Source organism: Tinamus guttatus, unplaced genomic scaffold (genome assembly GCF_059628265.1).
Source record: "Tinamus guttatus ecotype Peru unplaced genomic scaffold, ASM5962826v1 Tinamus_guttatus_pri_ptg000591l, whole genome shotgun sequence".
Lineage (NCBI taxonomy): Eukaryota > Metazoa > Chordata > Aves > Tinamiformes > Tinamidae > Tinamus > Tinamus guttatus.
In genome coordinates, this window is record NW_028289125.1 from 1217879 (window position 1) to 1289967 (window position 72089).

A 72089-nucleotide genomic window follows, 5' to 3' on the forward strand; every position below is an offset into this window, starting at 1 on the left:
AATAGTTGATGTAAAATCCTTGCATGGAATCATCAGTATAGTTGCAAAACTAGGATATCTACAGTTACCAGTTTGACTCTAAATCACAAGAAATAATTGGTGTATGTAAACCATACGTCAGTAGTATATGTTCCTAAAGAGATTTATTTTCAGTTGAGTGCATGTTATTTCATTCAGCACCAGATACTAAGCCTCAAGGCAGCCAGCTTCCTGAACAACATATTGCAATCTTGTATTGTCCCTCTTCAATAGTCTTGTATGTAATAACCATTAAAAAGGCATTGCTGATGGAGATGCTGTAGGTCAATGTTAGAAATGTGTTTTTCCTGAAGATGAATGTATTCCATAAACAATAAAGCTATTTTTGTTATTAAACAGTGACCATTTTTTTTTAAAATCACAAGTTCATGCATTTGAGAGGACTCTCTTAACAGCTAAGTCTTTCTTATTTCAAAATTTGACATTATTTTCCAGTCACTTTGCAGGATTGATGTTAGAAATTATGGATCTGCATTTATTAAATCTGAACAGCAAAAATAGATCCTTGTGCTTTGCTTTGGTTCACTGATTCATGAGTTTCAGAAGAGATGTCGTTTCTAGGGCAGATGCACTACTTTATAGGAAGGTGATCTGGTGTGTCAAGCATGTCACTATTAGAAGTATTTGTCCTTTTAGTACCATGTGTATTTGCTTTATATTGACAAAGAAAAGTCTGAAAGGCCGAGCAGCCAAAGTAGGGCCAGAGTAGGAGTATTCTGTTTGACTGAATAGTAGTTCAGAAAAAGTGAAAGTGAAAAGAAAGTAGAAGGGAAGGACAAGTGAATAGTAAATTTTCTTTGAAAGATTTTGCACCTATTTTATACTAGATATAGAGAACAAGAGGTCTGTATTGAAGTTACTATTGATTTTAGGGCCATCTGTACATAACCCACTTCTTTTACATCTGTAGTCCCTATTAACGCCTCTCAGTATACCCATCTGTGGTTTTTGGAATCACTTCTTCATAGACTGTTCTATATAGATAAGAGAGATACATACACATGGCACATACAGTCCTCAGATATCCTCACATCTGCTTTTGGGCTTATATTGGCTTATGTTTGAAGGGTGAAGGAAAAAAGTATACATTTTCTGCTTTTTAATTGTCCAAATAAACTGGGAGAGAGAGAGGGAGATATTGTTGAAGCGTTCGTCTGGTTACTTATTTATTATGTGAATCTAAGGTATATTTTCATTTAGAGATAAATGATAAATGTTTTTTAGATATATGTCAGTGAATTCTATGCTTTACTAAAGAGAAAAATGTTGCCCAGTAACTCTTTGGAACAGCAACAGAATTGTTTCTACAGTTCAGGAAATAACAGCATAAGTATTAAAAAGCAAGAGTCATATTTCTTCACTGGCAATAAGGATATTTTTCACCATAAAAACCACACCGAGCATGCTTGAATGGCAAATTTGAGTTTTAGCTTTTCAACTCTAGGATGCCGTGACCTTTTTTGGTGTACTTATGTTTTAATGAGTGGATTACTGAGGAATCCAGAACAATTTGGAAGCATTTAGGATATTGTTCTTTGCAAGCCTGTGTGTAATTACATTTGCAAAGATATAGAGTCCTGGTTTCTTACTGTGGTTGTTGCTGCACTTTCTGTACTTTCTAGGTGTAAAAAGTCATCATCATAAACAGCTTGCATCTGTGAACCTAGTCTTTTTTCATTCTTCCACACTACAGCAAATCATCACCTAAAAATTACTTTCAAAAGATGTAATTCTTGCATGGGCTTTCTGGCACTCTATCATCTCAAATGTGATATAAGCACTGAATGATTTAGAAAGGCTTCTGGATTCAATGGTCACAGCCTGATACAGTGGAGAGTCTGTTCCTGGTGTGCTATATAGATAAAAGGTAATAAATAGGTAGAATTCATTTCTCCAACTCTCCAAAGGTTGCATGAAAGACCAAACAACAGGACCCTATGGATTGGAAGAATAATGAAAACCCAGATATAACTTTATAGAGGAAAACTGAGCTATTTCCCTCTGAATATTTCAAGCTCTATCAAAAATCAAACTGATGGTGAATGGAGATGAGTATTTCCCATAGAGGACATGAAAATATTTCATTCCCTCTTGGTTGCTCTACATCTAACTGTAATTTAATAGAATCACTATTTGCCTTTTTATAGTGGCATCACAGCAAAAGAGCAGCTAAAATCCTTTCTTCTGGATAATATGCTTCATTATTATGCATGTCAGATGAAAGTTTAGTGCTTTTAAATGCCAACACATTAAAATGGAGGCATAGAATAATAAAATAATTATGGTTGGAAAAATTCTTCAATACCGTTGCATCCAACCCTAAACCCATCATCCACAACCATTCCTGCTAAACCGTGTCCCTAGGTGCCTAATCTATGTATTTCTTGAACACTACCAGGGATGGTGGCTCCACCACTTTCCTGGGCAGCCTGTTCCAATGCCTTACCACTCATTCTGTGTAGATTTTTTTCTTAATATCTAACCTGAACCTCCCCTGGCCATTTACTCTTGTCCTGTTTTTGGTAGTTATTTTGAAGAAGAGATCAACCCCTACCTCCAACCTCCTTCATGTAACTGTAGAGAGCAATAAGATCTCCCCTGAGCCTCCTCTTCTCTACACTAAATAACCCCATCTCCCACAACTGCTCCTCTTAAGATCTGTGCTCCAGCTCCTTCATGAGCTCTATTGCCCTTCTTTGGACATTCTCCACCACCTCCATGTCTTTCTTCTAGTGAGGGGTCCAAAACTGAACACAGTGTTCAAGGCGCAGTCTTACTAGCACCAAGCACAGGGGAATGATCCCTTCCCTGGTCCTGCTGGCTGCAGACTCCTGATACCAGCAAGGAGTCCATTGGCCTTCTTGGCCACCTGGGCACACTGTTGGCTCAAGTTCAGCTGACTGTCAACCAACACTCCTAGACCAGCATCCCCAGATCCTTTTCTGCCATGCAGCTCTCCAGCTACTCTGCCCCAAGCCTGTAGCACTGTATGGGGTTGTTGTGACTGAAGTGAGAGGTCCAAAACATCTCACAAAATGTTGCATATGTTTATGAGAGGATCTTCTGCCACAGTTGTTCTGCTTGCTGTGTCTCATGGCTTGAGTTTATCTTCATTATGAAGCAGTCAACATTATAAGTGACTGCATTGTTTTCAGCTTAAGAGAACAGATGACAAAATACTTGGAGAAAAGCAAGTTAAATTTCAGATGAAATACAGAAATAAAACTTCTAAATTTGTGTCTCAAATGATCTACACTCTTGCCAAAACTAAAGATGTTCCCCTATTTAAGGAGTGTGATAGTTAGCATCTTTTTCGAGATCCAAAGCAGCCTTTTTTGTCAGCTACAACCTACCAAATGTGTATCAGGGAAGCAAGGAATACTCTGGTTTACCAACTGCCACACAAGTAGGTAAAATAAAAGTCCAAATGTTGCAATGTTCTTTAGAATGGTTTGGCATTTACAGTCTATCAAGATGTAGTCTTAACTTGCTTTTTATTAAAAAGTTTATTTAATTCATTTGCTATACTGATAATGCTGTAATGCATTTGAAACACAATACTATCCAAGAATAACTAGCAATTGGTAGACTTCAATGGGTGCTTTGTTTCCTTTTTCCTGAGGTCATCTGTGTCAAAGTGTAATTCCAGTATTTTCCTATGTTTTTTACAAACATTTGCTTTTTGTTACTATTCTGTGGATAAAGGGAAGAAGGGAGGGGAACTAATTCTTATTTGCATTAGGATAAACATATTCAGAAATGAATGTAATCTGGAAATACAAAGAGGAATGTAATCATATGCTCTTGCGAAAACAGAACTTCTCTTCAGCCTGGCTCTGGTCTCAGCTAAATACAGATACATTTACAATACCTCAGACTTATGCAACTTGATCCCTGCTCACTAAATTAATGTGGCAAGAAATACATTAGCAGGTACACAAGACTTCTAATATGAAATTTCCTTTTGAAAGGATATTTAATTGGATGAGATCTTACTGTTCACTATTTATTACAAAAATAATTTGCCAGGCATCTTATTATTTGGATCCCCCCTCCTCCTCATCATTAACTGTTGGACTGTGCAATTCCATATGATAAAAGCGATAATGGAGTACCAAGTGTTGTCTTTGGGTTACTGGGAAGAGTTGTGCAAATGGCTGTGTTGTAAGTCATAGCTCTTATTAACTCTAGTGCCATCGCTAATGTTTTAATATATGCATATATGTGCCTTGAGGGAGTAGTTTGTGTGTTTTACTAGCATGATACACAAAATATTCTCTTCCTTTTCCCTGTATTATAAATTAATACATGCCACCAGGGGACCTCTTATGATGCAAAATTGTCATCTTGTGAACGGTATAGATGAGATTCCATTAAAGTGGAGCTGAGCAGCTCCCCATCGTGCGAAAGAAACAAAACTCTCGCTCCACTAACCCCTGGTGGTTTGCATTAATTTGATATAAATAATTCACATTCTTTTATCACAGTTGTTCTTCCTTGCCTCCTCTTTTGTTCATCAGTTTTGGGGCATGCCTTTGCAAAGACACAGCAGACAGAAGCTCACACAGGGACCGTCCTGTCAGAGTTCACTGATGTAGACACAGGTAGGTCGTCATCATGTGGATGCAATATCTTGCTTTGCAGAACAATACATAGACTTGTTAGCTGCCAACTTTGAAACAAATATTTTAAATCAGACACTAATGAGTTAATTGGTGTTTAACCTGGTGTGGACTGACATGGTGGTTGTGTTGTGGAAAGGAAAGGTTGCCTGTCAGATCCAGCTGTGAAGCCATTGCGTCTCCAGCTCCTGGCTGTTTTGGCTCTCATTTACAGATCCTCCACAGTTTATCACCACTTCCGTTAAATAGTGACTGTCACAGAGCTGCAAATTTTGTCTCAGTAATTGTTGACTTCCAGTTCAGGTGTATATCTGAACTTTTTGAAGTCTCACTTCTGCTTTGTAACCCAAATGGATCATTCTCTACTGTTCCTCTACTATCCTGGCCCACTTTCACATCTCTCTCTAAATCCACTACAGCACTTTTTTTTTTTTTTTTTCATTTTCTCAACAGGCTTTCTCATATCTAATTTCTCATAAACAGCTGCCCAAAGCCTCTCAGATTTTGGTGATGCTATTTTGCAAGAGATGTGTCCCTCAACAACTCAGTCTGAAAGCTGTTAAACTGGCAGCTCCGTACAGGGTTTTGTCAAGTAACAGGATGCCATCCCAGAGAAACCATCTTACCATCCCAGAAAAACATCACAGTACAAAGCTGAGGCTATCCCACTCAACACAGATTACTTATTTTTCATTTGAAAACTGGAAAGAAAAAGTCTGCTGAGTTTGTTTGGAAAGTATAGATATTTCTCCACATGTCTTTCAAGCTCTGGAGTTCAGGAAGACTTTGAACTCTGGGCAGAGGCGAAGGCTGGTTCTCTTTGCCTAAATGCAGGCAGAAGCCTTATGATATCAACACACTCTACCTTGTTACTTTGATGCAACACAGAGTTTCATATGATAATTGGCATGTTAATAGGTTTTCACACAAGTGCAGTGAGTATTGTTTTCTGTTTAAGCAAGAAACATTTCCTTTCTATTGTGCAATATCTTACAGGGTCCGTTTGTTTAGTAAAACTCAGTGCTGCTTCGATCCCATTTCTGCGCTTTTATCTGCATGCAAAACATCTTTCTAAATGAGCAAGATTTGCAAAACCCAAATATTTATAAATGTATGTATAAAGAGACGTGTATTCTTCAGGAAAACTGTTTATATCCCTTTCTGTAGCTCTTCGCTAGCAAGTTAGCTACATATCCTATGACCCAAACATTCAGCTTTTTAGAATGTTGGCAGCTTTTTTCTGAGAAGAGTCATAGCATTTTTTTTTTTTCCCCCTCCATTTGCTAGGCAGGAGAACCACAGGGGACTGTGACATTTATATACTCATCTCTTTATGTACCATGTCATCTGGCACAATTGTATTGTGATTTACTTGTTTTTAACAGTAAATTAATGTGATGAGTGATGCTCTTCAAAAAGCCATATGAAAAGAACCTTTTTCCAGGCAACATAATACACATATAAGTAGGTAAGGCAAATATCAGAACACAATTTTGCAAATGTTAGAATAGCCTATCATTCATTGCATTTTTATGAAACACAGAAACAAATATCTGGTGGGACAGACAAATTACACCACTATATCTCATTTTGCTTCTCAGGCCACTATAGGCTGCATTGTAACATCTTTCTACCGACTCAGGTAAGATTTAGTCCCTCAAATCTGTTTCCTACTTTAATTGTGTCTTCAGACAATCTGCAGTGATCCTGTAGAGTTATTAAACTGTCCTTTTTTATGGAAACAGAGACTTCTCTGATAAGTTCTGTTTCTGTCATCCTGAGCCCACATTACTAGCCTGGTTTTGATCTTTTGGGAAGGCTGTTCTGAGATGGACAAGACACTAGTCTGATCAGTTAATGTGATTTGCTAACAGGAAAATCATAACAGAGATTATGTCCCCACAAGGGAGTTTATGGCAGAGTACATCAGAAGGTAAATCAAACAAAGAAATAATTATGGCTATTTTATTTAGAACAGAATAATATTAGAAGGCAAACATCCCCTGCATAGTGTTGAAAATGTTGTCTTTCTTTTAATGGAGAGGCTACTTGGGTTTTAAGTGATCCAGATATGATATTTTATGTTTATTGTCAGGCTAAAACTCTTATTTTGTATCAGAAAAAAATTGAATGCATTTTTTAATTTAGTAATTACATTGCTGACATTACACAGTCAGCTATATGCACTTTAAAAATAAGACTACAGGGAGTAATAGGAAGTCAGTCAATAAGGCTGAGAAAATTGAATGAACATGATCCATACTACAGCAGTATTTTCTTGCAAATATTCAGAACTGCTGTTGTACTAATTCTGACTTTAACCACTCCTGTGATGTTGGGAGAGTCTCCATGGGACCAATTTTGTCAGGACTGTGTTAGAAAGTATTTAGAAAGTCAGAATTCTGGAGCAGTGAGACTGTAGCAGTTAAATCTCTGGCAGCATAACGATGGCAAGGCATCTTTCTTTGCTCTGCTGGTGGCTGTCCTCTGCTGTGGTGATGGAAGCCTTGAGCTTTGCTATGCTCTGCTCTTACTAGAGCAACAATCATGAAAAACATTGCACGGACACTCTACTTTAAACGAGTCTTAGGCTATTTATTGTGTGTCTATATATGTGTGTGTATATATAATAAATATAAGCATAAATATGTGTGTGTACCCATGCATACACACACACACACTCACACACCACACACACACACACATATAGATAGATAGATGTAATCTCCATCATGCCTTCAAATTAGATAGCATAACAACATGTCAGGCAAGGTGAAGAGTTCTCTTAATGTCAGTTCAAAGCTCAGAGTCTAGGAAAAAAAATCCTGTTTGAAGAGTGGACCAAACAAACAATGTCATCTCCTCTTGAATATAAATAATAAATATGCTCTTTAAAGGCTGTTCACAAAACTGGCAGGTGATTTTCCTGTGGCTGGCTGGGATCTGAAACTTGCACCATTTCCACTTCTGAATGGTTAGTAAGGAAAAAAAATATTTTTAGCAAAGCTGCTATGGACCTATATTAAATGTCTTTTCATTTCTTTCTTGCCTTAGCCCCTGATACATTATCTAACAAAGGTATCTCTGCAATTCTATTTTTTTCTTTTATTTCTTTTTTTTATCTTCCTTCCTTCCTTCCTTCCTTCCTTCCTTCCTTCCTTCCTTCCTTCCTTCCTTCCTTCCTTCCTTCCTTCCTTCCTTCCTTCCTTCCTTCCTTCCTTCCTTCCTTCCTTCCTTCCTTCCTTCCTTCCTTCCTTCCTTCCTTCCTTCCTTCCTTCCTTCCTTCTTTCCTTCCTTCCTTCCTTCCTTCCTTCCTTCCTTCCTTCCTTCCTTCCTTCCTTCCTTCCTTCCTTCCTTCCTTCCTTCCTTCCTTCCTTCCTTCCTTCCTTCCTTCCTTCCTTCCTTCCTTTTTTTTAAAAAAAGAATCTTTTATCAGCTCAGATATTTTTCTTGAATATCACTTAAGCATGCAGATATTGTGGCATGTGATTTGAAAATTGGCTCCTTTTTATGCTTCTGGATCCTAAGATGAAAGTATGTGGTGTTGTATATGTTAGTGCTCTGTTGTTCAGTGCTAATGGAGGAAGCGTTTTAACAGAAAGTTTCACATATTTTTATGGTGAGACTCCTCCATCTCAATGAACTTGTAACAGTGCTCCAGCTTTTTGGATGCAATGACTTCCTGCCAAATTGAATCCTCATTCTTTCTTTCATGAACAAGACGTAAGTAAACAAAGAATTCAGTATTTAGGGTGGTAGAGCCACAGAACAGGTTCTTGCATGAGGGTTTTATCTGATAGCACCACACTGACGGAACAACTGCACACCATATGGGAATTCTGATTTGCTTACAGAGCTGCAGAACAGAGCATAATTAGAGTAGAATTCAGAGTTTAAGCATCAGTAATAGTTTGGACTGTTCACTTAAAATGGTTTGGGCTTTGTTTCTTTAGTACTCTATTTATATAATGCATATTAAGTCTCTTTAATTTCCTTTGTATAATCTGAAGCTGAGGAAAGAATCCACAAGAAAACTAGGGGGTATTTAGCAGTCAGATGGAAACCTGAGCTGAATATTATTTGCATTTTAATATTGTAGTGCATATACAATTAGAGTACAAGAAGATTTTTGAGCTGGAGATCTTGAATACTACAGGCTTTTAGGCTCCTGCCATGAAATAGGGTGTCAGGAGGCTGATCAATGCGCCCAGCGGAGCGCCTCGATTGCCTTAACTTTTAACACTTGTGAACAGATGTTGGAACAATGTGTCCTTCGGAGTTGGGTGAAATAGGCTGTGCTTGCTCTCTCGGGAGCCAAAAGGGAAACGAATCTGCTTTTTGCCCCATTTTGGATGGGGGTTTCAACAGGGACCTTTCTCTTGTGATGAACCGAAATGAACTCCCCAGGAGCCTCGGCAGTGTGAGAGGAGTCTCTTCAACCCCATCATTGCAGCCTGTTCCACTTGGCATAGAAAACTATGGAGTCATTAAACGCCCCCCTAAAGTGACTCCCCAGTGTGTCTCTAAAGTAGTGATCGGGACTCTGCACTGGCCAGCAAGGAGGAACAGGGACATTGTGGGAGGAAGGGCACACAGGTGTGACCTCCCGACACCCCCCATTGCTGTGCCATGCCTGGGGCAGTGGTGTCCTCCTGCCTATGCTGTCACCCCCAAGGCCACCAACAGGCCAAGTGGGAGGGAAGAATGGACCTTTCTTCATCTTTTTTTTTTCTTTTCTTCTTCTTTTTTTTTTTTTTTTCTTTTTTTCTCTCTTTTTTTCCTCCCCTTCAGTTCAACTGTTGAGCTGAAAAATCAATTATTTGCACAGCCTTCGTATCAGAAGAGAGATCTTCCATTACCATTTCCTATACTGAAGAGCTTATTATGACTACATAAGGGTTATTGTATTCGAAAGTAAAGGGATTACAAATATCTCAATGTCTTCTATGACTGTAGTAATTACTTCAGCTTCCAGCTATTTTACAACCATCAAAGTTCATGTTTAGGTTACAACATTCCTTGTGCGAATATTGGCTTTTAATTAATAAAGGATGTGTTTGGGGGTTTGTTCTTCCAGAATGTAGATCCTAAATCTAGCAGAAATACCTTACAGTAATGGAAGAATTCTGATAATGTCCTTCCTGTGACAGACACTGTCTGAATTCCTGGAGTTCTGTATTATTAGCCAGGCTTAATAACCTTTGGGTTTTATTTTTCCTACTGGGTGTGTTAGGAAACTCCATTTCCCTCTGCATAAAATGCAGCCTCTGCCTTTATCAGTTGTGTGTATTTATCTAAGCCTGCAAAGAACGAGCTGCTAACAAGCAAGTATCGTAGTTAAAATTCCACGTAAATGATAGCTAGTGAACACGCTGAGGGTAAAAAGGCTACAAGCTTTTGGGTTCACTGTTCCATAACAAACTTCAGAGCCCCTAATAGAACTAAATGTTCTGGTTCTTCCTTCCCTTTGTGCTAATATTTTCCCTCTCCCTCCCCTTTCGTTTTATAAGAAAAACTCAGCATAATCTAAACATTTACTGATATCATCTGTCACAAATAATCCCTAATAAAATATTAAGGGAGAGGGGAGAGCAGAAAACCTCCAACCAGGATTTAGGCCATAAAGGCCAAAAGCATTTTTGTTTCAAGATAGTTGAGAGCAGAGTGGAGGTCTGGTATTTTGCTGGTCACCACTGAAGAAGGGGGATTTGGCTGCTGGCAGAACATAAAGCAAAGCTGACAACAAAGCTTCCCTTTCATGCTATCCAAATGAACACATTTCTAATCTGAAATTCAAATACTTGACAACAGAGAGCCTGTGAGCTGGGCTTTGAACAGGAAATTGCTTCATGGTTTTAGCATAATGAATTAGGCAGTTAGAGTAAATCCATTTAGAAGGCACAGAATGCTTTCACATGCCTTGTAAAAGCTAAAAAACCCCACTAATTTCCTAAATTTCTCATGACTTGCAAAAATGTCAAAACGCTCCATGAAAATGTGTTTGTGCGTGTTATGTTTGGCTTATTGCAGGGATGTACGGTTTGACTCTTGCAATTCAAAACACACTGATTATTTAGATAAGATTGTGCCTTAATTAAATGCCATAAATAAATGCCAGGCTGAGACATTCTTTGGAACGCAGCTTTCTGCCCAATAACAAGAGTACATTAATTAATGCTGACACTCCGTTCTGGCCAATTACAATTACACCTTCTGGAACGGCAGCGCTGGGCTGAGAAAACAGCCTGGGTTGGGCCCTGCAATCAAATCAATGCAGGGAGGCTCTGCTGGCTTAGTGAGGCAAAGCACAGCGTTTTGGGCTACGGTGGGTCTGTTCTGCATGGCAGCCCTTGGGAGGCGAGTCAATGTCACAGGTAGCAGAAGGAGAAACTCCGTAACAGAGATGAGAAAGGACGGTTTGTTGTTTTCTTTGTGCAAATACCTGACCTTGGAAATGATTTATCAGGCCTCTTGGGAATGCTGTGCTCCTTTCTTCTGTGCTTTGCTTAAGCAAACAATTGCAAACAGTATCACATGGAAAGCTAGGGTGAAACTACATTGCAAGCACGCTTGCAAAAAGTTTTTTTTTTTTTTCCTTTTGATGATAACCCTCAGCACTCTATTTAGAGGCCAGCGAAAAATGCTTAAATTCTTGCTTGTGCAATTCTGTTCTGCTACAGTGGCTAAGCCCAAGAAATGCACGTTGAGGCTATCACATAATGGCTCTTCAACAGATGCATAAAAACAGATAATAAAGCACGGCATTCCTGTATTCATAGACTTACTAGGTATTGCTGCAAAACCTTTTTCCCATGGAAACAAACTGAATAAATAAACGGATTTTATCTTAACACATTGTTTTAGATCAGAGCTAACATAGTATGGTAAAGCAGTTCTTTGGGTTGGCATAGTGATAAAAGAATTATGATGGATTATTTTACAAAGTTTTTTAAATCATTAATGAGTGTCAAGCATCTAATTAATGTTTACAGTTAGGAATGTAAAGGAAATCTGTCCTCACTTTCTCACAGCTGCTGAAATATGAATAGGTCTTTTTAGGTCCTTGGAGAGGCATGCTGATTATATGTATACAAGCACCTGAACGTATGCATGATGAATTAGCCTGAGACACTGACATTTAAATGCATTAAAACTGTACTTGGCTGGAATAATAATTATCACCAACAGCACGATATAAATATTTAAAGCTGCTCTATCTATGTAGTAATCACAGAGGCACTGGACTGAATTTATCAAAAATCAATTCTGAATGGCACCTCTGGCAAAATAATGGGCACTGGAAAGAAGGCATCTTCAGATATTTAGTATGGAGAAAATCTTAATCCTACATTTTAGGCTTGTTCCTAGGTGCCAACACAAACAATAGACTTCCATTATCAATGAATTCAAGCTTTTCCATATCAAAGAAAGTCATAAACATCAAGAAGTACAACCAAGATCCTCCCTGCTTGGCAAGCTCTACTATTGATTAAAATCTTCCCCTATGCCAGGGACAAATTCAATACCTCCCAAAAATCTCTCCACATTTTACATTTAAGAATTACTGGAGAGGAAATCTACTTTGCTTTTTCTTTTTAACGTGATCAGATGTCATAAGTTTCTGATATACTAAAGCTTATTTTTTCATATAGTGTTGCATTGTATGGAGAAAACAACAGCAGTATGTCTGTGAAAGGAAATTAAGGAAAAAAAACAGATTTTAATTTAGAGCAAGTTTCCCTACTAATTATTGTGAACAACTGCAACAAAATTGATGTTTTGGAAAGACAATCTTTTTTTGTTGTTGATTTTTCACCAAGCACCCTTCTTGTGATTTGGGGCTCATATCATACTCTCATTGAAATTTATGAAATTCTCTGGTGGCCAAGGAGAATTTTCTCTGCACATAGACTAAGGGATTGAGTCCAGAATTTTATGCACTGGTGCAGTACAAAACTCCTTAGGGAATCAGGGGTTTGCTTAAAGGCAAGATAAAAAGTCATAAAAGACTAAAAGCTAAAGGTAAAAGAAGAGCATTGTGTTATGGGAAGAGACAAATATATTCATCTTAGTAATAGCTCTTTCTAAATGAGAGTGTCACAAGAGTGCTATCTAAGCACTATTTCAACAAGACTACACAAACCAGCCACACTCATTGATTGCAATTAAAAAAGATCAGGTTTAATGACTAATTCCTGACATTTTAAATTTAGATTCTTGGTCAGCTCTTAATTAGTTAAACATATCAGAACAATTTATTTTCCTTTGTTTCTTGTTGAAAACAATTCTGCAGACATTAGTGAAGATGGAAAACAGATTACAATCTTTCTCTTTTCTCTGATAGAAAGAATTATCTCCATCCTGCACTGGCTATAAATTAAAACATTTGTAATAAAATTGTGTGTAAAATACACCATTAACAATGGATAAAATGCATAATAATTCCATTGTTAACATTTTGGGTTGAATTTTAGACCTACTTAAGAAGCACAAGGTTTCTGCAAGGTGTTACCCTGTACCTGTGTCATGCATGCATTGCTGTTGAAAGATCCAAGTTGCACCATCGAGAGGCAAGGTGTAATATTTTAAGTTAAGAGAAACTTTTTGGCAAATTTGTGTCTTCCTAATACTGCCCCTCTCTGAAGAAAAATTACACCTCTTTAGAACACCATTGGATGTTCTTCCTCTTAGAGAGGGGAGATGATGTTTAAATTATAACAGATTTCTAGATTTTCTGCTTTGTGCTGCAATATAGAGTAAAATGTGCTTTGTATTTCAGCATATTTAAATACTTACATTAAGACTTGTGAGGGACTACAGTTCTTTTGCACAGCATCTGTGATAAGAGCAGCTGGAAATGCCAGCTTCATAATGATGTGGTCCTTTATGCAGGAGAAAAGACAAGATGTTACCATTCATGAGCAAGAGCTTCAAGATCTGGTCTCAAGTCACCCATGTCATTTAGCAAGTAAGATAGAATTGCACCATATCATTTCATAAATGTGGAGAGTTAAAAGTTATCCTTACTCCTTTACTACTACTAAATTTTCTCTCTCAAGAAATGTCTCCAATTGAGTGAAGAAGGCATGTTTTCTGTAAGCTGATTGCTACTTCTTATGCTGCAATATGAAGATTTTTGACAGGATTAAATGCCAAAATAACACTGAAAACATACTACAGAGTGATTTAACATGCTCTGTGTAGTAAATACTAATCCTGGATCTTCAGCAGAAAATGTAAAATACAAGATATCAGTATTATCAAAGACTCAAAATAGATGATAAACTTATGTTGCAGTGATCAGCTTTCTTTTATTCCTTGACCATATCTACAGTAGAAAATACTTAATCTCATTTCTCTGCTGGGTCCCACCAATGCAGACCCTTGCTAACCTAAAGTTTAAATTCTATTATTTTATATTTAGTTTTTGGAATTATTATATGTGCAAGGAAGCTCCTTAGAGAGAGTTGGTCCTGTGGGTGAAATATAGCCAGAGTTGAAAGGCACTTCAGCTGAACCGAAATAGGTTGAAATAAGATTTAATAAAACTGACTTTTTTTCAGCAAGCTCCCGCAGTGATGAACTGGTACTTTTCCAATCCATTTAATTTGTTGGAGGGAAGATGCTTGCTGTCTGCTAATTGTCAGATATGTCCAATTGCTTGGAAATCAAATACCTTCAGAAGCAGGGGAAGAATCAAGAGATGCTGTAAGATAATTAAAGCATAAAGGTTATGCACAAATGTCAAATCAATAAGGACAGTAAACGTGGGTTATCAAGCACCCAAGTACATTTTTTTCAATTGCAAAATGTAAATAGGTTTAGGATAGAGCAGTCTGGTGGCATGATGGATAGGATACCCATAACAGTTTAATTAACTCCAGTTTCCTACATGTTAAAGGTTTCTTCAGTCCACTGGTTTATGTAACAAACCCTCTTAGGATTATATTAGCTGTTGCTCGATGTGAAGCGCAGTGTGCTGCTTAAGGGGGTTACATTACACCCTGTCCTTCTGCTGGGCAAAAAGTCTTGTCAAAATACTATCTCTGTTTCTCTGCAAATATCAGCTGCTAGTGTTGGTGCAGTATTTTGCTTTTTATTATCAGGAAATAAAACAGCAGCAACCTCCAGTAATGAAACATAAATGCTCCTCCAACTGCACATGATTTGAATTGATGCTAAAATGATACTATGTTGGCTCAGCAGCGGCTGGATGCAAATTTCCTCTCTCAAATTTGAAGTCAAAGTTATCTTCATTTCTTATTATTTGCACTGTCTTTTTGGGTATTTCAACTATTTTATGCTGGATAGTAGGAATAAGAGTTGGTGGGTTTTTTTTTTTTTTTTGGACCTGAAAACAAAATTAAGATTTTTTTTTTCTGTAGGTGGTAAGGAGTTTTTCTTTACATCATCTCATCTTTTAGAGAATATTCATGTGTTCTAAGGAAATAAATTATTTTTCCCTGAAATTTACCCCAGGATTCTGAAGAGAAGATGAATATTTCAAGCTGTTTCTTTCTAGTGAAGGATAGTCTTTTCTACCTATAAGAATAAAAAATATAAATCATACTCAGTTTGGCTTCGAGCAATTAAATTCATCATTAGCAAAGAAAAGGGCTTTTTTTTTTTTTTGAAAACCAAATGCTACCTGCAGTTTTTCATGCTGTCCCTTTAGAGCTATGACACAGAAAAAACATCACATACAACCTCTGTTAATAAAGATCTATTTGCTTACAGAAGCAGGCTTTAATAATGCTCATTAACACCACTTTCTAATGTTCCCATGAGAAATGCTATCAAGCTCTCTGTTAAGGACTGATTTAAATTAGCATTTGCTGACCTACCTTGTACAGAGGATATTATGAGCAAGTGTGTTTTCATTCTGTAACATCATTTTGTTTTAAGATGAGGACATGACAACTATATTTCACATGCTTTGGAAATGTCTTTCAGAAACATTCACTGCCAGTGCATTTTAAAACTGCTCTTTTAAGATGCTTCTTAGCGTCTCCAGTCTGAGAGAGACATGCATGACTATCCTTATAAGCAATGATTTAGAGGAAGAAATTCTGCACCCTAGATTTGCTGCTTCCATTTCTGAATAATTTTGTGCTTTCCTTGCCCTCTGCTGTGTTATCAGTCATCTGTGTCCCAGGGGAAATACAGCAGGCTTGAGGTTAAATTAAGGTTGTATCACCAGTGATTGTCTTCAGCAAACTCTGTACATTCCCAAACAAACCTTATCTGCATTGAATGCAGCCTTAAATGCCAAGGGACAACAGGAACACCTTTCTTCATTGTTGACACAAGCACTAGGATTAATATAGGATATCATTTAAAAGGCAGAAAAGTAGCTGAGCTTAAAAATAAATTGTACATATATTATTAACCTATTAATCAGGATTGTGCTCAAAGGTAGAGACGGGCTATCTGAGAGAAAAATAACAGTGGACTCTGGAAAAAAATAGCTATTGCATCTCTCCTATTTAATTTTTCTAAGGAAAGAAGGAAAAGAAGGAAAGAAGGAAAGAAGGAAAGAAGGAAAGAAGGAAAGAAGGAAAGAAGGAAGAAGAAGAAAGAAAGAAAGAAAGAAAGAAAGAAAGAAAGAAAGAAAGAAAGAAAGAAAGAAAGAAAGAAAGAAAGAAAGAAAGAAAGAAAGAAAGAAAGAAGAAAGAAAGAAAGAAAGAAAGAAGAAAGAAAGAAAGAAAGAAAGAAAGAAAGAAAGAAAGAAAGAAAGAAAGAAAGAAAGAAAGAAAGAAAGAAAGAAAGAAAGAAAGAAAGAAAGAAAGAAGAAAGAAAGAAAAAAAAAAGATTAAGCCTCTTCACATGACACATGTAGGCCACTCTGATACTTATTTCTGCATATAGCTTGAGGGGGTTCCTGGCCCCAAAAGATAATGTTATATGGGCTTCAAATAAACAGCACAAAATAATACACTAATTAATGAAATTTTTTTTTCCCAGCTATTCTGATGTAGGCTGATAGAAAATTAGGCTTTCAGCAGTTATAAATATGGTATAGACTAAATTACACAAACTAAGCATCAGGTCTTTACTGTAGCAAAGAATGACCTTTGGAGGTCATTGCCTCACTTTTTAATAGGATATATGGGGCAGCCCTGTCCTGTGCCCCACCCCAGGTGCTGGTGCTGCTAGTGCATTTGGGTATTTATGCTTTTGTCTTATCTAATCAAAACAGGTTTTGGTTTGTTAACATGATTGTGCTAAAGGATTGCTTTTTCTGGCTAGGGCAAGATACTGGAAGTAATGTTGAGTGCTGGGGATGGGCCTTGGGGATTTATTAGAGTAAATTTTAACAAAAGACTTGTGAATAGTTATTAACATTAGGAACCAAATTATAAGGTTTCAAATCAAGGACCAAAGCCAAATCTCCAACTGTTAACCCTGCAAGACGAGTTTGAAATGAGGGTTGATACGGTGCTACATTTGAGGGTTGATATGGTGCTACTATATATCTAGATATTAATAATAATAATAAAAGTATTGTGCAATAAACAGTTTTTTTTTTAAACAAGAAGGAATTGTTATTCCTGCAAACGTAACAATACACACTCATTGCATGGTTACTGCATTGCCGCATTTAACTTTGAAATCTGCTTGGATCTTGTAAAAATAATAGTTATGCCCATTGCTTACCTCTGGAGATAATTTTTATTATGAAAATGGCAAGTATTTCTGAAGAATGTATTGGGTTCCTTTCTTATATGTGTTTTTCAGGGATAGGGGAAATAGGGGTGAGGGGAATCTGATTAATGAACAGTACTTATTATTAGTAGTACTTCTTTACTACTTCACATGCTCATCTAGTTTGTTTTTGTATAAATTACTGCTGTCTTTATACTGCCACTTTGTCAGTGCGAATGATATTGCCTTCCCACTTACCCCCTTTTTCTCACTCGTTAATTTTGAGCATGTAACTCATATCAGCAATATTGTCAGTAATGAAATTAGTGTGACAATATCTGTGGCAGTTGTACCAGATCTGAATTTATCTGAGATTTTTTCCCCTGTGGGTGGCAAGCAATAGCTATTTTTTCTCCCAGCAAAATAATCAAAATGATCTGTGCTGCTATGTTTGAGTACGGTCTCAGACCAATGCCCACATTTAACAAGAAGAAAAAAATGCTTATTTGAATAGAAATTGCATATGATTGCTTGAACATATGTTATACACATTTTCTTTTTTATGATTGCACTGTCACCCTCCAATAAGTGATAGCAGAAGCTGGGGCATGACAAGCTATACTCATGCTGGAGAAATTAGTGATACTGAGCATGGATGCTATCTTAATGCAATGAGCTTGCTTCTGAAGAGTGGCTGAGCTCATTCTTCAGCAGAGATTATTGCATTGCCTGATTGCATAGTTCCTCCAGACCACTTCTGTTTTGGGAATTGGCTCAGCCAAAAGGCTAAAATGCACAGAAACCTGCCCTACTCTTCCAAACAAATGTGAATCACAAAAACAAAACAAAACAAAACAAAAAACAGTAATGAGCTGAGATTTCTGTGTAAAACAAGCACAGCTCATCTGTCTAGACAAAGAACTTGTAAGGCAACGTGCAGCCGTGCCACCAGGTGCCCCCTGTGAAAACAATGTATTTGGACAGATGTAGCTAAATTGAAACAATCCATCTCAATCAACCAAGCTGTGCAACTCAAAGATGCATCATGAAAGGATGTGGGGAAAATTTCTCAGTCTTTTTCTCCACATATGCTTGCATTTTTCATAGTTTACATTACTGTCTGTGAAGGAAGAGCAGCAGTAAGATAAGCTTGAGCCGCAATAACAATTTGCTCAACGAGAATACCCACATCTTCACTCTTTGTTTTTTGCCAAAGGATCCATGTGTAGCCATCTAGATCTCTATAATCCTCTGAGTCTACAGGTTTTCAGGCTGATTACATTGTGCTGGATGGACACCGCTCTCCATGGATTTAAGACCTCTTGGTCTCTAAGAACAGAAAGCTTGTTGTCTTTTTTGTGTGTGTGTGTAAACACTCTACACAAAGCATTTGCTGCTTCCACAGCTGTAGAGGTTATTGACTTGCTCACAACAGCAAAACAAGCTGCAAAGCTACACCAAGAAGAGATATTTTTTGTTAAGCTGCAAGTGCCACGGAGTGAACAGATCCACCCTGTAGCTTTGCCCTTTACTGATGTTTCTTGCCAAAACTTGTCTCTCAGTGGCCATGATCTGGAGTTTATTCAGATAAGAAGGATGCCGTTTATGGTCTCAAAACACACCATAGCATCATTCAGAACCCTGGAATTCGGATTTTGTTGAGGACACACTCAGATGTGCCCTTTTTCTGTGCCCGTGCAGGGTGCTGGTTGCCAGGGCAGCCAATGTGTAATCCATTCTTTCACAGTTTAAGCTTCCAAGGGGGTCTGGAAACAAATTTCCATCTCCTACCAGGGACATGAAAGTCTCAATTAACTATTAGTTCTGGTGAGCAGATCCAAGATCTGACAGTAAATTTTTTCATGGAGAAACAACACTTTGGGTTGTTAAAGAAGCATGTGCAACTATAACAGACACCATCTCCTGTTGAAATCTCATCAAAGATTGCTTCTTTTGATTAGTTTAAAAACGTAAATGTGTTGTGTAAATCCTTCTATGCTTTTTGATACAGTTTTTTTTTTGTTACTTATATTTACTGGAATCCATGCTACCATGCTAAATGAATATTTTCAGCATGAAACTAGTAACTTCTTTATTGCTTGTAAATATTTGATAAATTGAAAAATAATTGAATACAGATCTTCTGTTTTGTTTGTGATTTTAGACTGCTAAATTGTTGTAAAAAATGTTGCATCCAAGACAGCCATGACGGGTGCTGAAAAAATGAATATTCCGTACTTTCAAAGAAAGATTCTAAGGAAGAAGGATCCATTTCAAATAATATCTTATGGTAATTATTGACCTACTGAAACTTATTTGTTCTTACTTTGTGATCCTAACACAGTAGCAAGAAGTCAAAATTTGTCTATTCTTTAAAAATATGGGAGAGCAGTATTGACACCAAGCAACCATGAAGAGTCTGACTTCCTCGTGAGAATATGTGAAAATATTATATGTCAAAACCTAAACAAAGCTGTAATTGTGAACTAATTTGAAAAGACACAAGGTTATTTCCATGTCACTTCACACACTGGGAGAAGGAAAGGTTAACAAATCATTACAATTAGTATCTTCTTTGTATCATATTTGCATTTTTCATCGTTAAATGGTTTGTTAATTCCATGTATGTTACAACTTCAAAGCAATCGTTGACTGAATAATTTCTGTCCCTGAAGAAATTGAAACTAGGCTTTCTCTTAGAGTTTTTAGTGATGTGAAATCTTTTCCATATTATGTGAGGGCTGCTATCAAAGTCAATTTCAATTTGAAGGTCACTAGTTTAAGAATAATTTTATCAGACATGTTTCTATAAGTGGTATTAGCAAAGTACTATGCATGTTGATGTTTTAAGCTGTGCTTGTCAAATGGTAAGGTAGAAACATATCCTAGAAGAAATTGCCTGACTAATGTAGAAGGTGAAAAAGTTGAAAGTTTGATTATGCATGTCTCTCTGAGAAATTAGTTTGAAATAGAATAAATTATTGTATGGTCTTAAGATAGAAAGATAAAACTATACTTCTGTTTCTCTGGAGATTCAAGATTTTTTTTTTCTGTTGAAGCTTTATATGAAACTGATTGGTTAACATTCACTGTAACTCCACAAAACACAGTGTAAATGACACATGCCCACTTTTGCACATTCAGTTCATAAATCTGTGACTCTTGTCCAATGACCATTAATGAGTGTTCATCTGTGCTCTGAAAGAAGAAATTTTTGTGTTCAAAGTGCCTGAATGTTTTGATATATGCAGGAGAACTGGATTCTCTCTTGCTCCAAAACTAGAACAATATCTAAACTGATACATAATTTTCTGGATTCCTAAGGTTAGCTATTTTAAAATATCAAAAGGGCAAGTACGTTCTTTTAGATGTTCTGAGTTTTCCGTGGCTTTCCTTTGTTTATTCTTTATTGCTTAATATGAAAGTCCCACAATTCCCTCCACATACTTGTTGCTTTTCCAAATATTTTGTCATAGGCAAACTGTCATTTAAAGGACTTGTACCTCAAATTGTTGTGTTTTTGTGTCTTTCTAGAAGTCCAACATTTAAGAGAGATGACCTAGGTTGAGATCCAGAGCCAAGAGAAGACGAAATTTAGCCATGACTTTTCAAGATATTAAGAATGCAGTGGCTACTCTCTGTGAAAGACAGGTTTTCACATTCTCTATTTGTATTTCAAAATAGCACTTAATTTTCTGTTGACCAGAGATATCTGCTGTCTGTTTAGAAGATTTAATAGTGCCGTATTGCTTATCTATGATGAAGATAACATAGAGAACTCTGAATACGTCTGAAGAATGCCTCATGTGGCCTCCTCATACCCTGCCAAGGAAAGGCTGAAGAGTAAATCATTAAGTGATGCTGAGAATCTTTTCTTCACATAGCAAACTCCCATTGCAATTTTGAGAAATCTGTTTCTGCCTGCATATTCTTTTTCCTACCTTCCTCACTTCCAGGAATGTCACTTTTATTTTAGTGAAGTCTTCCATATAAGCTTAGTTATATATCAGATTAGCTCATGTCTGAGGATATAATACAACCTGATACATTCACAAGTTTGAGAAAATTCTGATTTTTGTACTTGTATTTGGGTAGTTGTCATATGGTTGTTATTACTTGCATGATATCTCTAGTTTTTGGTATACTGTATAATGCACTTTATTGTGTGTATCATTGACCTAATTATGCTCCTACTTGTCAGGGAGACAAAAAGGAAGTTCAAATGACTCCTGACATGCAAGTTTTTAAAATGGAAAAAATGCTTGTTTGTTGTTTGTTTATTTACTAATTGGTTGCAGCTCTTTTTAAGATTTGAGGAGTAAATGGCTTTTGGGACCAATAGGAGCAGTAAAGTATTAAAGAGACAAGAAACTGCATCAGAAATACAGCTGATATCATTAACAATAAATCATAGGGCATTTTTTGTTATAAAAACATTAATCTCTGAGTTCTTTCATTTATTTTAAGTCTAAATTTTTAAAGGGACTGGAAAGCAGATTAAATATATCTCTGAATAGAGAAGAAAGACACTTTTAATTGAACATTCTAACTCTTATCTCTGGGTTGTTTTGTTCATTGGTCATCAATTATACAATTTAATAAACGTTTTCTTCAATCACATTTTTCTTTCAAATTTTAAATGCATTTTTTTTTTACCAGATTGAGGAAACATATACTTAAGTCTGTAAAAAGTTTTGTCAAAATACTCATTTTTGGGAGACTTGATGACTGAAATAATAGGAGGAGCCAGCAGTCTTTTATCCTGAGTTGCCTCGTTGACCAACTTTAATGAGTAAGGAAAGGAAAATATTTTTATTGAAAATAATCATAATAAATACTTATTGAACTTATGGAAATAATTTTGCATCAGTGTAGCTACCAAGCAACAGCTGTCCACCTTCTCCCATGTGCGATCAATGTGAGCTGACAAGAGAGATACAAATAACTGAACAACCATGTCATTTGAGATATCTTTCTACGCATGGAGACTGTAATTCTGGTAAGAGAAATTGAACTTATTTGCCATAAATGATTTACATATAATTGATGCTGTCTTTGGATCATATCATACATCATTTGCACTTATTCCTGGCACTATGAGTGATTAGGGTCATCCAAATACATCCATGAAGTTTCACATCCCAATCACAGTGCTTGTGTTCATCTGTAAAATATTGGGAGTTATGCTCCTAATCAACGAGCAGAAGGTGCAGAAGGTGTTCTTTTCTTGTTCCAAGCATGCTGTATACAAAGGTAGTTGAGATTAAGTGTTTTCAAAGTCTGCAGGATTATTTAATATTCCTAAAGAAATATATTGATCTTATTAAATCTCATCATGGCTCCTTATTAGTATATATTTCAGTAACAGAATAAAAAATCATCTCTGCTTGACTTAATCTCATGATATGAGTTTTTTGTAGAGGATTTTTAATGACATTTCACTATGCTGTCCTTAGAATAATTTTATTTCAGGAATAGATTTGTATTACTCTAGATATGATTAGAATATTTCTCATGCAACTGACCTTGCTTGGAAATTTTGTTCTGTCAAAATGAAAATGTTGGTAGAAACTTGTACTCATTTCTTGCTTTCCCATGTTCATGCAGATTCCTGTTTCTGAATATTTTAGCATTACATACCTCTCTAAACCATCCAGTTCTGTTACTTATGATTTTCCATTGAAGGATGGACACAAAACCTACTGAAACAGTCTCCAGCTTGCTCTAGCATGCAAGGAAAATCCGTATGTGCTGCAATACTCACAACTAGGCTTTTGACACCGTCCCTCACAACATCCTCCTGGGCAAGCTCCAGAAGTGTGGGATAGATGAGTACACAGTGAGGTGGATTAGGAACTGGCTGGATGGCAGGGCCCAGAGAGTGGTGATCAGCGGTGCAGAGTCTAGTTGGAGGCCTGTGGCTAGTGGGGTCCCCCAGGGGTCAGTCCTTGGTCCAGTCCTGTTCAATTTATTCATCAATGACCTGGATGAAGGCACAGAGTGCTCCCTCAGCAAGTTTGCTGATGACACGAAACTGGGAGGAATAGCCGATACCCCAGAGGGCTGCGCTGCCATCCAGAGGGACCTGGACAGACTGGACAACTGGGCGGTGAAAAAACTCATGCAGTTCAACAAGGCCAAGTGCAAGGTCCTGCACCTGGGGAGGAATAACCCCAGACACCAGTACAGGCTGGGGACCGACCTTCTGGAGAGCAGCTCTGCGGAGAAAGACCTGGGTGTCATGGTGGATGACAAGTTGACCATGAGGCAGCAGTGTGCTCTCGTGCCCAAGAAGGCCAATGGGATCCTGGGGTGCATTAAGAAGAGCATCTCCAGCAAGTCGAGGGAGGTGATCCTGCCCCTCTACTCAGCCCTGGTGAGGTCGCATCTGGAGTATTGTGTCCAGTTCTGGGCTCCACAGTACAAGAGGCATGTGGAGCTGCTGGAGAGAGTCCAGCGCAGGGCCACAAGGATGATCAGGGGCCTGGAACATCTGCCCTATGAGGAGAGGCTGAGGGAGCTGGGCCTGTTCAGCCTGGAGAAGAGAAGGCTGAGAGGGGATCTAATCAGTGTCTATAAGTACCTCAAGGGAGGGAGTGCAGAGGACGGTGATGGTCTCTTTTCAGTGGTGACCACTGATAGGACTAGAGGAAATGGCCGGAAACTGAAACACCAAAAATTCCATAGGAACTTAAGGAAAAATTTCTTGACAGTGAGGGTGACAGAGCACTGGAACAGGCTGCCCAGAGAGGTTGTGGAGTCTCCTTCTCTGGAGATCTTCAAAACCCGCTTGGATGCAGTCCTGTGCCACGTGCTCTAGGTGTCCCTGCGTATACAGGGGGGTTGGACTAGATGATCTCTAGAGGTCCCTTCCAACCCTAAGCATTCTATGATTCTATGATCCTGTGACAGACTTTCATGTTCTGCATATGACTGTGAAGTCATGTACCTCTTTAGTCACTTTAGTCGTGATCCTAATGTATTGTGTTAGGTGCTGTATTCACAGACTGTCTTCAACTAAAGTAGCTTAGAAGACCTGAATATGTCTACAGTTAGTTAGTCTAATATCCTGAGCTTAGAGGGATGCAGTGGAATTTGTTTTCATTCAGGATGAATTTTTTGTATTCTCTGTTGAATGTAGCATGGAAGAAATAGTATAATCTTGCCGTTCTGAGGTTCTGTGGCTTGCTGGAAGGAGTAACATGTGGCTTTTATTGGAAGACAGTATTGCTGGAGCACTGACTTCCACAAAATGTTGAGATAACTCAGTTTTTATAACTTTCATGCAAAGAGCCTTTCATTTCCCCTGCAATCTATTGGCCAAACTTTCTCCTACTTTTTATGCAATTGTGAAGAAACTAGCTTCATTCTGTGTTGTGAAAAATTGACTTACTGTAATTTTTCAAGGTTTTATGAAATGGCAAAGAATGCTTTGGCAATCACTGAAGATAACCTGACTTCATATTAAGAATCTTCATCTGCTCCAGTAATGCAAATGGAAATAAGACAGCATATATGACTTTTAAATTAGACCTTTTATTGCCCATAGCTGAAAGAGGGTCAAAAGATTCAAGTCTGCTATAAATGACTTGTTGATACAAGCAAAATGATATCACATTCACGTATCTTGTCTGTAGTTTCTCTGCAAGAATTATAAGGGTTTTGGCTGAGATCTGGAGAATGGGTATATTTATTAAATCATTAGCAAATTATTTTATTCAGCTAAATATTTTATTTTCAAAGGTTTATTGATCAAACTTTTCATAGCAAATCAGTAAGATCTGAAGTCAATCTGTTCATACTGTTGTTCTTTCTGTGGCAATGGTAATTTCTTAAAACCACCCAAAGAATTTGAATTGGAGGAATTCCCTGTTTGTACAGATTCTAATCATTTATGATGTGTGAACAATTGAAATTTTGTTCACACATTATGCCAGCATAAAGAAAGACCTTGAGCAGTTTTGTTTTCTTATATTTTCTTGTTTGGAATGGCACCTTAAAAATAACTAAGCTGCTTCAAGGACATAGTGCAGTATGACTGGGTACAGACTTTTTCCGTGAGACTTAAAACTTAGTTTTCGTCCTCTTTATGGAGACCTAGAAACCTGTGGCTACAAAAACTGCTGGAAGTAACTGCAGCTGTTGACAGCTGTTTCTGAGTTTGCATGAGGACTAATAGCTTTTTAGCCAGGGATTTTAACATTTGTACTAATTTAGTGCTTTGTGCTGCATTGGCGTTCATATTTCTGGTAATGGGTAAATGGGTAGCAGAGGGAAAAAGGCAAAGCTCTTCATTATTCACAAGAAGATGAATGGAAAGGAGACAGCCAACAAAATTAGCTCCTTCCCTGGAGAGGAGGGAAAATACTCTCCGTTGTAGTTCAGAGATGGACTTGTATGGGAAAGACAGACAATTATATGAATTTGGGTTGAATTATGGGTGAGTAGTTTAGTAAGATGGAGTATTGCCCACTAGGGAGAGTTTTGGAGCTGTGAAAAAAATGTTCTCTAATAATGATAATGGATGTAAAGATAACAGTTTGTCTTTGATTGCAATGACTTTAAAAGGCTTTGGCCTTGTCTTTTTGTTTGTTTGTTTTTGTGAGCATGAGAGCAATCCAGGTAGATAGAATAAGGAAAAATCTATATTAAAAAGGGTAAAAAATCCCCAAATGACATACACTTTCACTTTTGAATATCACAAACAAGTCAATTTTCTGTAACTTACCTATTTTTAATCCAAATGATGGTATTTCAGATATTTAGAAATTGCAATGTTTTTGTAGGAATCAATCTAGGTCTAACAACATAACAAATAAGTCTAAATAATAGCCTAAAATATAATTCAATTACAGTATACTTTAATATAATCAGTTTGTACAAAAATGCATTAAAAGAGACAATCTGTCTCATTAAAATTCAATAGGCATTTAGCTCAGCTGGAACAGGACTTCTTTCAGACTCATTCACACTGAATTTTCAGATAGATTACAAATATACAGGCTTAAAGGAAATTAAATACAAAATACTTTAAGTGCACTGAAATTATTTTAGTGTATATTTTTATGGCATATTGTATCATTGCTTTTTCAAATTTGAGTAAATTACAGTTTTGCACACCATAATTATATTGGAACGTACTTGATGTTTATACTTTGTAATGCTGAGCCAATATTAATCAAGTTTCTCTAAATTTATATGTACTTTCTCCTAACGCATGTTGGTACTTATGTGCTTTGGGTAATTACAGTCATCTATTACTTTTATATGTGGTTGAGTGCCACTCCTGTGAATCTATATATATTTGGGATCCAAACTTTCACACTAGAGTTCTTATTACAACTCTTTCACTCAAGTAGTACTCTTCATTCATTTACCACATCAAAAGCAGATCACAATCTGTTTAATGCAACCGTCTTCAATTTAAATGGTTACAGAAGAGAGGGACATTTTTCGCAGAGACTTCTAACTTCAGAATTGCTGAAGAATCAAGTTGTAGGATTTGTATTATTTGTGTTGAGGGAGAGAAAAAAAAAGCTTTTTTTTTTTTTCAATAATAAGTCTAAATGGAGACAGATGCTATTTGTGATGTGAGAAGATGCCTTTTATTATCCCAGTTAACGGTATAAATTCCAATTTTAAGAAATTGCCTTCTGTATGTGTGCAGTGTATCTGTGTGAGCTGCACTCCAAGTCCTACCCCATGTAAGCTATTCTTTTTACCTTGGGCTCGAGGCATCAGCAGCTCTACCAGCCATTTGAACCCCTGCTCTGTGCCTGAACTGGATTTCTTAACTACTCTTCTTTCCCACTGTCTTGCAAATCCTTGAACCTTGAGGTAGTTTCTTGCTAGTCTCATGTGATCAAAAGGCCATGCTCCTAATCAGCTTCTCTCATGTAGACCTGTGACTGAGGAAAATCTCTCTGTTTCTAGACCACAAAGTTGTCCTTTGTTTAATCTGGGGACTTCTTTTCAGCATGTTCTGCATCTTCTTCCTGTTATCTAGCAAGTACCATTTCTTTTGATACCCTGAGCTGTCTTTGTTTTGCAGATGAAAGGAAATGAGAAACTGAGATGTTCATGTGCTCTATTACACTTGAGGTTATAGAGAGAAACAGAGCTGGGTCCTGCATCCCAGTTTTCCATTTCCCCTATATTCTATTCCCCCTACATTCCCCTGAGAATGATATCTTGCGTATCTTCCCATGAACTCTTTTCTCTTGTGAACTTTCAGACTCCAATGAATGCTGAGGATATTTTCTGTCTCTCAGATCCTTCTAGTTTTGCAGAAAGACTTACTTTCTGCAATGGCCTTGGTAGCAATCTAGTGTTTGAAATGTGTCTATTCTAATTTACATCTCTTTCCCTGTTCTTTCTGTATGCAGATTTGGTAAACATACTTGGAAAAGGACTAGTTTAGTCAAGTCCTCTTAAATCTAATAACATCTATACATATAATAATAATATCAACATAATATAATCAACATCAACATCATATAATAACATCAACAGCATCTTTGTCATTTAGTGCCCCCTCTCAGTCTACTGGAATGTTTCCAGCTCCTCATGCATATAAATGCGTTTGTGAATTTATTTTTTTCTTCATTTTCCATTTTTCAATTCCTCCATTTTCTGGATTTCTGTTTGTGTTTTTCTGGGTCATCATTTCTGGATCATCCATTTTCTGGATCATCAGATAGTGGAACTACAGGACTGGCATCAAAACTGGTAAGAAGAATTAAAAAGTAAGTTTTCCAAAAGAGCATTATTTTTTTTTTCTTTCTTTCTTTCTCAGTAAAGAGGACTCAATGTGGAGAGAAACCTGTGTTTGGGCTTAGGTTTTAAGATTAGTATCATTTCTTTATTTCTTAGTCCTACCCTCAAAGACTACTGCAGTAGTTCAGCTGCCTACTCTAAGATGGGAACTACATGCTGAGATTTTTAAATATTTTGTTAAGAAGGCCGATGTTTGTGGTTAATTTTGCTGTTCTTAACTAAAGAGATTATTGGTTTTACCTCTTCGGCTGGGCTGTTCCTAGTGCTGGCTCTTTCCTCTCTGGTTCTACAGTTGCTTTTTCTTTTCTGTTCAACTCCACCCATTATTTAAAGTGTTGGCAACCTATACTTCAGGGATTGTAGGAGCATTCTGTAAAATTTGCCTTTCAAAGGCAAATTGAGCACAAAAAGAAAAACAACATATCACTGTATGATTAAGGAGCTGTAATCTGTCATCTGTGGTGTACTGCCTTGACTGTAGTTAAATTTAGCAACACTGCACAACCACATGACAATTATATAGCATTAAAAATGTGTGAAATGCTAGGTTTTATTTCAAAGGCAAATAATTCATTTAAAGTAGACATTTTGCCTAATCTCACAAACATTTTTTTTTAAAGCACACAATATCCCACATCCTATATGTATATATAGGTTTTTTTTTCAATGTTTCTGGGACTCATTTGTCTTGACCCAAAAGATTGGCAAAGCACTCTTGACTCTGATGACCTTTACCTTACCCACAGGAGCCGCTCTGTCATGTCACTAGCATTGTATAGATCATTTGTACCAGAGAGGACGGAACCAAGAAACCAATGAATTGTAGCTGCTTTTAAAAAGGAGCTGAAAATCAATAATAAATTATCGTTTGCTTTAGTAGTTTCAGTTCCTCATGCATTCCCTCTGACATGTAGATGTAGCTATAAATTAATTTAGTCCGAGGCCATAAAGAACCTAACTTTCTCTGGACTGACTAGCAAACATGCATTAACAATATAAAAATAATGCACCTTGGCAGGATAACTTTCTAGGAGCTGCCGAAGACTGCAAGTTATTTTTATAGTTTAATGAGATATAGACCTATGCTTCCAGAGGGAGACACAGTGAGCTGAGACCTCTATAATTTACTGCTGTAAAATGATCAAGATTCATGTTGTCTATAAAACATGAAAAACATTCTTCATTCCTTACCAATTAGATCATAGTTACAACTCTTGGTTCCTTCGAGCTTAAAAGAAAATTCTAAATGCTAGACATAAATGAATGCTGTGGTTAAATTAAACCCTTCAACAGCCTGAACAGTCTTGAAAGAAATGCCTTCTGGATGTTATTAACATGCATATTTAAGTGCTATTTTTAAAATTTAACTGCAAGCCATAGCAGGCAGAAATGTTTATAATAGCTATTTCAAATTTGAAGCATTACTTTGAAAAGCATTTTCATTGCTGTTAATTTCTTTCCAATAATTTTATTTCAGCTTTTACTCTTTCTGATTTTTTTTTATTTTATTTTTGAACATGGTGACAGGAAGCTTGCACCAAAGACACCATATTTTTCCAACTTGAAATGATGCTTCCTTAAAATGTGCCACATAATAACTCAAGGCTCAATTCTGCCAATGTGTCTGTGATTTACTAAGTGAGAAATCCCACTGATTTCAGTAGGGCTGTCACAGTACGGAAGGGAGATGCACATGTTTGCAGGGTCAGTGCTTCAGTTTCATGTAAATGGCAGAGCACAAAGTCTCATAATTTTTCCCAAGAGTGTGTTAATGGAGAAAATTTGAGAGTTTGGGGAAATTTCATACTAATGAAAAGTTTTGAAGCCAATATGAAAAAAAAAAAAAAGCACATGAAATCAGAGCTGAGACATCAGATGTGATCAAAAACCACAGGTACAATCTGTGCACTCAGCGGGTTCCCCAGGTATTCTCATAAGTGTAAGCATGGCTAGAGAACTGTTTAGGTTTCCTATTACAGGTTGCTGGTGTGGACAATTTGCTTTGCTTCAGTACTGCACTGTTTCAATTCTTTTGCAGTTTGACACTGACAAACCACAAACACTTCTTATTCTTCACACAAAATGTTGATTGCTAGACACAAATGAATTCAGTGGTGGCTGAGAAGTGACCTTGCAAGACTTCTAAATATCAAAGTGTGTCATTCTGATAAGCCTGATAAAACTGCCATTTAAATATCCATGGAAACTGGCTTTCACATTCAACTCAGGGGCTTTGGTCATAAACAAAATACTGGACGGTGAAGGGATTTCAAAGATATATCTAGTTCTTTTGATCTCTGCAGCTAATTCATTTCCTCAACTCAGTCCTTAGGAAAGCCATTAAAGATACGACTAATTTAAATGTTCATTGGAAGCACTGTGATGTTTACTACTTTGATGTTGTCTATAGTTTACTGTTTCCTATGAACTAGGAGGCCATGGTGAAATGTATGTGTATCTCTCCTTTTTATTTTATTTTTATTATTTTATTTTGTTATTTATATTTTATTTTTATTATTATTATTATTTAATCCATGTTTATGTTTGTAGCTGCATGTGCTGGGTGGGAGGCAAACTGGAGTGTCCTGAATGGGCAGTGAGGTAATCAAAACCAAACTCACAGTAAGAATGTGTCCAGTTTTCATAACAAGTTTGGAAACACATTTCTGCTCTATACTGTGGTCAGGATCGTCACCACCATTTTATTTTTGGAAGCAATATTTCAGAATATTGTGTTTATTTACTGCCTCGTCTACAACAGAATACATGGGAAACTACAAATGGCTACTAATGTCACTGAAAATCCCTGAGGAGTGGACTGTTGTATGTAGGTATGCAATGCTATGAATCCATGATATTTTGATGTTGAATTACTGAGCAGATTAATAATTCTTTTAAAGTACTTGGCACTCATTGAAATCTTAATCTGGATTTTCAGACTTTTTTAGAGGATGAATTCAACAATATTCAAAAAATTCTGATAATTTTTACTCATTTTCCAGTGCCTTATTGAATTCAATTTTTTTCGTGCTTTGTACTATATGCGATGTATAGGCTCTTACTTACCAATTTTCTTGACAATGTAAAAATGAAGAGACCCCTTTCATTAGCATTTACAGGCTGCTGTTTTTTTTATTAGCAAATAACAGAAGACTGAGAATGTCATTAAACTGGAATAACTGATTTGGAATAATGAATGAACGATTCTGTTACTTTTATGTGAGGGTTTCAAAGTACTTATAAGTATAAGTGAATTGAGCCTACTGACACCCTTTTTGGGTGAAGAGTTAATTAATCTTATTCCCTTCATCAGTGGTCCCAGCTGTGAACAGTCCTGGGCCTCTCCTGGGTAATAAAACCAACCAATAAACAGTGTTTTTTGTGAATAGGTGGGGACTGATGTTTTCTTTGAGGATATGGCCTGCTTACCATATTACAAATATAGTGGACCTCCCTAGGAGCAGGTGAGAGAGTCATCTGAAGACAATTTAAGATAGTCAGCTATTTTAAATTTATGTTCTTCGCAGGTCTCCTGTCTCTCAAGCTCTGTTGAATTTTGCCATGGGGACTGAGAAGTCTCTTTCTGTCGTGTTTGCCTGAGCCTAGTGGAGCTCATGACCCTGAGAGTAGCTGCGAAGAGAGCAGGACCCCATGCTTGTGCTGTAGCCCCTCTGCCCCAGGCCGTATTCCATCCTCCTAAGGAGGGCAGGTTTTGCTGCTGTCCTCATCTAAGAGCAGGAATGGTTGTGGCAGGGACACAATTTTCCTTCTGCAGTAAAAGACATCTGCTGTAAGGGCAATATCTTCCAGTGTTACAAAGAGCTTCCATCTCCTGTCTTTCTTCCTCTTATGTGCAAAAACTGGATGTATGGAGAGGAAGGAGGAGAAGGGGTGGAAATCCTTATATAGACATTAGCACAATGAATGCAAATTAATTTTTGTCTCTGCCAAGGCCAGTCGAAGGAGGATAGAATGGTTAAGAAAAGAATCATGGACTCAAATAAGAGACCATAAAAAATGTAATGTCTTCCACTTAGATTCTTTATTTTCAGCAGTGCTATGATGTAGAAGACAGAATGTGATAATTTGCAAAGAACAGGCAATTCATGGCTTGAACTGCATGATAGCTGAGTGAAACATTAGCTCTAACTTAGCTCTGTATAAAGGAAAAAATATAATGCCCAAGCTCTTGTAATAGATAGGGGATAAAGACCCATAACTGGTAAAAAGCAGAGGAAATTCAGGATGCTAGGCCAGATAGTAAATGAACTGATTGGGGCATGGAAATGGCAGGTGGAACATGAAGGAGTTTTGCCCCCTCTCCTGCTTTTCAGAAAGGAGTCACGCTTCTTGAAAAATTATACATTAAAAGAAAATTTTCATTCACTTCGGCCCCTGGGATTGTATCTTCTTTGATCTTCCACTCACTCAAGCAGCTTTCCACTGTTCTATTTCAAAGCCAAGTTTTAGAAATGAAGGATATTTTAACAAAGCATCCTCAAACCTGCTGCAAGTATTGGCTGTGATTGGGGCTGGGGTGTAAACAAATCAAAAGGTGATTCAGTGCCACAGACATCAAGGAGGTTGTGTAAGAACAAGTGAAAATGGAGCAATCTGAGGAGTAATCCTTGTAAATATCTGTAGTTAGTCCTACATGCTTTAGAACAGCTCGTTTCACTCTTACTCTCCTTGGGGAAGGGAAAGTTAACCAAAGTTACCATTCCAAAGTAATTTGCAAATGTCGTAGTTGTTTTTTTGTTGTTGTTGTCGTTTTTTCTGATGTCCTACTTGAGAATAAAAATACGGTCAGACAAGGAAAGAAAATAATGACAATCGGATATTTCAAACACTACATGAGGCAACTTATTGACTAGTCTCCTTTTAAATGCCTCTGCAGGTATAGAGGGACAAAGTACAGCGTAGGGAGGCTTTTGAAAGCAATGGAAGGAAAGAGTTTGCATGTTTCAGAACTCAGCAAGCTCCAATTAAACACACTACTCTTTTCCAATGACTGAGACTGTAACTAAGCTGCAGAGTTAGATTAGAGAGCTCAAGTTAGGAGGATTTTTGCATGACATATAAATAGAGTTTTTTCTATTTTGAGAAGGCTCTGTGGATTTGGAGCAAGATTCAGTTACTAAGTTAGCTAAGAGCCAAATCCCAATTGTAAGTGAGAGTGCTGAACCTGCTGCGTGTGTATTCATAAGAAGAAAGCTGTGCGTGGGGATTCACCATTTGCTATGCATCCTGAAATGGTACTTGAGGGTCCTTGAGGTGCTCTCAAAAGGAAGGGCAGGTCTATGTCCAGAATGCAAGTCCTCTGTCCTCCCTTGTTAAAATTTGGAGTACTTCGAGCACAGCATCCTTTATTGGCAATATAGTCCGGCTTACATTCTGCATGGTTGTTGATGCTGAAAAAACGTCATAGTGAGGCTCCTCACACACTGAGGTGAATCTGGTTCCTCATTTTTCTCTCTTCAAAGATCATTGACTTTCTCTGAGGGAGAAGGAGGAGCTAGAGTTTGACCACAAAATTACTGGAAGAAATGATATGCCGTAAATTTTCCAAGTGGTTGTGCCTTCTCTTTCCGTTCTATTTTAATTTTCCCATTCTGTTTTGCTCCCAGTCTTACTCTTCTTCCCTGATCTTTTCTGCTTGATTCCTAATCTTTTTTATTTATTCTTCTTCTATTGTTGAAACACTTTCTTATGCCTCCCCTTTCCCTGCATTTTCTACATCCTTCCTTTATATTTCATTCTCAGATGTCTTAATATACTCCCTCCTATTTTTTGATGCACCTGTCCTCTCCTTTGTGTTCTCGCTTCCTATCTCAGTAATTATATTTATCTCATTTTGTGAGGTGATTGGAGATGTACAATTAAAGGATGCACGTTATTGCTTTGCATTACATGTACTCTTGCTCTCAACAACTATTTTTCCAGCCTTCTCTCACTCTTCCAAATCATGTGCCACACATCCTGAAATGCTGGCCTTCATTGCTGCTCTGCAGGAGGTTGTGGTGAGCATTGTCTATCATCCTATGGGAGCTTTTGCTTTTCTCACTTTGCTTTTCTATTTCTGTTTCCATTTCTTCTCCTGTGTCCCACTATTCTTCTCTGCCTCTTATCCTTCTATTTTCTCTTTTTACAGATTTATGATGAAAAAGTGCCACTGAAATGTTTGCAAAAGTCATCTAAAATGAACAGCCCTGTATCCATCCTTACATACATTTAAACACAAACCCCCAGAGAGCATAACGAGATGAAAACCAGCAGGAATCTAGATTTCCTCTGGTTGTCTGAAAGTCCTTTGTTTGCCAGCACTCTGACTTCTGGTGAGCAGGAGGTTTAAGCTTCAAGTTCAAGTTAATTTGCAATTCATGACTTTCTTTGTGAAATGGACATCTGAAATAGTTGCAGGACGCTTCACAGTGGGCCTGGGCTTCAGTAGCTGAAGTTTAGCATGGTCTTGGACCACTTCTGAATCACATTCTTTGGGAAAAGGAGGTTTGCTTTTCTTGTTGTGATTCTGTTTCATTTCTGTGCTGTCTCTTCTGCATTCTCTCTGAAGCTGGGTGGTGAAGGCCATGAGAATTTAACTGAAAAGTGAAGAAGCTAGAGGGAAAGAATTAAGAAAAAATATATTTTTAATGAAGAAGTTGATGGGTATTTTCTAAGTCTCCCTTTTCTGTGATTTTTTTTTTCTTCTTGTTTTCCTAATTCTTAATAGTGGAGAATAACTAATATCCTGGGGGGGGGGTCAAGGAAGGATATCTTCAATAGCATGTCATGTATAGCAATTTCTAATAAATTACAGTGATTTCCTCATAGCTAGGTTGGAATTTTTTATTAATTAGAAAATTGTCCCTCTGTAGAATCACCAAGGAATGGTTTTCCTCTTGTATAAGTGAAGCAAAAAGAAAGGGGTCAGAAGCAGGAAAACAGCATAAGATGAACCAGAGGTATCTTATGTAGAATCATCGTTGTCTTTAATTATGTAGTTTTCATTTGATAATTTAATATATGAATTAGGGATAAATACATGGCAGTGATTTGTAAAAAATGTTTTTTTTTTCCCATCTAATGAATATTTTATTTTGAGTGCAACTCTAGGGCAAATAGTAACACTATGGTCTGCTTCTCTCTTCCTACTACATCCTCCATTTCCTTGCAGTAAGCTGAAGAGAAGCAGAGAATTAAGTCTTGACCGTATCCCTGGAACTAGATGGACAGTAGGATGTAGAAACTTAGATGACACCACTATCTTCCAGATTAACATAAAATGCTACTCTTTGCTTTCACGGATAGCTAACTCAAGTTTCCTGTGCATAATAAATGTCAATTAAACTGTTTATTGCCTTCTCTCTCAAGTTCAGACACACAAACCTGTTCAAACACACAAACAAATTCAAGTTGCTGCATATCAGCTGAGCTGTAGTAAATGATTGTGTGCTTGCTTTCAGCTGTTGGTAAATTGAGATAAAAGACGTTATCTTAAACTTAAATAAAAGAGGTTTAATTACCTCACATTTGCAGTGGTCTAAGAGCCAACATACATCTTATTACATTACTCAGCTGACAATGAATTCATCATACTATTGCAAGACAGTGATATATCTGACCCCTTCCATAATATCTTACTGGGATAAGACAGCTCATAGTAAGGTTTCGTGTAAGTATTATCCAGGATATCCTGTGAAAAACACCTAAAAACTTAAGGTAGTTCATGGTATAAAGGGCAGCTTCATTAATAACTATTCTCCCAAGATATGGAATGAATGTATGCCTTATAATAGGAGACTGAACTGGGCTGTGCTAGCAGAGAGAAGTATGCTTTATCTCTACTTGCAAATTCCTTTGCTCCTTGCTTGTGAAAATTCTGCAGCCTATACCTTGTTTCTACGGAGATCCCTAAAGATTACCCAAGACATGTAGTGAAGCTACTGCTCTGCAGTTTCCAGTAGCAAGTCTATGAAGAGTCTCACAACTCTGAGATTTTGTTTTTACTGTTCTTTTACATTACTTGTGATGAGGTAGACAAATCCATACTTTACAAAAACATTTAGACTCAAAAAAAGAGAGACCTAAATATTCTAATCTAGACAAAGCTGGGGGAAGGGGAAGAGGGAGAGAGGAAAGCAAATCAAAGACACTGAAAATATCAGGAATCTGATCATTAAAGCATTTGCTCTTGTGTAAGAGAAAGGCAACCACTTTAAACCCATATGCATGAAAAAGAAGAGCTGATGAAAGGTGGAGAGCAGAAAACTTTGGAGGTTCTTGCATCTTCCACAGTTCCCTAAATGTGACTATAAAAAAGTAATTTCCCCCCTGGACCTTATCAGGCTCATAAATGAAATAATGTCTAGGTTACAATCAATATGCTCCAGGAGCATATAATACCCTTTAAAGGAATGTCCCAAGAAATCTAGCCTCAACAGTCTCTGCTCTCTGAGATTTTTGGAGGAGACACCTGAGCTTACTTGTGGACCTGTCATTCATTGTGTTTATATTGATCCAAGACAGTACATATTTTAACATGAAGAAACGACCTAATTTAAAATTGGTAAGGATTTTAGACACACATGTGTTCTTTAGGATTGTGCAGTGACCTGTGACTGAGACTTCGTTCTTTTGTCCTCCAGCTTGGCTGTCTTTCTCCTCCTGCTTGTGCAGCTGAGGAGTGTTGCTGCATTGGGATTCTAGTCAACATCCACCATAATCAATGGCTCTAATCAGTATTGCAATGTTGGCATCACAAATGAAGAGAGCAGAGTGCCCAGTCAGCACAGTGCAGAGACTGGAGGAAAATGAGAGAGACAGAGAGGCAGAAAGGAGACTGGAGACAAATTAAAAAGTCAACCTGAAAAAAAGTGGAAAAGGCAATCTTCGGGTATTTGTCACAAATCAGCAGGAATGTGGTTAGACTGCACACTTCATGTCTTCTGCCTCTGTGAGCACTTCATCATTCTTGTTTTATTGGCATTGGTGTTTCCTTATGTTTAAATTTGATGCACTCAAGTGTTCGCTGGAATTGTAGTCCGGTACAAATCCTGCACTGCAGAGGATACCTTGCAAGGATGACCACTCAGCATAAAGAACATCTGAAATTTGTTACAGTGTATTGGTTGCTGATTTGTAACCACTAAGCAGTTTACATAACAGTAGAAGATGCATAACAACAAAAGTAATTTTAAGTTTCAAGTAACTAAACTGATTCAGAAATAGTGCACCTTCCCAAAGAAAATGTCACTGGAAATTGCAAAGTGGGCTGATCATGGGAGACTACATGGAGAAGGAGAACAAGTAAACAGAGACTTATTAAAAATATGCATATATAAACAAATGTTTATGCCAAATGTTTGCTTTTATTTGATATAATAAATCAATAATTGAGGTAGAGGTACCTCTGTGCCACTGGAAGAATGCAGGTGGCCTTACAGGCCACATTTAAGTAAGCAAAAGCAATTAATCTTTGATCTGCTGCTCAGTTCTTAATATCTGTACCCAAGGTCTTTTATGAGCTGTTTGCTAGTCACTGTTGACAAGTATAAAAAGTCTATTTGACACAGAGCTTCTTGCAAACTGTGTTTTTATTAGTCCTTCTGTGATCACATGTGGCATGTATGCATCACGTTCCTATTGTTAGCGAAAGCATTTTGGGCTACATGGTATTAACCTTTCTTGACCAAGTTCTATCTTTATGCCCTACTCATTTTCAACAAGTGAAGGTAAATTATTTTTACTAGAGTAATTAGCGATTGATTTTTCCAATTGGAGTTCATTGCAATTACTTTAGCTCAGTAGCAAATGAGAAAAAAAAAGTCTCTATAGTGATGCTATATACCAAGTAGATTATGGCGTTTTAAAAAGATGCATTGTCTTGTTCTTGTGTGTGAAAGGACCATTCAAAATTATTTTATTATATATCAAAGCCTTTACTCTGACTTTAGATCTTTATCAAATACTTTTGTGAGACACTTTCAGAATGTTCTGACTTAAGGTAATAAGATGGTTCTCTTTGAAGAAAATCTAAACCCATAAATGAAAGAGTATGTGCTTCTTAAATGCTTCAAGAAGACTGATTTTTTTTTCCCAATACAGAAGACTCTTCACTTATCGTTATCATGGATATCGTTCACTTATATGTAATTATTGTTTATGTAGTTTAAACAACAGCATTACAGAAGAAAACATTTAAAAGAAATAGCTGTCTATTTTGCAGAAGTCTGACAGGGCAGAGGCCAATTCTCAGAGCCAGAGATCGTGCCTGTAGTATGTTTGTTGGATGAAAGGTTTTTCACTTGGGAAAAATGAAGTTTATCGCAACCTGCACTTTCCTCAGGGAAACAATAATGAATAGACATCTAATCTGTTATTTTTCAGCTGTTGGCTATGAGCTTAACAGAAAGAATGGTACAAATACTGACAACTGGAATTTTCTTTCTTCCCACTAATTCCATGTTAGGGTCTAAATAGTTCAGATTTGTCTTGTTCCTCAGCAAATTATATACAGGGATAAAATTAAAAGACTGTGGAGAGGATTCATGGTCTGGTAGTCTGTGCATGAGACTGTGACTCAGGAGCCTACTATCTAGCTGTGTTGAATTGATGAGTATTTTTTTTCAGAAGATCTATTTCTTCTTCTCTCTTTCAGTCTTATTGGCTTTGAAATACCTGAAGGGACTACAAAAAGGTTGATATCTACTTGCCATTTGCATTTATGGAGATATTTCAAATTTTCATCCTCAGATGCCTGTTTTTTTTTTTTTTTTTCTGTCTGCCCTACTCTACCACTTCCTGCCAGCTCTCCTTACTGCTTTTCTTGTTTTATCTACCTTCTCCCTTAATTCAGCCCAATCCCTCTTAAGATGGATTCTGGTGTTTTGTTAGCCACATATCAGAAAATTCACAGAGGAGATGTCTTAGGGGAGAATCTTTTTGCTCTCCTCAACTATATCATGTCAGTTTATAGAAAAAGCAGAGCCAAATTATTCTCAAAGGTAGAGGTGTGAAGATAAGGCCGGAATTGTATGTTACACAAGGGAAAATTACAGTAGGTGTTACAAAAAAGTAACATGAAGGTATTCAAAAAATGGAACAGGTTGCGTAGAGATGTGGAGTCTCCATCTTTGAAGATATTCAAAAGGACACAGCCTTGAGCAATCTGATTGCAGTTGGCCCTGCTTTGGTTGGGAAGTTGAACCAGGTGACCTCCAGAGGTCTCTTTCAACATAAATTATTCTATGAAAGATAAGTTTCTCCGGACTCTTGACTTGTGAATACACTTTTGACTCTTCTTGAACCAGACTCCAGTGAGCGCATATACCGTTTTGTTAGTTTATGACTATCTAATACTCTTACATGATGCAAATCTGAAATAAGATTTTATGTGTACAAGGTACAGCTGGTATATGTAAAACAAACAAATTAATAAGCAAAGATTCTCATGGAAAACAAGCAGAAAAAAACAACAAACTAACCTCCTGAGAAAGACACACCTCCCATTGTCTCCCTCCCAACTCTCCCTCAAAAAAAAAAAAAAAAAAAAAAGGCAAAAACACAAGCCTCTAACCTACTCAGAAAGAATGCAGATGTGTGTGGACAAAACAATGATAAATTTACCCCTAACTTCCTTTAACCTGTTAGCTTTCCTGGTCTTTGACTTTAGGAAGATTATGTGAGGATTTACTTCCAAGGACCATATCTACAAAAGATTGTGTGTTATCTGAGCTACAGGTTATGGCTATGACAATACAGGATATGTATTCTTGCCACTTTAAGCAAGAATGCAGCTAAAATATGGTCTCTTTACAGATAATGTGGGAAGACAATTTGCTTTTTTTACTTATTCTAAAGTTGCAATTTTTGTTAAGCCAATATTTGCCATTAGCTTGAACTATGCTGAAACAAACCATCCTTGAGAGAAATATGTCTATACAGAGATTTCCAAAAGTTTAAATAGATGAATTTAAAAATCTCATGTAGTGAATGCTTCAGTAGCTCTAGAAGAGCCTCAGATCAGAGATTCTGCCAGCAGATAAAAAGCAGTGCTTCAGGTGGAGGTGAAAAGCAATGTAAAAGAACATATATGGGATAGAGAATTATAAAGTACATCCCTCCAGCACCTGAAAAAGAGTGCCTACCTCAGAAGATGACTATGAGCAGAGAGAGCAAACTCTCTTACTTTTGAAGCAAAAACACAAAGGTTCTTCTAGTGTCATTGAAACTGAGATCCTCCTCAAAGGTCTGTTCCAAAAATCGGTAAGCATTTGTTTCCCTTCCAAATAGTGAATAACTACAAACACATTTTTTGGATCATAACTTAAAAATAACTATGTTGAGTTAATTAAAACTACAACACATATTATGCAATCACTCTCATAATTGTACATCATGGAAATGAATAGTCTTCCTTCTTCTGCTGGTTCTTTTTCCCTTGAAATGTTGCTACTATGTTTTTGCTTTCATCTTATCACCATTTTATACTGTGTTTGTTTTCTGCTGCTTATCTTTTGACAAGTATTTTTAAGACTGAGTGTCACAAAATCACTTCTGGTATTTTGTTTGAACCAATGTCGATATCTGTCTGAAAGCTTTACTTTGAAATGTGACTTAAATGTACTTTGATTCCAGCACATTTGTATCTCAAACCATTAGTAGTTACTATTTTATTTTTGCTTTCTGATATTAAAAAAAAAGAGCTTTGACAAATAAAACTTCTCAAATCCCACAGGAATAAAAATAATTTTAGAGTTCTCCCTGCAAGTAGCTATGAAATCTTATGTCATCTTACATAAAATAGTTAACAAATACATCTCTTTCAAATAAATATAATTGCAAAAATCTAAACTTTGTAGTTGTCAGGCATCACATTTTATGAAGCATTTTTTAAATTATTTTTTAGTAGATAATACATTGTAATCATTTTGAGACCTTACCATCTGTGCAATGGGAAAAAACACTCTAATTTCTCCTTATCTGTGTGCTTCAGATGTTACACCATCTTTTTTCAGGGACAAATATGAATGCCATTTCTTCCAAGAACAATACATGTACAATGAAAATAGAAAAACAGCACAATGGTATTAAAGTAACTAAAGCTGTAGTAGGACTAGATCAGCACACACACCAGGGAGGAAATATCCTCCAACATGGGCATCAGAGAGGTACTCTGAGAGCTGGGTTGGTATGGTTCTATATGGATAATTATCCCAGTAATTTAGCAGAAATATTATGAACCCTTTAAAATTGAACCCTTATTATGAACCCTTTAAAACTGAAATAACAACAAAATCATCCTCTGTGGTATCATGAGACAAGTGACAAGCCACTAAAAAGGTGTTATACACATTTTTGAAGAATTATCTTCTCTGGGGACTGCCTGGTAGCGGTTTGAACATCCCCCGTGCCTGTAGCAGATTAAAGCCGGTGACAGGGGCAAGGAAGGCCCAGTGGAAGTCACAGTTAAGTATCTTTTATTTAGCAGAGACATCTGCAGACAATGGAAGAACTGCCTAAGGCACACAGCAGGTCAAAGCAGCAGGAGCTGGATGGATATTGGTTTCTCTATATATTAAAGTGGAAAGACAGGAGGAGGAGTTGTGTGCGGGCAGAAAGTAAGGGCTGTTCTGGCACAGAGATCACCAGATGGATATAGTGGGCTTGCTGAGCAATGAAATGCCTGTTGTTGTTTTCTTCCCATGAAGAAGAAACAGACCTTTACGTGCAGTAAAGGCATTTGAATTCTTCCATCAATTTTTCATCTGAGGGAAACAGGTTCCCTCAGATGCTAGCTTCTAATGTTGAAACGGCAAGGCAAAACATTCAGGCTAAAAGCGCAACTACTGCATATGAGGAACAGCTTTGATCCTGCAGGAGTCGAGGTGTGAGTCCCTTCAAAACTCAGGTGAAAATGCCTGACCTCCAGCACGGTGCAGTAGAGGGCTCAAAAAATCCTTTTCTTCTTCCTACTATAGCTATACACTCTAGCCTGCATGGAATTGTGTCTGGCTGCTGCCACTGTTTCCTTCTCTCTCCTTTGCAGATATCTTGCTGGAGAGCTGGGAGGAAAAGTGAGCACTGTGTTGGCCACTGCATCCCATGAATGCCCAGGGGCACCTTGCTGCAAGCTCAGCCAAGAGAGCAAGGGTCAAACAGGGCTGAGAATGGTTTTGGTGCGGAACTTGTATTACTGCTGCATGGTGCTTCACTGTTGCAGCACACAGATTCTAAGATTTCCCTTTCCCCTTCATGCCTCTCTTCCCAACAATCTGCTCTCGCAGGGCTGTATCTCATGCTCCTCAGAGATACCTTCTGACCCTGCCCAGGCTCATGGTGTTTCTATATCCAAGTATTGTCACCTCTGATAATGAGGCAGGAAGACAGCCAGGGAGGTCTCCAGGGTGACTGCAGCTCTCTTCTGGTCCATGGAGCTGCACAGAAGCAAATATGTTGAAACTGGATGCATGTAGAGTAATGGCCAAGGAGCTTCCAGGTAGACCTCTTCCCCTAGCCTTCACGTTTGAAAGCTACGGGCCTTGGACTCATGAGATATAGCTCTCAACCTCACCTTTCCTGAATTTACTCATCTTAAAAATGTGTTTCTGTTTTTCCTAAACATGGACAAGACCTGGGAAGATGAATTTTAAGGGTTTAGTGCCAGAAGTTAAAGAACATGTTTTCTTAAACAGACTTTCAGACTTTCAGACCTCGTAGCTTGATTCTTGGCTCTTTGAAAATGTGTCAATATTGCTCTTTTCAGTAACCCTGTCCTTGTTCACTTTTATTCATCGTCTAACACAGGTGACTCTGGAAATGTTATATATGGCTAGAAACTTAACTTGGATTTGGCTCATTCAGTATCTTTATTTCCTTCCCTAGTTTTCTGTGTACAATGTGACATTCTCCTTTTCCTTGTAGCTACGTTAACTGATGGTCTGTTCAGAGAGAGTTTTCAAATGCCTTAGGAAAATAATAATAAGTAAATGATACCCACTTGGCTACTGCTGTCAACTCCTTTAAAACATAAGCAAATAACTTCTCTCAGAAGTGTTCTAGTGGGTTTGGGGGACATGGTTTTATGTTTAGACTGTGTTTGGTTGACCTTACAGAGCTGGTGTTATTCTGACTGTGTACTGTTTTGTACTTAATTAGACTCTTTTCTTTCTTTCTTTCTTTCTTTCTTTCTTTCTTTCTTTCTTTCTTTCTTTCTTTCTTTCTTTCTTTCTTTCTTTCTTTCTTTCTTTCTTTCTTTCTTTCTTTCTTTCTTTCTTTCTTTCTTTCTTTCTTTCTTTCTTTCTTTCTTTCTTTCTTTCTTTCTTTCTTTCTTTCTTTCTTTCTTTCTTTCTTTCTTTCTTTCTTTCTTTCTTTCTTTCTTTCTTTCTTTCTTTCTTTCTTTCTTTCTTTCTTTCTTTCTTTCTTTCTTTCTTTCTTTCTTTCTTTCTTTCTTTCTCTTTCTTTCTTTCTTTCTTTCTTTCTTTCTTTCTTTCTTTCTTTCTTTCTTTCTTTCTTTCTTTCTTTCTTTCTTTCTTTCTTTCTTTCTTTCTTTCTTTCTTTCTCTTCAGAGCACAGAGCTTTAGTACAGGGACCTATAGTTCCTATGACAGCCTTTTCTTCTGTTTCTGAGCCAGGTCCCTGATTAATGGCTCTCCGTTTCTGTAAACAGTCACTGTTTCTATGGATGTGGCACATCTTGTCTCCTGCCCTGTGTCTGCACTGTTTAATGCTGCCTCTGAAACATCAAGTAATTCCAATTTCTTGAATTCCTCAGTAACTCTGTTCCCTACAATTTGAATGCTTTCCAAAGTAAAATTCCCTTAATAGGTCTGGTACTTCCTATATTAAATTAGTTATTATCATTTTCCAGAGCTACTTTGCATTTCTAACGTAATCAGAGAAAAAGAAAATATATGGTTACTGGTGTTTGATTTAGGTGCACATGACATTATTTAAACAATTCTCCTTTTTAAAATTACTGTTTCATGCCAACTCAAGCAAAAGACTTCACCTGTAAATCAGTGAGTAAGCTGATTCATAAATTTGCCACATATTTTATGCAACATACATCTTTGACCGTTCAGCAAAAGTTTCCTATCACCATAGCTAAAAGAAGATTAGAGAAATTTTCAGAAGTGCCAAAATGTCAGTTTGCATGTTCAGGCCCCTAAACTGAGGATTACATCCTAAATAATTTAATGTATCATTCAAATATATTAAAGCTATGATAAAGGTACATTCATTTGAAGTTTCTTTTGAAAGTAAGACGAAAGCCCAGCATTCTTGTCATTCTTCCGCAGCACCTTTTTCTTGCCATTGCTGTATAATTTGAACTCTGTCATCTGCTGCCCTTTAATCCTCCCTTCTCTTTTTTAAGAAGATTTTTTTTTTCATCACTGTGATCTCAAAATAAAGGCCTCAAAGATCATTTTGGTTTTGACTTTTAAAACATCTTAACTTCTCTTTTTTTGGGAGAGGGGTTGGAACAGGGAGGAGAAAAAAAAGAGCTGTTTTTAATATGTGTATATAGGAAATCAAGGCATGAACTTTATTCTTGTTATTTTCATGTGTAGTGACAGTTCCAAAGCATGTCAGCTCAATGTAATATAAGTATGCAGTAGAAAAATGTCATACCACTTACCACAAGTGCTCACGCAACTTTGAGCTTATTTTAGGCTTAAAGCAGACTGAAATTGTGTCAGACATCTAGAACTCAAACCTGAAGCACAAATATTTAAAACTATGCTTTTAACGGTGTTTTCAGACTGTAGTGCTTGTTTTGATTGTATTTGGGAAAGGACTTTGAAGAAATTCTCTTTTCCTTTTTTCTTAAGGCCTCCACTCAGAGGTGTTGGCTTGATATCTGGGAAGACTGTCTTACCTATTTGCTATATCATGGCATAATTTCAATCAGTCTCCATAAGCCTAGGGCTGACTAATTGTCCTCAGCACATTTTTGTTAATGTGTATAAGCCAAATCATTATGTACATGAAGAAATATTAACTAATTGCTGGTCAACTTTCTTTCCTTTTTTTTTTTTTTTTTTTTTTTTTTTTTTTACTGCTAGCGCATGAATATAAAAGGATGCCTACTTCCTAAAAAGGAGTTAAGAGTTGAAAGCCTGACAACTTTCCAAAATGACTTTGAACCTGTTTCCCAGAGTTATTTCCTCAGATCTAGTAGCATGCCTTAGGTGCCAGCATCATCATCTCTCTTGGTCTTTTTAGCCAGGGAAATTAGGCTCATGTGCCCAAATCTTGCAGAGGTTTCACAGCAAAGCTCAGAGAGGAACTTCTGTCTGACCGATCACTGGTTTAGCTTTCCTGTCCATTGCATAGTTATAGCAAATATCTGGGTATCCATCTCAGGGGTGAGAACAGAGCTAGTAGCAAGACAGCCAGGATTTATGCACTGACATATCAGCTGCCTTTTAGGATACAGCTCTTCTCTGAGCCAGGTTGAAGGATGAAACTGACTTAATACAACTTTCCATCTTAATCTATATATTTTTTGTCTTTCTAGATCTACTTTGATATACAGTTACATTCACACCTACATATGAACCATTGATTATTGTAGCTGCAATACACTGATACGTGTATAGTTCCTTTTTACTTTTTCCTCATCACTGAATACACCCGAGACAGTCTGAAGTGCTAGAGGTTGACTGTGTGTACCTAAAGGTATAGGAGACAGAAATATAGAAAGAAGAACCAAATAAATGAGAGATAGAAGGAGACCAACACATCCTTTTCATCTTCATTTATATTCTAAAGTTTAGTGTCTCCTTTCTCCTTGTAGTACAAACAATAACAAGAAGAATTATTCTGAAATGTAATTATTGGGATCTGATTATGAAGTTGCAAGGTCTCTTGATAAGATTTGTAACACTGGTTTGAGAGGATGAATGGACTGGAAAAGGGAAAGCGGGAAAAGAGTGTCCTTAAGAAATTTTTCACCCTGCTATTTTCTCTTCAGTGAAGTTAAAAATGCAAACACATTAAATATTTGGATCTTCCACAACATATGCCATCTTTACTGTAGCTCATTTAAGCTAGTCTGATTGCTGATTGATGTAACAATCAGTAGAGTCAGTAGGCATAGGAGAAAGAAATTCAAGGACAGATCTGATTTTGAGGGGATGGTTCCCAAATGATGAAGGGAGCTCTGTTGCTGCCCACCCGCAGGTTGATGAGAATAAAGGACAAGCCATATCTTTCTCTTAGCCATTGCCTTTGAAAGGTGAAATGCAATGTCATGTCTATGGAGTCATTATCAGAGGTGGCTCTGGTGACCATGTTGTTCACTATAAGTGCAAAGCAAGGGCAGCTCCAGGTCCTCGGTAAGCCCTTCATTTTAACAATCTCTGTGATAAACATTATTATTATTATTAAACAATACTGTACTGAGACAATGTCCATCCTCCTAAGCTTATGGTGATTTGAGAGATGAAAAAACAAGCACTGGCAAATGAAAGAGGTATGATGAGGACAAAGAAAACTTGCATAATAAATCTACCTGGAATCTGCTCAGAGGGAAATTTGTGTTTCAGAAGTAAACTGTGAAAGGCTTCAAAGAAATGTAGGAGCTATGCTCGTTCCATGCATCATCTCCAAAGCATTGTTGTATATTTGCCACGCACTTACTATCTAGCATACTACACAATTAGAAACCCAGATCTCTTGCAGCAAAGAAATCTTACTGCAATTAAAAAAAAATCCAATTCGACCGCATTTACTGGAATACACTTTTTTTCAACTATTTAGCCTAGAGATGAATAGCCCATTGGCTCCTTTGTCCAAATGACAGCATAAAAAGGGAAGCATGTGAGTTGTAATAGTAATGTGATACATGTGTAGAAGGTCAGAGAAGCAACAGATTAACATTCCTGTAGAAGATTTCCCTAGGGACAACTCTTGAAAGTATCAAAGGCCAAAGATCATGACACTGATAATGTGTCTAGTGTTGGCAAAACAGTTGCTCGAATTTGTCTGTTGTGCAGCTAATGCCTTTTTTTTTTTTTTTTTTTTTTTTTTTTCAATTAGAGAGTGAAACCTGCCGTGGACATTGAAAAATTAGTTCCATAAATATTCATCTAATTATAAGAGTAGTGATGGGGCTTAAATCAACCAATTGTCCAGTCTCAATTATCACAGAATTACTGAATCACAGAATGGTTGAGGTTGGAAGGGACCTCTAGAGATCATTTAGTCCACCCTCCCTGCTCCGACAGGGACACCTAGAGCACGGGGCACAGGGTGGCATCCAGGTGGGTTTGGAAGATCTCCAGAGAAAGAGACTGCACAGCCTCTTTGGGCAGCCTGTTCCAGGGCTCTCTTCTCAGAGACACACTGGTTGCACACTCTTTGCAGGCCGATTTAGAAGCAGGAGGATGGAGCAAGGATTAGGGGCCTCTCTATTGAATCCAGAGGAAATTTGTAAAGTGAAAAGGAAATCTTGCCTTGCAGACTTCCAGAAGTTTTTCTTTTACAACTTTGACTATCGTCAAGTTGTGCAGTAGCCCTCTGAACATACCTCCTTCAGCTTTGCTACTGAAATGCTCCACTCCACTTAAGGGAGTGGAAACAGCTCTAAAGAAGGAAACATGATAGAAATGGTCCATTAAAAGCTTTCAGTCTAACATGCCTATCATTTCATTTCCAGTTCTGCACAGTTTTCTGTATCAGCAGGGCTGCTCATGCAGTACATGCGCCTTAAATGAGTCACAGATGAGCAAACACAGGGACTTAGCAAAAAGGCACAACTCTTCAAAAAGTGGGGATCAACACACAATATCCAAGAAAAGTTACATGAGGAACTCTGAGAAGTGTGCTTTCGTGGTTAGATACCTATCATTGACACAGGCAAACTGAGCAGATACAATGACTTCAATCAGAGATACTAATTTATAGTATCACACAAATTTGCATTGGCACCCCAGTTTTATCAAGCATCCTTCACAGAGTTGTATTCCAGCTGTCTTACACTGTCCTGTAAAGATCTTGCTTTCAGTCAGTGAAAGCAGCACCCTTGACTAGGAAGAGGTTCTCCCTGGCACAGTGTGCTTTCCACCAGTTAATTAAAACTGCTCTGACTCCTGCTCCTTCAATTCAGGCAAAATTTCACTCTTAATTTTCTTTCATGGTCAAAATAAAACAACACACACAAAATATCAAGATCAGTGACTCTGAATTCTACCCTGGAGAGGGTTTAATTTTGGTGGTAGTTGTATAGCTTTCTCCCATGCCAGGAAAGAAAAATTAGTGCAGAGTTTGATGTGAAATTAGGCCAGCAATCACTAAACAACTGCCTTAAATGAAGAGAGAAGCACTCAAAACTCAGGGTCGTTAACAGACAGAAAGTGCATAGAAGGTTATGATGCAGCTATGTAGTACTATTTTGGGACAGCAGGATACTGGGATAACAGGATAATAGAACACTAGACCAAACCCCAGTCCCACTGGGTAGATAGATTTCTGGGCTTCTACAGCGGAATCTCTATCACTCTTTATAAGTCTGATCACAACAATTATTTGAACTAATTTCATTGATAACAGCATATTTTGGGTCAGAGCACACAGAGATTGGCTACAATGAACTTCCTGTGCCTTTTTTTTTTTTTTTTTTGAGAAACAGCCAATACTGAAAAAAATCTTCCAATAACAATAAAATGTGTCTTGAACCTCAAAGAGTTTGGGAAAAGTAAAATCTTAACATACCCTGCTATGTACATGCTATATTTATGTGCTTTAGCAGTGACCCCCAAGCACATCCAACCTCTCAGAATATCTCCATAATCTCCCACCGTCTCTCTGCATGTCAGGGGCAGTTTCCTTCCAAACAGACCACAGCAAACTAGGGAAATAAATACCCTTAAAACCAAAGGGCTAACCTAGTAGGTTATTTGAATAGTTTGGCTTTGTTTTTGCTATGAGCCAAGATTTTAACGTGGAAAAGTTAAAAAAAAAAGTGCAAGTAACTCTTACTGAAGACAACACTCAATGAATGCTATGCTAACCTTCCTTCATAAGAAGCATGAAAGTAGGAAATGTTAGTGTTTGCACAAAAAGGCATTTTAAAAGCACCCTACTCTGAAAAGTCACTGGAAAGCAAAAACAAGCAAACAAAAACAAACAAACAAACAAAGGATATTCTGGGCTTTGAATCATGGAATTCTGAAATTCAAGACGAATACTTCAGTGAATAAGGTGTTTGAAAATGATTACAACAAGAACCTGCTAGTAGACTCGCTTAACTATCTTAAGGTACTAAGATAAAAAAGTGAAGTCTTTTGAATCTCCTGGCTGTTTCATACTGTTCATTTCCTTTTCCCCGCTAGTGGGACAGAGGTATTCCTATGCAATACTTCATTATACAGAAATAGAAAAACTGATTTCTCGATTAATTTCAATACATGACATATGGGCTGGAGGAAGCAACATTAACATGCCCATGTAACGTGCAATGAGTAGTTTAATAGGTTCCATGACTACCTAATGAGTTTGAACACAGAAGAGGGGCAAAGGGTGCTCTGAGAAGAAGGAACAAGAGTAAAACACAGCAGGCACATAGAAGGAACCAGCATTCTTTTCCTGTTTCTTAAAATATTGGTATGTGTGCTGTGCTGAATGTACTATTTCTTTTAAAAGCTTCTGGAAATACTCTTACCAAAATTCAAAACATAGCCACAAATCATTTATAGGAGACAAAAAACAATAAGTAGTGTCAGCACGGGGGGATATATTTTACTTGGCACTGCCAGGAGGAATTATGGTGGGCTGTGATGAGTGGAATATAAAGTAACATAAGTTGCCTGTTGACAACAGGGTTTGAAATTATAAAATGTAAAACCAATATATTTCCCCCACAGTACTAAGCAGCTGGGATTTTTTATAGCTTCTAGCAGAATACCATGTCATTTTTCAAAGCCCCATAATTCTGTAAGCACGTTTAAGAGCATGCTGTTATTTATTTTGTTTGTATATTTGGTTTCAAGTATTACATAGACTGTGATGCACAGAGATACACATATAACACAAGTGATCAGCATTTTGTTGAAAGTTGTTATCATAGATGATTTTCTGGTCTTAATTTTGGTTTGACATTATATGGTATATATGGTGTATGGTATTTAATATACCAAAATAGCTAGCAATAGTACCACCCTCTTGTGCGCCTCACTGAATCAAAAATCCTGCATGAATCTTTTTTTCCATGCTATTTAAAGATCTAATTATAAAAATTACTTTATGAGGAACCAACAGCAGCAGAGTTCAAGTAAGAGCTCTTCAAGTGACAGATGGTAATAAGCAAGTCAGACAGTTAGATGATGGTTTTTGTGCTAGACATTATAGGTGTTGTAACTGTTGACCCATGTTAATGTGGTTACTCTGGCAAATAAAATCCAGGAAACAAAGCCACACTGACTGACTCTCATTCCAGCTGCTGATTAGTAGAGTATCTGTCAGTCAGCAGCATGATCTCTTTGGCTGGTAGATCTTAAAACTTTGCAATCTATGAGGTTATATAGACTTGTCTCTTCCTTCATAGTCTTTCTCATCTATGCTTTTCCATTCCTGATGTCATTTTCCAACGTGCTGGCTCACTACCACCTTCATGGTTTTGTTAGGAAACCTGTTTCAGATGAGTAGGGGCATTTTACCTATTAGCGGCAAGGAAATCAGATGTGCTAGGGAAGGCATTTACCCCCTTTTACAAGAGGTAAACCTTTTGTATACAAGGCACTTTGAAGGCTTTTCAAACAGGATGGTTTGATGACAAAGAAAATGAGGAGGCGTGATGGGAAAGGCAACAGGGTATGTTATCCATCTAACTAAAACACTGGGGGATAGCTAATAATCCAGAGACTGATAATTCAAGTTATGGAAGAAAACGTGTGAATGGCAAATACATCTGAAAAAAAATCAGGCTTGGTTTGTGAAGTATTTCAGTTTTGCTGTCTAAGAGTAAATATTTCAGGCTTTTGAAGTAATTGCACTGGGATGTGCAGTTAAGGTACATCTGCTGTCACAGTCGTATGCTCTACTGCCTTTTTGTGGTGTATAGAAGAAAGCTGGCATGGCATTTTGGTCCTTTCCAGGTTCAGAAGGTATGCCTGCACTGGAGAAGTGTGCAGTTGGTAAGTGAAGCAGCAGGATAACAGTATTACCTAAGCAATTACAATGGGCTGCTTGAAATACTCTCTGGCTACAACTCTTCTGGTTAATCTTTATTATTCTCTAAATAAGACTGAAAAAACAACAGTTCCAGGCTTTGCAGGAGGGACATGAGTGTTGAATGATGCTAACATCCTGATGTGGTGGGTTTTGAGTAGCTTGCTAGGGCAGGGTCAAGGAGGTCTTGGGTGGATGATGATGCTGTGGAGATGAAAATGGCATTGCGGGGCATGCGTGTGAGACAGCCATGTCAAAGAGCATTGAGCAGCTTAAATATTTATGGTGCTTGAACTGTGTGTGAGCTGTTGATGGACCACAGGTGCCTGTTCAGTGGTCTGTCCTCTAGCCTAAACAAACTATAAGCTATAACAAGCCAAAGAGGTGCTGCCTGGGATCCTGTGGTGTAAATTCTCATATGGACAGGGCATATACAGGTAATCTCAGAAATTCAGTTCTTTGAATTCTTCAAACACAGGAGTATGAGCCTATTACAATAAAAACATGTTCCTTCTTTCTGTCTGTACTCTGGATTCATCTGGCTGCCTGTAACCTTGGATTTATTTTCTAAAACTACTCCTAGGTTAAACAAATAGAGAGCCAGAGTAAGTTGCATTCACACAAGATTCAGTGTGAATATACACAATCTGCTTTTTAGTGGTTATACACAATGCAGAGAGGTATGTGGTTCCTAGCAATGGTTCCATGACACCTGTGACACTTAGTAATATGGGCTGCTGCATCTCTGTAAAGTATCTAAAAAGCAGAATGAAGACTTTAGTGCATCCTGAACTCACAGGATTGATATCTGCTACAGTGTAGGCTGTGACAAACAAACCATGTGTAGCAGGCTCCTCAGGCAGCCTGCTGTCAAACAGGATTGTTGTTTGCACAGAAAATCACAAGCATCAGACACATTCCATAGAGAAATCTCATCTATTTCCAAATAGCCACCAGCAGTTACTAAAGCCCTCTTGTATGATGTGGGAACTATGGTTGAAGACCTAGACTGAAGGGGACAGAACTTGAAATTTCTAGTGAGGCTAAAGAAATATAACTCGATTTGGCTGTAACAGCTAGGGAAGTGTGTTGAAAAGGCTATTTGAATAGAGTATTTTCCCTTTCAGGAAAACAGTCTGCATAAGCGTTTTGCTGAGAAAGATACTTGGTTTTGAGAGAAAAATATGGGAAAGGAAAATCTCTTTCATCTCCTTAGTTCAGTGGCCAGCAATTCTCCTACCTGTGATATGTTCAGGGGACAAAGTAATGCCAAGGCCACCTCACTCCTAGGTGAGGACACTAAACCCTGAGGTAATGTCTGCTTTGGACTAAATGAGATGTTTGTGGACATGAGTTGTAATTTTATATTTTCCCTGAAATGTGTAGATATTATAATTTTATATAAATATATAAGAATATATTGATATATTTTTATATCAATATATGTCATATATAATGTAATTTAATAAATATAATTATACATGTATAGTGTGTGTCTCTGTGTCTATGTTCCTTACTTCATTCTGATGTGGAACAAGCTAGTGTTCAGCGAGATGGAAAGTAACTTGGAAAGCCGATGGAAAGTTGAAAAAGCTGAAGCCAGAAGGGGTGGTGGGAGATTTACTGACACAGATATGGAACACAGTAATATATTAAGGAAATGAAACCAGGGAAAATGAATAAGGACATGAGCTCCATGGCATATGTTTGGGAGGAAGGAAGATGGACGGATGAGCAGAAAAGAAAGGCTGTTGCTCTTTATAAGGGACTGCTCAGCAACTATCCATTTCCCTACAACTATCAGAGCTCTTTAGATCCTTCAGTTTTCTTTCTGCTATGGCAAAGATAAAACGATGGAGCCCATTGGCATATGCTGGGATAAACAGTGTGTGTCTGGCATACAGGGCCCCTTGTAATTCCATTCTTCCTCCTCTTTCAGAACTTGTATTTTTAGTACTGTATGTGCATTGGGATATGCCAATCTTAAAGTCTTGGGCTTTTGCCCATGCAACTTTTTATGTCTCCTGTTGAGCCTGGCTGATGAAGCAGGCAGTCCTTTCAGGACAGACCACTGAATGGCAAAGTTGTTTTATGCTTTCCTATAGTGTCAAAGGAGGTTACATGGAACAGCAAGCACCAAGGATGCAAATCAAGGCTTCAAAAACCAAGTGTGTTGCCAATCACTACATCAAATCTGTTGTTACAGTTATCCTGGGCTTTTCGCACAGGGCTTAGTTACCTGTAAAATAGACATCTCGGATGTTCTTTCATTTTCTACCCTCTAAACTTACATACTTACGCAGATGTGCTTCTTGCTTTTAGTTTCTTTTGAAATGTAGTCCTATTCATATTCAGTGAGTAGCTCACATATATCCTTTTCTAACTATTCCTTACTGATGGGTTCAGCTAGGACTGGCTTTATTTGCATCCCTAGGATATTGCCAGTTCCAGCGGGCAGTAAGTATTTATGACCTGACACAGGCCACTGTTTGATGTAGACCAAAGTTGACTGCTCTTAAGGGAAAGCGTGGTGTTGTCTGGGATCTGGGGCTTCTCTGGGTCCTGTGGAAAGAGGAAACACCGTTTTCAGAGGCAAGAGCCTCCTGGCAGGTGACTTCAGCGCAGTGAAGTGCAGAAAACAGACTTGACAGACCATCTAAGTAGTGACTGGGGCATAGAAATGGAAGGTCTACTTGCACCCTGTGAGCTATTTTGCCAACAACAGTTGTCTTTTTTGTCAGGGTGCCAGGGAATGCTGGCATTGTGGAACAGTTCTTTCTGTAGACAGGTCTGAACTATTAAAATGATGTTTTATTTTTGAAGAGCTTGCAGAGTGCTTTGAATTTGGACAGAGATATATGTGTAATTTGTTACATTTTTCGTCACATCTTGAAAATACGGAACTAAAATCTCTCCTGAACATGCTATCACCTCTAAAAGTAACTTTGTTATATAAGCTGTCAATAACATTACTTCCTAGTTGTTTGCAATCAGTAAAAGTGTGGAAAATTTAGGATAGGGTTGATCAAGAGGCTCTACACTTTACATAGGCCCTTGGGACAAATATTCTAATGGCAGCTAGAGAAAAAAGACATTTCATATGATAAAATTTTTCTTTCTCCTGCTTGGACAGATGGAGAAAAGCTCTTAGGTAATTTTTTCAAGTTGGAAAACTGCCAAATGTACCACCCGGTACCTGACTTCTCATCTAAGCATTGGCGTATAAGACGGTATGATTTCTGTTTATGTGGATGAAATTTTCTTCCTGTTAAAACCACCTGGAACTGAGCATGTTTTTGCCAGTAGAAAATAATCATGTTTTATTTAGAATCTCAAATATTGATTTAGATGCCTGCATATAAGCATTAATTTTAAAAATATTTGGTGTTCATTTTGCTGCTTGAAAATCAATCAAAACTATGTGAAGTCATGGACTAAATACAAGCAAAATATTCTGCTTGGATTTATTTGGCTAATCCCAGCTTCATTCGGCACACTCTTTACTAATTTTCCATTTCATTGAATTGTCAGATGCCTGTAACACAAAACTGGCTTTAACTTGTCCTGAATCAAGGAGAAGAAAATGTAGACTGGAAGTCTGTGCAGAGCTGGTGAACAGGGAAAAGGGAGAATGAGGCTGAGCTGTCAGATAATAAATGGCCTTGAATAGAAGAAAACTGCATTAAAATGAAGTGGCTTCCCTTGAGACGAAAAGCACTGAGCAAGTCTGAAAACAAATTCTATCTCTGAAGATGTGGTACCTTTCTTTGTCTTAGGAAGTTGGTAAGGATAAGTGCTACTTGTCAAATATCAGTTTGTTAGCTGTCAGCAGCACCTGGAGGTGACAAAACCGAAAATCAGATTTTGCAGATTTTCAACAGTGCCCGGTTGTTGAGTTGAAAAGAGAGGAATCATGAGATGTTACTTATCAAGCAAAGACATAGTTTTCATGCTCAGCACCTCAAAGAAAACTTAGGTTTTCAGTTTTTAGTACTCAGAAAAAGACTTTTGTTCCTTTGAAGTAATAGCAAGTGATGTGAAATGAATTTTAATCAGGACCTGCCAATATCTATCAGTGCACAGCATTTCATATCTCAGATAGTAACAATCAGAAGAAAATGACATACTGGAGAAAGTAAAATCTAAAGGCAAAGCAGTTTCCTGTATCCAGGTCAGATAGGGGTGTACAGTGTCTTTCGGGTATCAGCAATGCCTTCTACCACAGCACAAGCTAAAAGCACAAGACTGCTCCTCTTCTACTTGTCCTTAATATGACTCTGGTGTATGACAGACTTTTAAAAATCTGATGTTAAAACCCAAATGAAATGAATGTGTTTGCAAAAGAAGTACCAAATAAAACAAACAGAATGTGGATCCATAATACAGCAGCAATATTATGATTTTTTAAATTGGTTTACTTGATGCAACAATTAAAAATATGATGTAGAAGTTAAAAATACAGAAAGCAGTTGCATGCATCAGTACTCATGGGTAGGCAAGCAGTTAAACTCAGCGTAATGAGAGAGAAGATTTAGGAAATAAGTGATGATTTTGATATGCTTGTTTTGCTCTGTTTCTGGGAGATGTGCCTTAGTGTTTTGGGTTTCTTTGCTTTGCCTTTTTTTTTTTTCCTTATAACATGAAATTCTGATGACTCCAGTAGAGTCATGATTATTTGATTTTATTATTGATTGTTTATTGATTATCTGATTTAATTAAAGGATTATTTTTAAAGGCAAAAACAAAGGGGATAAGAGTGACTCGAAGATTAATGTCAGCTTTTTTGTAGACAACATAAAACTGAAGTAGGAATCTCAGTTACAGATATTGAGACACTTCTGACACAATATGAAGGAAAATGCTTAACCCATGCCTTTAAACTGTATCAAAAGGGAAGACAAAGGACAGGATAAACCAGTCCAAATGCACCAGAGTTTTTATTTCTTCTCCAGGCCTTTCGTATAGAAGTCTCTTGCTTGGTCTTTTTTGAAACAAGACTTTTGGCTCTCTCTTTATTTTACCTTGTGCATCAGGGCATAAGACGGACTTCCTAAGACATTACTGGGACTTCAGGTGTACATGGGTTTTCCTATCCTCTTCATGAAGCATCTGTTCTGGTCATAGGATTAGCTGTAACCTGAGCCTTAACCAGTGAGGAAACTCCGGCATTTACAAACTCTTCCAGTTATATTCCTGTTCAGCAGTTGTTACTGCATAGAACAGCCTCACTTCGAGGCTAGGGCTGACTATCGTAATGACAGAAATAATGGTGAAAAGAAGGAAAGTAGTACTAGATGGATGAATGGAAAGTAAAACACTGTGAATAATGTTCAATGGACAGAAACACAAGACACTATGTGCCAAGGAGAAAGATTTTTTTTCTTTTCAGAGGCTGAGATGTCTTCTCATTGGGAGAGAAGAGAAAATGTCTGCAGGTCACAAGACAACTGGTCTTATTTATATAGGACCATGGAGAGTGTGGACCTAAGTGTTCTAGCACCAAATCAGGTTAAAGCACCGCTATAGCCAGAGAAGGATGACAAATCCTCTGGCCCCTGACTTTTGTTTTGATATCACCATCAAAACATGGGCAGGATTTGTAAGCTTTCTTCATGGGTGTTTCTATTCCTCTTCCTTTGTGTCATCCTTGTTGTTACTCCTCTTCCATCAAAAAAAAAAAAAAAAAAAAGAAAAGAAAAAAAAAAGGAAAAAATTAAAAAAAAAGAAAAAAGATTTAAGCCAGACAGGTAGTTGTAGTCCTTGCCCAGGAGGGAGAGAATTGTGTCTACTGATCAAGATTCTCATGCCTGCAGCTAAATGCATGGGGAACTACAAGTGCACACAATACCTTAGTTAGGCCTTGAATGTAAAGAGCTAAGAAAAAATTCTTAGGCGTTCAAATCAAATTTTACTAGCATATAACAAAAACTTATCTGTGGGCTTGTGGCACATTATTTCAGGACCAACCCACATCTGGATTTTCCACTTCCCATGTGGGTCTGTTTTCTCTTTGCTTTTCAGCAAAAGAAAAAAAAATAGAGAAAATACAGAGATGCTTTGTGGGTTTCTCAACAGGCTAAGCTAAAAGCAAAAGGAATGTTTACTGTCCATCTCACAATAAATCAATGAGGCAATTTCCTTATGACATGCTTCATAACTCCTGACTGGGAAAAAAAATAACCTTCAAATATAAAACAATGTCCTAATTGGCATGTAAATTTCTGATTTCACACCTGCCTACAAATTGTCTCTCACACACTGTCATAACTCTCATGATATCCAGAAGTTCCCCTTGCAACTCTTGCTGAAAGAGTCCAGAAAATCCAGAATTCGGGCATGTCACCGCAAAATACTGTGACCTGGTTCAGTGAAAATCAAAGAATCATCCTCCCTTGTACTCAATCCATAAAGACCCAGGCTGCTCTTGAAGGAAAGGCTTGCCCTCTTTGAAAAACACCAGAGAGATAGAGAGGTTTACTTCTGGCTGAGAAATATGTCATACTGACCACAAAAACTTGTGAAATTTATCATGGTTGTGTTCAAATGAATTGTGTATGTTTAAAATCCTAAATCACTGTTCCTACAGCACCAATCCTATCCCACTTCCTAAGTTAGCAAAACAGAAAAAAAATGCTGAAAAAAAAACACAAGAGGGCCATTTAAATGTCTGACCATTCATCCTGGGTATTTCTGCAAGACCATTTCTGTCTTATGCTCTGAGGACTGGACACTGGAGGATCTGAGCCATTGTCTGATAGAAACCAGAACTGCAAAGATTCTTGGACTCTGAAGCGCTAGAAAAGCCATTCTGGAATTTCTTAAAACAATTAATTTTTTTCCCTCCTGCTTGTTAGAGCCAGCTGCAGAGCCAGGCACATCTGGTTACTCTGAGTGCAAACATAGCTAAGAGATTGGGACGAGAATTTGGATTTCACAGTGCCAGTTCCTGACCACTATGTAATTACAACTTTTAGGTTTATTATGATATTGTAATCAAGTAACATGACACATTACATCCCAGAAAGACCTGTCCATGTATTCCAGCTGAGAGGGATTTTGTCTGTTTTCTTTCATGGACAATGAAGCTTTTAAATCTAGTTAAGGCATGAGAGGTAAAAGGAAATATCCTGTTTTTATTCATGTAGACTAGCCAAAGTGAATGATGGAATTTGTGCCTGAATAAGTAGGAAGAGAAAGAAATGAGAGCTTTACTTCATTGCAGCTGGTTCCAATTTTCCTGTCCATTTATTTATTTATTTATTTTCCTGCTCTGTTCCACTCTTTCTTCCTTGTCTGAAACTGGGGAACAAAATGCTTTTGCTTCCTGAATGTTTCTCACTGGTTTCCCATTAAGAAGGCTAGTGTGTGTAGAGGTTTATATCTACAGGATCTATATGAATTGGTTAGAAACGACTTCAGCTTTGTGTTCTTTGTGTTTCTGGGAGAAAAGCTCCTCTAATGGTGCAGCTGTCCTCTTGGACAGGTGGGAAAGGGGGAAGTCCTCACCAGAAAGGTGGAACTGGCCAGGAAGAAATATCCAGGAAAGAAGACTGTGTCTGTCATTCTTACACAAATAGCAAGATTGCAGAGAGCCTGCATTTGTAATGCTGAGATTCATGCTCTGGCACCATAAAAGAAAGAAATCAGAAAGCCTGAATTTTGTTTACTATTTTGCATGCCAATTACAGAGGCTTGGTATTAGAAGCACGCTGGTGAAAAACTTCTCCCTTCTCTTCCTTGGCCGTTGATTTCCCATTTCAACATTTCAGCATTTTTCAGCATGTAAAGAAATCTTCAATGTTTTCTGTCAGCATTGCCTCCCACAAGTGTAAAACAGCTCGTACCACTTTCCCATGTGCCAGTCCCCTGCACCGTCCCTGAACCTGAGCAGCCTACTCATATCTCTTCAAACTTCCTGTCTGAGATGTGAACTCCCTGTGAGCTGCAAATCCTTACCTGCAGCATCCTCCACTACTTACTAAGCTCCAAGAAGGTGTTCAATAGCATAAAGTCATCAGCTGAAGACATTGCCTGCTCTGAAGAACTTAATCAGAAATGTGTAAGGGAGAAGGATGTAGTGCTGTGAAACTGAGGGAGAAGATTAACTTTGATATGCTAGTGCCTGTGTGCCTACACATATGGTATGGTTTTACTGGCTGTCTCTCCTCTTTATTTTTATACTGAGCTCATGGAGAAGTCAGATTTTTCATAAGAAATAATCTATTTTTGTCATGACTGGGCTTGACAGATGGGTGGTTTGTGCACATATGCACACAAAGGAGAGTTTTGATTTATGGAAAGAACAAGCCAGTTCTTAAAAAATGTTAAAAATGTCTAAAATGTTTTTTCTTTTCAGTAGATATTTGTTTACTACAGTTTTTTTTTTCAGTATCCTCGTGACTGACAATTTGCTCTTAAGTCTGATGTGTAATTATTTTTTGTATTAAAATAATTAAAAAAAGACAGCAGCAAAATTGTCTTGCTTATTTCGAGGCAGAATGGCTTCAGCCTCTGTATTTACATGAATGTATTAATAGAATGTGCATACACTATTAGTCAGCCCTCCACATCCAAGTCCTCCTACCATTACAGAGTCCTGAGGCATTCTTTCCTTCACAAGCTCTTGCATTTGTGCAAGAAAAATGTGACGTGGCTAATAAAAGAAATTGGAAGATATTCATGGCATCTATAAGCTTCTGATAATATATTAAGAAATACTGCCTGTACAACATACATATATAGCAGAACAACCAGTAAGAAGAATAAAATTGGGAATGATACTATGAGAATATGCATTCTTGAAGCACAGAGGTGCAATAGAAATACAAGGGTGCTTCTTTATATAGAGCTGCAGGGGATGCTTAGTGGGTAGATTCAGGGTCCTCAAGCAGAAACGAGACAGCTGTGCTCAGGTAATGAAATATTCTCTTTCAGGTTAGCAGGAGACTCCCCCAGTGCTTTTCATTCTTCACTGAGTAAAGTTTTCAAGGCAACGCTTGCAAAATGTGGTGATACGTGCTCACTGAGTGCAAATCTGAGCATAGGGCATGCACGAAGTTGCACATGAAAAAGCTATTTATGTGATAGCACTATCCCTAACATAAGGCCATGTTATTTTCCCATCTAAATAGGCATAAGTCTAGCAGGAGAATTGTTTCCAGGGCTTTAGGTTCTGTGGCTCTTATACTGATGGGTTTGGACAGACAGAAGATCTTAGAGGCATTAATGACTGCTAATTACTCTGCAGTTTTCTTTGGAGATTTCATCTGTAAAGCCTGCAGCATGAGAATGCCTAATGCCCCAGTCAAGCTATTTCACCAACAAGACATCTAATCAAATGCTATGAACTTGATGGGGGGGAATTTGCTGGGCTGCTGCATGAAGGGCAAGAGTTGTCAAGGTGGCAGGTCACTGCTGTTTGCTTATCATCCATGTGTAAATCCAACCCAAACCCACAACAGCATTCATTTCTTTTGCCTTTTCATTTCGCTGTGCTTTCCTAGCTGGAGACGAAGTTGTAGTAAGAGTAGGCAAGTGCATTTCTGATCTTTTGATGAGATCGATTTCTTTCACATAGAAAATGGTATTGGTTGGGTTTACTTTCCATTGTAAACTGATGTTGGTAGTGACTTACCAAGTCTGACTCATGATTTCATTGCTTCGAACAGCATACTGGAGCTGAACAAACATTCACTGCATTCAGTGATGGTAGCTCATCTTTCTGTTTGCAAATTAACCACATGCAGATGGTTAAAATGTATTTTGTTTGCTATTTGAAATTGTTCAAACACTATATTCAAATTTGTTTCCTCTTCAAATGAATTCAAGTGAAAATGAAAAAACTTGTCAGAATCCCTAAATATTTGCTAGATATGGATGGCTGCTTACCTGTGTTGTATGACATTCTTTCCATTTCATGGTTTTGTGGCTGCAATTTTTTCAAGCAAAATGAGGGAAACCAGAAATTTCAGTATGGCTTTGGGAATAGTTTTTAATACAAGTCCTTACACGGACATAAGACACAAGAATTATGGCAGAGCATTGAAGGAAATTATTTGTGCCTTTTACCAAGGAAAATATGAAGATCTGGCCACTCTTTCTTTCTCTGGGGATTTTTTTTTAAGAGATTTTGTTCTTTAAAACTTGGTGCACAATCTTCTTAGGTGATTATAACAACATTGTTCTGTGGAGGACCTTGTGGCTATACATATATGCTCCTCATGTAAGAAAGCTGGAGATTTTTGACAAAAATATGGACCCTGAGGGTGCAGTTGGCATATATGCAACTTGAGGGTTTCTCATTTAGACATCTTTTCATATAGACATAAGAATGAAAATATCCATCAGACTGGTTATAGCTATAATTGCCCACTAACTTCTACTTCCCCTGCTGAATCTCATTATTTTTTATTATAAGTCATTGTAAGTTATAAGTTGTAAGTATGTGTTCTTATTTATCAGTTGCTGTAAATTCAGTTTTGGTAGTAATTTGGATGCATCCTCAATATCTGTAAGCATTTTCTAAGCTCTTATTAACATTCACAGAAATAACTTCACATCCTTACAAAATGAACGTATTGATCTGTACTTGCTTATCTAAATAGATCAATACTGAGAAGCCCTAGATGAAGGTGAACATCAAGTACAAAGGCAGCAGCACCATCAAGTATCAGCACAAAATGTACTGTATGCAGTAGAAATTCTGACCTGTGTATATTTGGGAGCAGCATTGTAATTCTTATCCCGGATTCTTCAGGTCCTCCTTGTGTCAAGGAGGAAAAGAAAGAGAACTTTTAATATGTCCCATTTGTCACACTTACCTCTGAGGTGCATTGCAGAAACACACAGCATCCTAATTGCACCATAAAAAGGAAATTATTTATAAAAGGGAAAGCTAGACCCTATGGACTGTGAACCATTCACATAATAGCTATAAAACAAATCAAATTAATCTAATAATTCCAAAGGGAGCTATATAGTTTAACCAAAGTAGGGAAAAAGAAGAAACCCACAACAGTTTGATAGAAAATATGCAGCACCATGTTAAGCAAATGCTTTGCTACTGAGTAGCAGTTTCTAATTTATGTGACAATGAGAGAGTGTAGTAATTAGACATAAATTTCATTATCTATATTTTGCCAGAGCCTGAGTACAAACTGGTTTCTTGATGCGTTTTCCTGTTTTCTACCAACTCACCCAGAAACAATCTCAACTGACTTGCTGTGTTCTAAAATAAGGCAGGAACTGGTCCCCAGTTTTTGCTGGAATGAAGATAATTGAACAGCTCTGTACATGGAGGAGTGAACCTTTTTGGTGGTGGTGTTGCTTTGATAAAGGTGATGTTTCCCCTCAAAAAATTTTCACTTGGGAGATTCTTTGTTTATTTTCCCCAATTTATATGCAACAGGTTTTTATTGGTCACAGAAGAGAATTAAATGCCCTGTTTTCCTTCTGTTGCACTATTGCTGTCAGTCATCCAGAGAAGGGGAGCCAGGGGCTTTCATCCTGACTCAACTTTCTGCACCCTCTGCAAGTGGATGGCCTTTGTCTGTCCACTCTAACTCAGTAGCTCTAGTTCATCCCTAGGAGGGAGGCAGTGAATGGCCCTGTGACTCTGGATAGGTGCAGGAGAAGTTGTCTGATGGGTGAAGATAAGAATGGGGTGGGGAGCTCTAGGGAAGGGGGACACAGCAATTGCTCCCCCGTCGATAAACCTTGGAGATCTGAATATGTATCTGAGCATTTCATCCATTTTTCCCCGTAGATGCAGAATCTGAGTTTTAAAGAGTTTTTTGTTGTTATTGCTAGCTTTTTTCAGTTTCACTGTTCCAATAAAATGCAAACCTTCTGTAGCTGTCAGTTGTAACATGGACTCCTAAAGACTTTATCCTAAATCTCATATTTTGCCAGTAGAAGTTTGAGCTGGAGGCTGCATCCTTCACTTGAGAGACATTAGTGTACGCCATACTTATTGCTATAGGTTTTAGGCTCATTTCCATTCATAAGTGAAGGACACTCAAGTCCTGATCACCTTTATCTACACCTAGCAGCAAGAAGGCAGCAGTCTGCTTCTGCGGGAGGCATGGCCCAGATGGATAGCTGCCTTGTTAGCTAGGTACTCTTATTTGTTTGGAGTTTTTAGACCTTATTAAAGGTAGAAGTTCTTCTCCAAATTGTAGTGTTATTAGCGATGAGGTCTCTGTGTTACTGATTAATCTCCTTGGCTGAAAGCCTTAGGAGCCTAATTGTGGCTCTCTGCTCTCTGTATGTTCCTCCATGTGTTCACCCCAGATGGCCAATTGATCTAATTTGATGTCTGAGGCAGGAGCAACTTCTTGTAGCCTGACAGATATTGATATTTTGCAGCAGTGTGATTACGGATCCTTCCCTTCTGAATTGCATTACAGTACTAGAGGAAGAAAGATAGATCAGTTTTGTGCCCCTGTCTGAGGGAAAAGAGTGATTTTTGTGAGCACTGACAGCGGGCACTTTGTTTGTAAGGAAGGAGGGGAAAAATGTGCTGTTGTTTGTTGTTGATACTCTTTCTCACTTTGAGAGGAAAGCATATGCCTTTTTTTTTTTAAATTAAATATTTGGATCTAGCCCCACCAAGTGTGATTGATTATTTTTTCTCAGAGTTGCATTCATTTTATATTAGCTAAAAAAAATTAAGGGCTAATTATAAGGAATCCCTGTCCAGATATAATGATGTTAAGTAATTCTGGTGTTTGATTTTCCTAAGGATATCTAGTTTATATATAATAATTTGAAGCTAGCTCTCAATCTATAGATATATAAATTGTGACTAATTTTATTATCCTTTAAATAGAAGTCTTAGCTTCTTTTGCTATAAAGCATTACTTGTCCATAGAACAAAACCTCCAAAAACACTGCTACAGGTAATGTATGTGTCCTTTTATTTCAGCATTTTAAGCACGGCAACTGAATTGGACAAAACCCAAATGTTCTTTGAAATTGATTAAAGTTTAATTGTAGAGGGAAGAATAGAATTAATAAATGCCCAGCTGCATTTCTCGATCTTTTTTTTTTCTGGTTTATAACTGGTAGGAGATAAAGGGAGGCAATCACTCTTTAACCATGTAATTAATTTAAATATGGAATAACTTAGCATTCATGAACATCTCTCTGTTTTATCTCATCTTTTTATATCTTTGTTTATCTTACTATAAAATGTGCAGTCTGTTGATGTCTTCTCTGTCCAGGCCTGGGGCTGCAAAGGAAGAGAAATCACTTCAGTTTTGTTGTTAGTGAAAGAAATACACCATAATTAGCACACTAGCCTTTGCTTTTCATGGACAAAGGCATTTTGATTTTTGAGGAAAATATCAGTGGGTAATGACACTGGACCAGTTTGATTTACACTAGTGATGATGTCTTTATTAGTCAGAACAAATGATTAATCTTTCTTTGCTGCAGTGGCTGTTGTGCTTTCTCAACCAGCCATTTTAATTTTCAGGTTGACAACCAGTCAGAAAGAATCTATTACGGATGATCAAAGATCATGCTAGATAGTTTTTGCCTTAAAATGACAAGTGGAACAGTTTTGAAGCCTGGGAAAAGTTATTTGTGCTTTAATCTGTGTGTTTTGATGCTTGGTGCACAGCGTTCTGTTTGCTGACATATATCTTGTTCTTTTCTATGTTAGGGAATTTTACCTCTTTAACAATTTGTCAAGATAAGGAGGAAAGCTGGGAGGAAGCCAGTCTGACAAATACCAGGGGTCCCTTTTCCCTTCACATCCCAACTCCAGCATGATGGATGGGGGTGAGGCAAGGATGGTCAAGGCCGTGGGTCTGCCAGATGGATACCAAGTCCTGCCAGCAGCAACCTAGACCTGAAGGTAGTGGACACTAATCTAATGAATAAACACAGTAAAGCCTGCTGTGCTATGAGGTTACTTAGCTTGTCGACCTTTGGTCAAGAGGGGCAGTTCAGATTGAAAGAACAAAAATTGTTATTTTTTTTTATGATGAGCCCAATATAGTTGTAAACCACGAAGAGAAGTTGGAGTTTTTTGTTGGAGGCTAGATACTATATATACTATATACCCCTTTTTGATCTGTCATGACAGAAATTTTACATCCTTTTCTGCTGCTTCTATTTTATGGTATGTTTCTATGGGGGAAATTATTCGCAAAATGACTTTTGTGTTTTTTTAACTTCAATTGAATCAGGTAAGAAGAAAATAGAAAATTCTATTTATTTGCTTATCAAAATCTCCAATCTGAATATCCTACGGTTCCCCTCAACTCCCTCAATAATGATGAATAGTATTCACACTTTACAATATCATTTTGATGGTAAAAAAATGGTAAAAACCTCAATGGCAAATGCTTTCTGATGCCAATGAGTAGAAAAAAAAAGATGGAAAAAATGCCCATTGAAATTGCAGTTTTAGGACTTCTTTTTCTACCAAGAAAAAAAAATCTATACTTACTTCTGGCTGTCTACATTCAGCTCAGGTATTTTACTTTTCCTCTCTCTCTTGACTTCTGTATGGAATATTAGCATGAATTCCCTAAGCACAAGCAGAAATAAATCCCACAGTTGATTTGAAAATTGTATCCTACAAATATAGCTCTGCTACTCCAACTAAAACATTCTTCTTCTCTGACACAGTCAAATCTGTCAAGACTCATCATGTAATACACAGTGTACGAAAAGGTTCATAAGTGGAACAGGGTGGTAGGACTTGTATCTCCTGAATATTTAATAGGCTCCTTAGCAAATTTTTGTTTACTTAATTGTAACAGTTTAATTCAGCAATCCAACTTAGCTGCTCTGGCGGTTTCAGTAAACCTTAGACTTAGCAAAATAGCTGCTAAAAAAATGTCACTGTGTATTAACTTTCTTAATTGAAAGGAGAAGGACAAGGAAATCCCACTGGAATTGTCCTTGCCTTAATACCAGACATATGCCCTGCTCTTAAATATAAGCTAGGGAAGATTGTATTGCTGGCAAAACTGGTTACAATAGTTCCTTTCTCTAAGAAAATTTTAAGGGGAAAAAAGGGGGATATTTGACAAAAATAGGTGCTCTCCTCACACACTCAGTCTCACTTTTCTGTTAATTTGGGCCAACCCCTGAAAGCAGCTGCCCATTTCACATGTATGGGGCTGCGAGGCACCAGGAGCCTTGGTTTGAGGAGACTGTGGCATCTGCAATAACTGAACAGAGGCTCCATCTGGAACTCTAACCTGAAATATTCTAGGTGGTTTCAATCATCGGTAGGTTTATTGAAGAAATCTGTTATAAAGCATCTATCTAGCAAATTATAGAGGAAATATTTAGATAGCTTTGTGGCAAGATTATGCTGGGTTCCATCTATGTTAAAGCCTCAAAGACTGTGGTCGACTTGCATGTGTTTAAGAGTTGTCCTTATGCTAGGGTCTGTATTCATGATGTGGGAGGTTCACCTAACTAAACTTCACTCCACTGGGAAGGGTAGTCTGTTGTCCTTTTACAAAACTGCATGATTTTAGGTTATGGTTATCCAAAAACTGAAATATTTGTACATTGAAAATGCAAGAGGGTAAAGATTTTTAGAGACTTCTCAACTAAATGTAATGAAGGAAACAAACTGCATTCTACTTATTCACAAAGTGATTCAGGACAGCTGCTAAAAATTTGCTAACAACCTTCCTTTGATAAGAGAGAACTTCCGTACATAACTAAAGGCAAAGCAGCAGAGACAGAGAGCTTTCATGTTTTGTAAGGTCAGTCCTCGGAAACAAGAAAACTGTAGGAAGATGTTCATCGCAAAGGCATTGCTTGCTCTGCCAAAAAAAAAAAAAAAAAAAGCATTATATGGGATCCATCTAATGATCTTACAGAGAAAACAAATGCAGAGATTTTGCAGGCTTTTCTGTTCACAATCACAAGAGTGTATTTCTAATAAGAGCCTCTGGAAAAATAAATTGAAAAATTCACAAAAGAATTCAAGCATCTTATGAGCTTGATTGCACTGATGTGACCGATTTGCTATAAATCCTGGGATTATTAAGGACTTTTCAAGCTTTAATTTTATTCTTTAGTGTAACATTTTGTGTATGATTACATATTTTCTGTCTGGGTCCTCTGTCTCTAATGATAAATCCAGAACTTCTTCTGTGAAAAAAATTCAGTGAGGAAGTATTGGACAATCTTAGTCTCTTCATGCTTTTTGTATTTCTTAGGTTTGCATTACATTTGACAACATCAGATCTCCTTATCTGGTGTAAGGGACTCTAGATTGATATGAAATGCTTGTTAAGATGACATTCTTAAATAATTCTGTTTTCTTATACATACTTTTATGACATCGTGGAGATAAGTTTCTTAGTGCCTACTGTCAAATCTCCTGAAGTATGAGTAACTTTACACTACACTGCTTCTACACTGTAGGATCCAATGTGACAAATTAAGATTAGATGGACAGATTTCTAGTTACAGCTTTTGGGTGTTTGGTTTCTGCCTCCATTTTTCATGCAACACATTTAAATTGTGTGTGTATATAAAGAGTACTGCATGAGTATGCTCTCTGTCATTATTGTATTACTGTAGCATTGAGAAAGCTCATCAGGAAATTGAACCTCTCTGTGTGAGGCACTATGTAAATTCAAAATAAAACTACAGCTTCTCTGCAAAATTAGGTACGCTTTCTTCTTGGGCAGAAGGTATTCATACGAATAATGTTATCTAATATTGTTAGTATTAATATTGTCATTTTCCTGAGTCACAAATTCAACAAAGATCTTTTTAAAGTTCAATACCCTGAGAATTTCTTTCACTGCAAGCTCCTTCAATCCTTTGAAAAATATGTTTTTCAAATTCTGTCCTTTAAATGAAGAATAAAGAAGCCATAATCTTCATCAAATATCTCATTGTTTAGGATTACAAGGGTAAATAAGAGCTGAATGGCTGAGCTGAGGTTGTAGCAACTTCACGAAACAGGTGAAGGGAAGAGCAAGCTGTCTCACTCTGTCAGTAAGTTCCTATTCTTATAAAGCCTGTGAAAGTGCCATTATGCAGTTATTTAACTGCCTAATTCAGGTCCAAATTTTGCTATTGAACTGAAAATCTCTTCAACAGTTCTATTTTAGAAATGGCTGAAAATTGGATTGCAATTAATATTTTTTGCCCTTTCTGAGAGTGTGCTGAGAGATTTTTAACGATAATAAATTCCTTCTTATTTCTATCAACTTCCTAACAGGTAGGTACTAGTGATAGAGGTAACATGTAATTTTGTTCCATTTTGTACAGAACAGGGAGAATTTTGAGCTTCTAATCCAGTTCATTGCAGCAGTGCCACATTATTATACTCCTATATTAAACTTTATTACCCCCCCAGTAAGGAAAAAGTCCATGCAAAGTGCCAATTTACTGTGTTTTCATTGATAAAACTTGGGAAAAATATCCCAAAATATTTTGTTCTGAATTTATCATTTGTTTTTGCTACTATTTATTATATTATGAGATACAAAAATCTGATACAAAACCCTTTAAATTTTATTGAAGAGGGAAAAATGTCAATTGGCACTCATATGGGATCTTCTGAGTGCTGGGAGGAATCTGGCTGTGAATAGCACTGTACTAAAAGCTTGGGGTCATCCTTCTGTCTGTGCTATCTGCAAATCTGCTTTACATCCCCTCTGTTCACTCAGCACTGCTTTTGTCACTGCTGCTAAAGCAGCAGCTCTAACCTAATTTGATTCTCCAAGTACCTCAGTGCAGCAGGTTTCGCTGTTCTCTTTAATGCTATTGCAAGGAACTTTGGATACCAGGGAAGAGTTATTCCTGCTGACTTACAATTAGAAAAATGTGTTCCTGGGATGAGTCCTTCTATCCTCTGATGTGTCTGAAGATGGATATCAAACTGAGGTGAAAAGGATTTCTCATAGGTTTTGCCTTCCTGCAATTCAAAGGCATGACTGTATCTAACAAAATATACCTGAGCTGGATTAAACCTTAGTCACATATAACAGGCAAGATGAACTTTATTTGTCCCAGGCCAGGGTCCTGAAAGCTCTGGGACGTTGTTTGGCCCTATGCTGTGATCGGATGAATAAACTCCAGGCTTATGCACTCAGTGCGTACCTCAGCAAGACATACTGGCTTGGCTGGTTACATTCTAAGGCAAGAAATCAGTTTCTGGAGCATTTTGTGCCTTCTGATTTGGAGTGTGTGAGAGGGAGGCTCTTAGGTTTATCTAAATCTACATTTGCCTTATCCAAGCTATTGTGCTTTGCATTCAGTATATAGTATTAGGTACGTAAAATGTTTCATGCTTATTATACACAAAATATACAGAAATTCTGTATAAGTAATCTATATAACTTTTCTAACACAGAAATTTATAAACTTAAAAAAAAATCTTGTCTGGAATGAATCTAGATTTTAAAATTTCAGAATTCTCTTTCTCTTTGCCCAATCATGATTTCTCTAATTGCTGATATCATTTATGTAGACAACCCATCTTCTGTAAAAAGTGCATTTGCATTTTGTGCAAAACTTTCTGTAATGCAGTGAAACACTTTTCATTTCCAGAAAAAATGTGTTCTAAACCAAAATACTTTTCTCAAAAATCGTCTTTTCAGTATTACTACTAGAAATTAATATGTCTAGTGGAAGTTAAATGAGATTTTTTGTTTTATTTCTCATTTTTCTTTAAAATTCCAGAAAATATTTGGTATAAAATTATAAATTTTATAATTATAAATTAATAAATTATAAATAGTATAAATTATAAATTATCAGAAATAAATTATAATAGGCAAATTATAAAATTCGCTTTTTGAATTTTATTAGTTAAGCTGTTGTTGCTTGACTTTGCCAGATGAGGTAGTATAAAATTGCTTTCTATGTGTTTTCAGTTAGCCCTGTTTTTGCATTTTCTTGTCTTCATATTTTTTCTATTCTTTCCTTTCTAAATTCCTCCCTTGTAAATCTGAAGTCTTGGGACAAGTTCATGGTTCTTCCATGAACTACCCATATACATTTAATCCAATTTCTGCTGCACAGAATAGAAAGACTGCTATTTCCTTATCTCTAGAGATATTGTGAATATGTATATATTACATCTTGAAAACCTCTGACTGCTATAGTAGGAGGCATATGAATGTTCAAAAGCATGGAGGTGAGAGAAGAGAGAGTGAGTAGTGTTATCACAATGTATTGTATGGAATTGCTTGTAAAAATAATGAGGTCCATTGATTCCTGGTGAAATAGCTTCAGGCAACAGAGGTACCTACTAGGTTTCTATAGATGTTACTGAAGGAGAGTGCAGAAACAGTCAGAAGCTGAGTTCAAAGTATAAACACACCAGATTTCTACATATATTTCTTCTCCTTTTTTAAACCATCAGCAGACTTGTGTAGCATAATTACCCATTTTCTTCTGATCTGCAAAAACTATGTAAGCCTTATACATATAAAATACAAATATAGCAATAACCAAACATCTTTTAAGAACAAGTAATTGTTATACTACAGATGCTCACACGGTCATGTGGCCAACAAGATAGTGATTTTGTTTACCCCTCAAACGTTTGGTTGTTTTTTTGTGGTAACATCCACACACCTCAGATACCAGTTAGCAAGCTTGAAGCTGATTACTCTATAAGCACAAAACATAAAGCTGCTCATTGCTTCGGTATGTTTAACCGGAGATGAGCAAACACTGGCAGGCTTTATGTAAAGTAATCTTTTTTTATTACAACATTGTATGCTCAAAAAGGAGAACAAACAAGCATATCAAAGCTAGACAGCTTTTTGACAATTGCACTGCTGAGTCTGCAACTCTTTTAGGTGAGTTTCATCAGTAATTCCATATGCCTTGGTCATGTATGAGTCTAGTTCAAAAGCATACATGGTCTCATCAGCTCAAAAGCATATACGGTCTCATCAATAAGGAGAGGTCTCATTACAAAAGATGTTTCTTAGCCCCCTGGTATGTGTATAAATGTTTATATATACAAGGAAAATAGTCACATGCTAGAAAGGTATCATAGTATACTATTTTCTTTGGCAGTTATCCATCAACATCAATGAAAGACAGAAAACTGAAGTTTTGGACACTGGGCATGGCAGAAGGACAACAGAATGGATGCAAAGTCTAGTTTAGCGCCATGTCTATTAAAAAAAATGATTTAATATTCTTCATGTGGATATAGATCTCATGACTTTAAAGGCAAACTGAAAATAATGTAATTATATATCTAAATAAGAAAAGAGTGAATGAGATGTCAGGGCATGTTGCTTTTCAAAGTTTTTCACAGCTTCAGGCACTCAGAACTTCAGAACTGCCATGCCAAGATGTATGCTTTTGATATGCCATTTAGCAAGTTTTGTCTTCCAAGATTACCAGTTGCTATTAGTTACACAGCTGAAATATTGCTGTGAATTATGAAACATGCACTTGAGAGCTTAAAAGTCATAACAGTGCTGGCTGACTCTATTTACAACGCCATTTGGTGCATGTTAGCTGGCCGGCAGCTCTAGTTCCTGGAAGATAAATTGTTTCTTTTTGATTGCTTATGCAGTCTGAGGCAAATGGGAAGTTGCTGAAATCGTGCCAAAGTTAAAAGCAAAAGAGATGCATATATTGCACAGTAGGCCAATGACCAATAATTTGAGTGCATTTTTTTAGTAAACTGATAGCAACCTCTGAAAAGCTCCAGGAAACACTTCAGCAGGGAAACAGTTTTAAGAGACAATGTAGGCAGGTAGAGTTCATGTGTTTTAATCACCAGGGTGCTGCTGATATTCTCTAACCCCAGCAATGCAGACATCTGTTAATACTGCTGTGCACAGCTGAAAGGGGATAATTCCCCTGGAA